The following is a 62,999-nucleotide window of genomic DNA, read 5'->3' as shown; positions in this document are numbered from 1 at the left end:
GCAGACAAGACCAACCATTTTATAGAGTCTTGACAGGGACTTCCTTCCATGCACTAGCCCAGTTGTAGATTGCAGACTGGATGTTGTTGCGGCGAAGGTTTTCCAAAGTCTGCTGGCCTCACGTGTCCCATCCCTCCCTGCGCTCGTCCTCGTCCTCGAGAACAACCATCACCTCATCCAGGAACTTCCTTTGGTACAGTCTCTTCGTTGCCACGATCACTCCTTGGTCCATTGGTTGGATGAGAGGAGTCGTATTAGGTGGCATAAACATGCACCTAATGCGCACATTCTCAGCCACCAAGTCCTTGTTGCATGGGTGAGCAGGTGCATTATCGAGGAGAAGGATGGCCTTTACCTGGTCGCATGGGATTCCCAGTTTCTCCGTCTAGTAATGGATGACCTCCTTGACGAAATGGTGGTGGAACCAGTCTTTGAAGATGTGGGCAGTGAACCATGCCTTCAAAGAATGGTACCAAACGACAGGAAGGACATCCATCACCCCACGAAGACACCGAGGCTGCTTTGCATGGCCAACAATAACGGGCTTAAGCGATGCATGCCGTTAGCATTGGCACAACACAAAGCAGATATCCGTTGCTTGGAGAGCTTGCAGCCAGGTACACGCTTCTCCATCTCCTTGACTAGAGTGTTTGTTAGCAAAGAGCAATAGAATAAACCAGTTTCGTCAGCGTTGTAGACTTGACCGAGAGTGAGGCCTTCCCTGTCGATCAAGTGCTTCACCTTGTGCCGAAACACCTCTACTCCATCCTCGTTGGCATCCAAAGCTTCGTCATGGGCCCTACGTTTGGTAAGGCCATGTCGTAACTTGAACGCGAAGAGCCAACCCTCGGATGCCTTGAAGTCTGGGGTGTCGTGAAGCCTTGTGAACTTCTCAGCAGCAGCCTTCAGCTCCGTCCTACGCACCAGCACACCAGCAGCATGTTGCTGTCGATACCAAATCAACGTGGAGCAGTCGAATTCAGCATACCGGGGAGTAAACATCATCTTCCTCTCCACGTTGCGTTTGTTCTTCGATGAGAAGTCAGTCGTGTACTGCATGAGTTTGTCGCGGGATCTCTTGATGTCAAACGAAGTAGATCGGGCCAGGTTGAACTCACAAAGGATGCGTAAGGTTGACCATCCCGCGTCCACCTTGTCCAATATCTCCCTCTTCTTCTCCAAAGTCAAAACCACTCTCTTCCCCTTCTCAGGCAGCAGGGCCATCATTACACACACAAAGAAGAGGCAGGAGAGCAGCAGCAGAGCCTGCAGCAGGTAGGGCACCACCACAAAAGCAAGCAAGTGGGCGGCCATGATGACGAGCGTGCACTCACAACAAGAGATGGGCAATAAGTGGGGAGGATGCAGGGGTGCTCAAGCGGACAATGGCGGAACTATGCACCAAAGCACAGCTGGTCCACGCCGCACGCACTGAGTTCAAATTACGGGGGGAAAAAAGTAGGATTTTTTTCGAAATTCTTGCAATTTGGGGGCCATTTTGGGAATACTGAATCCTGGAACCAAAATATCCAGTAAGTGGGGTGTCTAGAAAGTGGGCGTTCAGATAGTACGGGGATTACTCTATTATGAGTACATGGTACATAAATACAATACATTGTTTGGTAATGAGCCACATCTGCCACCACGGACATGTACAAGACAGGCTGGTAGCCTCGCATCAGTGGCTCAGGGTCCTGCCACAGCCCTCAGATGGCAGGCACCACCCTTCCTCACTGGTATCGGTATTGGTAGTAGTATTGGTATCAGTCCAGTTTTGTGGTATTGGTATCAGTATCGGTCAAAATTTTGGTAACGGTACATCTCTACTTCAGACATTTCTCCACTACGTTTACAACACTGATTTAGGAGCGCGGGAGGTGAGTGTGTCTTCACAGGCTCACAGCAGCTCTTTCAGAGGTAGAGTGGCACCAACCTGACTCAATTCAACCAACTTTCTGGATTTGGTGATTACTTTTATTAGTGCCAGGGATGTTACATTGATGTATTAAGCCCATTTACCCCCCTCCCCCCCAAAAAAAAAAGGATCACAAACTCACAGACACTCTGCTCTCTCAGTAACCTTGAAGATTTCAGAGGTAAAGTGGCACCAACCTGACTCGATTCAACCAACTTTCTGGTTTTGATGATTACTTTTATAAGTGCCAGGGATCTTATATTGATGAATTAAGCCCATTTAGCCGGAAAAAATAAATCCAAAATCATCTCACAAGCTCACAGACACGCTGCTCTCTCAGGAACCTCGAAGATTTCAGAGGTAGAGTGGCACCAACCTGACTCAATTTAACCAACTTTCTGGCTTTGATGATTACTTTTGTTAGTGCCAGGGATCTTATATTGATGTATTAAGCCCATTTAGCCAGAAAAAAATCCAAAATCAACCAGTGTTGAGGGATATCAGTTTTATTTATTGATTTTTTTTTTGTTGCCAAGCGTGGTACGGGTTAATACAGCTGAGCCAAAAGCGCTGGATATTGTGTTGGGCTGGATAATGCAACGACTGAAAAATTGGGAGTTTACTGTACATATATTCACCTTCAAAATACTCACCTTCAAAATACAGGTTTGAGAAGGGAAAATGCAAGATTATGACATACCAGTACATAAAGCTGCCATCAGGTGAAAAGACCTTTACCGGTATGTGCCAGGACAGTCCTAAGACAAGAAATTCTAGCAAACCTCCTCAGACATGAAAAACCCATGATTAAGGTTGAGTTTAATACTGTGTTTCAGTTCTGACGAGCAAATTCTCCAGAAATAGTTTAAAATTACAAAAGTAACTCTAAGACAAAGTTCAGTAATAAACAACACCTTCTTCCCTAAGTCTTTGGACAAGACCCACAACAACACAGCTGCTATAAAGGCAATCCAGAGCTTTGCACTGATAATTCAAACCAAATTTCTTTGCAACAGCTAAGAAATTACAGAAGGCCTTCCATTTCCATGACTGACCTATTTTATGAGAAAGTACTGCTTATACTGAAAATTATGCAAATATGGTAAAATCTCCCTCTGACTGACTAAATGGAAGGGGAATCCGATCTGATAAAGCCAAAAATCAGTTACAGCAATCCCTTTAAGACCCGGACACCCCAAGTCCCGGACATTCTGGACTTGGGATCTGGTACACCAAAAATGGCCAAAAAAAAAATAAATAAATAAATAATAAATAAATACAGCTGATGTGTTCATCCCTACTCTAAGTTTGCCGCGCAGTGATGAACAGCTCTGTTTTGACGCGCAGCTCTGACAACGTCCGCTAGAACGCCCCTGCATCCTCCCCATTTCCCACCTACCTACCGTCATGACTGCACGCTCGTTGCCATGGCTGCCCACGTGCTCGCTTTTGTGAATAAACAGTGAATAAACTGCAATACCTCATCACTAGACCACTTGGGAATTTACAGTGTTGTGCAGTGTTAAGAAATTAGAATTCAGAGTGCAAAGGATTAAGTGCAGCGCAACACTGGATTACTGTACATGCTTCAAGTGCACTTTCATCGCTGTCAGAGCCATAGAAGGGGCAGGTTAATCTTCACGACAACCACGGTCGTGTCATAAGTACCCTGTATACTGATAAATATTTTCCTTACTTCTAATTTCTCATTCTCTGATTCCTTTTCACTTATTTTATGGTTTCTGTTCCTTATTTGTGTGACTAGGGTCTTAAATAGGTGCTGTGAAAGTCCGGTAGAGAGTTATTTAAGTGGCTTTCAAAGTTAGGTTGGGTTCAGGTCTACAAGTACCTGTCCAGGGGCATTTTTCCCAAGTCCCGGACGTTGCTTGGGCTCTATTACATTGGATCTTGGAGGGATTGCTGTATATCCAATATCCCTCCTGACATGAAACTTCAAGCAAACGTTTGACACTAAATGAGTACAACAGAATATTCTAGTACTAAAAATAAAAGCTAAACCCATTTTACACTAACTTGGCCCATAAAATCGCCCTTTAGCAGTTTATTTCACATCCTTGTCATTGCACTTCATGAAACATGTTTCATGACCCACTGCGCCCCATATAATGTACCGATACGTTGTTCATTACAGCCGACAGAAATCTGGTGGTTTCACAGAGTCTGTCAAATCCCATATCCAGTCTATCTAGATACTGTAAACCCTCAATAAACAGAACCCTCTATTAGTGAATTTTGGTTTTAACGCATCATCTTGAGCTGGCTGAATGTTACATTCATCTAACGAATTTTCGTTCCTTAAAAGAATGGACATGAGAAACACTGACCAGTGTGGCAACCCTACAAACACACACACACACACACGATATGTACGATAAATATGGTTTAAGACAGGGACAGTACGAGCTTGACTCATTCCTGTAAAGATACAATTAGGTAAGAACACCTGCGCTCCTCCATGTCCCGCAGAGTGCTGCATCAGTGAGAGGAGCCATAAACAGAGCATTTAATGAGAAAAGTGCCACTTAGACCTTGCTGTATGTTACTGTGTATGACTGTACGACTGAAAGATGCTCTATATTTTATCGATCTCCAGTAAATGCCACGATGCCTGGGTAATTACTGAACAGAACGGTGTTCGGCTTTAATGAACTACTGATGTTAACATCAAGGGTCTGGTATCAATTAGTTCGTTATATCGAGGGTGTAAACTGGGTTAAATTGAGATTTCACTGCAATTCCATTAAAGCTTTTGTTACATACTGTTTGGAAAAATAAGCAACATTTCCTAATTTAGACCTCAATATACTTTCCCACGCTGAATACATACATGGTTTGCACTGGAACAGTAAAATAAGAAGCAAATGCGAGGATACTTTTTTTCTTTTATTTACTATAATATAATACCCTCTGGTTTGGGGAAAGGGGGAATCCAAGAGTGTGGAGTTACAGGAGGGAGGACTGAGCACTTTTGGAACCATGGTTTCTGCCTGCAGTGCCATGCAATTGTGTATGTGACTAAAAACCGTACTACCAGGGTGTAGATTTTGCCTCGTGACAAAATGAAACTATGCACATTGGATTCGCATAAACAGATATATATTGCCTTAATTTGCACAGATTTTTGTTTCTCTGATCATGCTTTGTCAGGTAGCTTATACTGCATTGAATAATCTGAGGATTACGGTATATTCTTTTTAACATGATGACTGATGTACAGCCACAGTCATTCCAAAGTGCAATGCGATGTACAGCTCCAGCGTCATGATGAAAATCTAATTTTCCTTTTTTGGAGGGAGGGGGGCAGATTACTGAAGAATGACTTGAAATATCATGTAGAGGCATCTGGAGTCTTTTCAGCCACTCGCAGCCTACTCCATTTGTATCTCAGTCATTGTTTGGTAAGACGGAAAGTTAAGCTTCAGCCTGCCAAATTTTTAAAATCCACCATAGCCATACCAAGCTAGATACTGGGCTGACGATGCTGCATAATATTTTTGCAAGAACTCTTTTATGTGCTACCAGACATCATAAAATTTATTTATGATGAATATTCCAGGTATCTGCAATTTTGTACACCTCACCTTAAACATAAAAACACCCTAGCTCTTTATGATTAAATTAACAGATTTGTTTCCGGACGACACAGGCTACGTCCAACTGCAGGTAAGTACTCAGGATGTGGGCCGGCTCGGCCTTGGCTAAGTGCTGGGGGGAACCCCCCCTCCTGTTTCCATGCTCGCAGTACTTCTTAAACATTTTATCCTCACACCCTTAGTTCTGCTTCTATCTCCATGATTTTTTCCCTTGTAATCTCGAATAGTTGTGCTTGCTTATAGTGTTGATAAAAACGTTTGGCGAATATAAATTATGTGCTAATTTATTTTGTTTTTTCTTTCCTTCATGTTTTCTCATAGAAATATATGTTTTATGGTAATTGTTACTGAGAAAGAGTTTTAGAAAATTTCATTAGCTACATATTGGTATGTAATATTCACTGTAGGACAATGCGGGTCGGTTTTACGTACCACAAAAGGAAATTATCACGCTGCAGTGCAGGAGCGGTGTTTTGCACGGTCAAAGTTGTTGCTAAATTATTTTTTCCCCTGCCTTTTTTTATGCCTCTATCTGCCTGATTTTTTATTCACATAATCTTGAATAGTTGTACTTGATTATGGTGTTGATAACAATGTTCGGCAAATATAAATTATGTGCTAATTTACAATGATTTTTCTTTCCATCAAGGGGTGATTTTGTTGGACGCAGCTTGCGTCATCCAGTAACGAGCAGGTGAGATTAGGTTTGACACAACCTACATCGTCCAGTAACGAGCGGGTGACTTTTGCACCGCTACCCTAAGTAACGAAAGGGTTAAGGTAAATATCAACATGAAAATTTGTACACCCATACCATACTGCAGCATGGTCTCTTCAATATTATACCCATAAAACAGGTCTTTGGAAAATAAAAAAAGTTTCAGTGGTCCAAAATTACCAAACTTCAAAAATTTGTAGCAGCTAAGTTATGACATACTGACCTGAAAACTGATATATTTTTTCACATCCTCCATCAATCGGAAAGATAATAAAAATACTGTATGAGAAACTTAAATTTCTATTTTATATCTGCACATGGGATGCACTTTGGCTTTCTAGTTTACTTAGTTTATGGGCTTACCTTGGCCAAAAACTGTCATCTCTCCACGAAAGCCAAGCTTTAACAATATATTAGAAATAGAAAGCAAATATTAAGAAAAAGAAAATGCTATAAAAGGACTATATCTGGTGTACTTTTTATAATCTGCCATTCAGCTCTGTGAAATAAGCAGCAAAAAGATAAAAAATCTGGTACAAGTTTATTATAATAACTTGGTGGTGGTAGGTGGTGGCAACCATCATCCACTCACTTGATGTAGTTCTGCCTACTTCTTCCTTAGCCCTTATCATTCGTTTTCTGTGCCTGCCCTCCTCTTTTCCTATTTCTCTCATTTTTCCTGTAACTTCTTATTGCTCTTCTTTCCTTTACAGGTGGCTTTACATTGAGTGACAAGCCAAATGGTTTCCTGTAAGCCAAGAAACCATTTACAACGCTGGGTGGTAACCAAATAGCCAAACCATACATGCAACCTACGTGTCAGCAAGTGGGTTGTTGGAGGGTTAGTGCCCCTCCCTGTAAAACCAATAACTCAAAGTCAAATGGCCACCCCTTACGGGATTAGGGCGTCTAGCAATAGATACATCGATAGATAGATAGCTAACCTTCTTCACTATCGTTCCTACCATCAATAAACATGAATATTGAGTACACATCTGGCGAGACATTCAGACCTTTGCTAAACTTTCTGCATCTATGCTGTCCCAGGCTCAAATGTGGCACATTGTACAAGAATGTAACTCAAGTACAGGATAATGCAGTGTCAGGACATTCAGAGTTGCAACTATGTCCCTTCTACTATTCTTTAAAGCCGGAATTATGTCTGGCATCTTAAAAATAATGTTGGTTCCTCATTTTCGCGGGGACCGATGCTTAAAAACTGAAAATTTAATCATAACTACTGCCTTTTTATACAACAGAAGCAGTGAACCCAAATGAAAAACATTTGTGACTCATCCATCACCCACTGCAGAGAGAAATGTAAAAATCAGACTACGTCATTTTAAATCTCGCGCTCAACTTTATGCCAGCGTCCCTTTAAACGTGTTTACTAATACTCTGCTTCCGACAGGGTTGAAGCACTGGACTGATAAACTTACCAATTCCCTGTAATTAATATATTCGGTTAACATAGTAAAAATGTGAAGGTAAGCTGAATATGATTATTTACCTTGTACGATGCGAAGACAGGGAGGTGGTCGAGCCGATGGACGGTAACCACGCGATCCCGTCAAGAGCAGCATCACCAGTAACTCTTCACACTGGTTCATGCTGCTTACATCAGCTGAAAGTGAAAGAAAATTATCATTTTGCAATCAAATGCTTTCATTACTAATTGTGCAAAACTCAACATCTACAAAAGCTATCATATAAACTACGATTCTCAGTCACCTGTCCAAGTTACCACATGGACGCCATCATCTGGCTTGCTTCGTTCGCAATCTAAAATAAAGCACAAAACCTGAAAAGCTATTAATATATATCAATGTGCCTCATAATTACACAAATTCATGCTCTAAAAATCAAAGTAACAACGCTTCAATTAATTCTAAGCCAAAGAAAGATTACTAACCAGGCAAAACGCGACAGAGGGCGACACACGCATCCTACTCGGGCGGAAGCCGAAGCGGCTCTGAAGAATTGGTCACGTGCCCAAGGCACAGATAAGCTATCCGACGCTTGTTCGAGTTGTTGTGTTCTCAACGGGGTAAGACTAGTCGACCAAACATAATCTAACACATTAATTATGAAATCCGTGAACATGCACATGCCTAAGTATGGTATATTGCTTTAATCAAACGTGTATCTTGCCTAGAAAACTTAAAATTGTTTTTATTTTAAGCAAAATCCTTAGCCGGATTCATTCGGACGCGGGGCTTTCTAGCGGTAGGGGAAGGAGTAGGGAGGAGGGAAGGGCAGGGGGGCAGATGGAGGAAAAATAGGGGGGGTAGACGACGGGGGTAGAGGGGGTGGGAGCGAAAGGCCGTAGCGTGGTCAACCCCAGCAACTAGACAAAGAACTTACCATGGATATTTTCAGATTTAATTAATATTTTGACTGATAGGCTTTCTCTTGACTGATAAATATGGTCTAGCGTTAGCTAAAACAGATTCCTATGAGTACCTATATCACAGAGGTTAAAGATTACTACTGAAGCCTCTTGACTTCTTGGCTTTCGATCAGACAAATCAGTTAGCCTATTCAAATGCACTAAATACGGCCAATGAGTTAAACTAATATCTCCATTAATATCCGAGTAACTATAAAAGCTCTGAAAACGTGTTTGTTTTTTTCCTACCGTTAAAACTGCCTGCGTATTTCTTGTCAGTGATGGCTGATAGACATTAAAATTCAGCAACACTACTTTCCATTATTATTTCCAACTAACAATTAATTTCTGTAATAAATACGTTTGCCCTTCTAACTCTTGATATCTCCCTGACAACAGTACACCCAAACAATTTGCTCTTAATGATGGCATGCAAGATTTAAAAGATATAGCCTAATTAGCCTGACTATCCACTAGTACCAAGGCGTCTCCCATCTTTCTTTACTCTGACCTACTACATGTTAGCCTGTTCCATCTAATCCCGTTAGCATAATGGCTGTTTAAATGATTGCACGTATTTCCAAAGCTGAGAAAATTGCCCGGGTAGGTGTACGGATAACAGCAGCATACAAGACGTCAACTACCTCTTTGACTCCAATCACGTGCTTTATATTTCATCCTTGCTATCGTTATGCGGTATTATTCGGATTAGGGGCTGCTTTTCGAATTGGTGGGGCCGCATAGAGCCTTCAACAACCTCTCCATTACTAAAAGTGTGTTCTAAGTGGAAGAAAAGAGCCTGGCGATAGCAAGAATTAAACAAATACGTGGCTTCGGACTGAAGGGGTTAAGATTAAAAACAAACAAAAAATCTAGACACTACAAGCATCAACAGTACCGGTAACGTCTAATGGTTAACTCTAGGATTTAAGAAGAAAAAAAAACGCAAGAGGGTGTATGAAAATTGCAAAATGCCTGAAAAAGATCTAGGCCATGCGGTCCCTCCTACTCGCAGCCATTTACTTCCCAACATCTTCAAGACTCCAGCGTTCCTGCTTTTCTTGTAACAATTAGACCCAGGAGAACTCTGTGAAGCCATCTCTAACTCCTCGGATTCGAAAGGCCTAGGCTATCTTAAGGTGAAGATCCAGAGCGTCCAACTTATCCTGGAGTAAATAAAAATCGTGTGGGGAAAGCTAGACGAAAAAAAAAAAAATCTTAGTCGACTGATATGACAAGAATCCTGCATCCCTATGGCCACCAACCTACAACCAGTCAACAACCAAATATTTTCCTTTCATATAATCTACAGCATCAACACGTTATGAGCATCCAGCTCTATTGAATTCATGAAGCCTATATCCACGCCTGTCCACAAACTTCTCTCTTACCATGCAATTTCGCTTGCAAATAACCAATACTGCCACAGAAGCACCTAACAAGATCTTCCTTTCACGCAGCCTAAAACATGCAGTCTGATATATAGACTTTCACAAACTCTATATCAATATTTATCAACATCCTTTCCCCTTTACAAATATTTGAGTTTTACGTAACTTAGGCATTGACAGATATGTAGGTATCACTCTTTTCCCACAGTTCCTTTGTTCCCATGGTGACCTGTGTGGAGGCTAGTCCCCCCCACATTGTTAACCACCCAATCATCGTCTCCTACTCCCCCACAACCTCCCCACAACCCCGCCTCCTTCTCCCTCCACAGCCCTCCTCTTCCGCATCTCCATTTATATCAACACAAAGATGTAGGCCACAGAGCTCCCACTCATCAAATTTTGAACCCATAGTTATTGTTCACTTGCCTGCATACTCTACTGTACAGTTGATAAGCACAAATCTACTCCTAACTCGCCAATCCATCAGTTTTCTGCTACCGGCCTCTGCATGGTGGTTTGTGGCGAGGCTAGTTTTTCTCCCTCCTCCACTCTCCCCTAAATTTCTCCACCCCTCCATACCCCCCCTTCCCTTCCACCCCTCGTAACCCGCCTTCATGCCACCCCCTTCCCAGACTCCTCCATCCCTCCACTACCCTCCCTGCTTGCAAACCTCCAACACTTCTCCAGCCCTCTATACCCCCCTCCCTATCACCCCCCGTACCCTCCCTTCCTGCCACCACCCCTAAAGCCCTCCACCCCTCCAATACCCCCCCTCCCTGCCACCCCCCCCTAAAGGCCTCCATCCCTCCACTACTCCCCCTCTCTGCTACCCCAAACTCTCCTCCAGCTCTCCATGCCCTTCTCTTCCCTACCTCCCTCCTCCGTCCCTCAAAAATATGATCCTTTGCTTACGAACACAAATTTGCATACTGCACTTTGCCTTTCAACAGTTCTATTATTATCAGGTCTAAATAAAGAAACCGTGGATCAGGAAGGCGCTCTTTCAGTACCCAAACATCAGTAAAAAAAAAAAAATCAAAACTCCGACTCAGCTTCTCTTTGACATTACTGGTCACTAGATCGGCTTTATTTTTTATTGATTATCGCTGTGTTCTGCTTTATTCCCGGCATGTAAATTTAACGTCAGAACACTCCTGAGACACATAGTTACCGTACATTTTTACTGCATTGCCAATTGTGTTGCAGTGCCAGAACGAGGTATATACAATGGCTGGATCTTTGCTGTGTGTTCCTAACTCCTCACTCTCCTACTTGTGATACTATCCAAGCTAAGAATAGTTATTTCTTTCACGCACGCTCTTTCTATGCTCATTTTTTTTTTTTTTTTAGCTGCTTTTTCACGCAAGCGCTTTTTTATTTATTTATTTCTGAACAAGAGTATATGTTGAAGCATGCTGAGCTTATTATAAAGGCATTAGTGAGTGATTTCGAACAAAAAATAACTGGACCTGACATGGCAAGATTACACCTCCAGCATACACAAGATCTCCGCCCTTTATAGCCAGACGCCCTAATCCCAAAAAGGGTGGCCACAAATGAATCGCCTCCATATCACCCTGTCTTTCATCATTAGGCTCCACTCTCTGAACCACACCATCCTCGACCTTTCCCTCCTTCTCTCCCTTCCCACTTCATTTACTTCCTCTCCAAGTCAGTCTCTACCTCTGTTATCTCCATATGGCCAAAACCATTTGTAAATTTTATATAACGAAATAATAAGAGGTATTTACCCACTTCACCCATTAATAATCCAACCATCCATCATCCAATCCTATGCCGCCCCATGAGGAGCGTAGGAGGCCGGGGCTAGGCAAGTTGGTTCTGACATTTAAGATGAGGATGACCAGCCTCACTCATCCCCAAGTGACACTACGTGAGCAATAAACCCCAACCATCCTTGGATATAAACCTACAAAAGCTCAGTCCGATTGGAGCGCCTTACAATAATTATCCACTAAACCACCAGGCGCCATAGTTTGGTTATATGGTTGCCACCCAGCGTAGTAAATAGTTTCCTGGTGTACATGAAACCATTTGGCTTGTCACTCAATGTAAAACCACCCATAGGTAGTAGGAAGAGGAAAGAGTGAAGGAATGAAAGACAGAAGAGGGGGTGTAAAGTCAACCGTAGGCAGAAGTGGAAAGAATGAAGGAAAGACAGAAAAAGACGGAAGCAAGAGAGGAAAGGGCAGACACCCAAAGCAATACTACATCGAGTGGGTAGATGGTGTGCGCCCCCACTTACCACTTAATAAAATAATAATAATAATAATAATAATAATAATAATAATAATAAAAACAACAACTCACTATACAACCTAGCCATGTTACATACTCGTAAATTTCCGGAAAACTATTCACTTCTCTCCTGAAATTCGCTATACTGCCCACACCCCATCCCACTTTTGTTCTTATGCGACTGACTCTGAGCATAGTCTTCACAGCCCGTTTCCTGAAGCCCAGCGGTCCTCCTACGTACCATGCACCTCCAAGTCAGCTCCACGTAAGAGGTGTAGGCGTCCCAAGGCGAAGATACCGTAGTCCAGTACATTTTACCTTTCAATCTGAGGACGTGTTTTCCACTTTATTCTTGTTTACAGACGATTTTATTAAGTTTAGAGGAGACTTCGAACTGGAGGGGTAAAATATAGCCTTCTTTAATCCTTCCAAAGCGAGGGATCTTTTGTAAGCTGAATAAAATAAGCTGGAAATATAAAAAATCAAAGACAATACGTCACGGGAGTCAAGGGATTAAGGGTAGATAAAGTATGAGTAGGTGAAGTTGGGGCTAGAGTTGTAAAAGGTCATAGTGTGTGACCTCAGGGATAAAGTACTGAATAGAAAGGCCGCTGGAGATCGAGCAGCGTGGAGAGCCGCCATTGGGTGACCAGGATCGACGCATGTGAGTATGATGGAGCCATAAAAAGAAAAAAGAAATAGAAACGAAACAAACCAGCCTTTTCCTGGGGGGTCATTACTGGACTTCCAAGCCTCCGGTTACCTCTTGAGGGATTTAACCTATGGAAGGCCACCAGTCCGACCGAGGCATCCCAACCACTACACCACCACTACACCACCACCACACCACCATTACACCACCACTACACCACCACTACACAACCATTAATCACTTACCAATGCCATTCAAGCTTAACACCTTCAGCCCGATGACTGATTTTGCTTTATTCTTGTCACTCCTGAACGGTTTTGATCAGACTTTTCAAACTGGTGGAGTTACATTTAGCCTTGATGACAAGATTATCTCCCCTTTACTCTAACTTGGCCTAAAATCGTCATCTTGTCACCTTCAGTGTTGAGTTGTAACACATTACTAACACAAGAATATGATGCAAGTCACGAAGAACAGCTACGGGAAGGATGTAGCGCCGTAATGTTATCTTATTCTGCCACTGAGCTACGTGAAATTAACTGCCAAAGGACGAAAAAGTCGGCCAAGTTACAGTAAAAGAGTATAGTACCCAGGAACATACACAATACAGAGGGATTTACACCACAGCTATAGGGTGGTTCACATACAGCATTCCACTGGCACTCTAACAGACGATTTTTTCATAAGAGCTTTGGGGAGGACTCAGACCAAAGGTGGCTCTCTTCTGCAGTCCATCCTCCTCCTTTCTGGGGTTAGGAAGGGAAACGAAGGACGTATAAGTTCCACCATCCGTCCACATCAGTGCCACCATGTCAAGGCGTCACTCTCCAGCACCAGGGTCGTTCGCGGTCATATTTGGTTAATTTATCTGCAATTAACAATGCCTGTAATTATTTTGGTCAATAATGCTCCATTTATGCGCATCGATGTCGGTATGTTTACCAGCCCCCCCCCCTCTCTCTCTCTCTCTCTCTCTATCATGTGTACAAAGGCAACAAATTCACACCTGACGATTTTATTCAGCTGAGATGGGAACTTGAGAGAGCTAAAGTAAACAGTACATAAAGCCTCCTAAGCTGGCGAGGATACGAGGCCGTGGTGGGAGTTGGGCAGCTTGATGGCGTGTATAAGGCTATGTGGGAGGGCAGAAGAGAAGGCCAACTCCGCCAGCAGCAGCAGCAGGGCGCAGCAGAGGCCCAGCAGCAGCAGAAGGAATGCGCCCTGAAGCTGTCTGACGTTCAACGATCTCGGCTGCACCTGAAATACCCAACACGAACATTATTCCAGGTCAGAAACAGACGATTAACATGAACCTTCAGGGAGCGCATACCTCCCGAATTCGGACTCAGATCCACCTCAAAATTTAATCAACTCTTCCTTGACCCACTGCTCACCTATCCACCATATTTCACCGACATCCGATAACTTTCTGGGATATCTTGTACACAAACAGAAAGACACACATGAATACATAACCTCCTCCAACTTGGCGGAGGTTGCCTAATTAACTCCTTCACCCGGTAGCGTCATTTTTCATTTTATTCTTTCTATAAGCCATATTCTGAATGACATGAGAAGAAAGATAACCATTATGCTTAGTTATGTAGTGTTATTTTTGGATACTACACGCAACACTAAGAAAGGTAATGAGAGACTAACTAGAAGAGTATTTGTGGGTGAGGTGGATGGTGGAAGGTACTGGGGGAGGATAATATGGAAGGGGAGGGGGAGGATGACATGTAGGGATGGAGAGGTATAGGAGATGAAAATGTAAGGTGGAGAAAGGGCAGCTAAATGGCTTTGGAAAGAGTGATATGGTGGCGATTCGTCTGTGGCCACCCCTTAGGATTAAAACGTCTGGCGATAGATTAACAGATGGATAGACAGCTGTTCAGTGTTATTTATAGGCCTCGATATGACAAAAACCATCACGACATCAGGTAGGAGAGTTAGTAAAGCTTCAGGTGCGCGTCATTTTATATAAGAAAGAGAGAGAGAGAGAGAGAGAGAGAGAGAGAGAGAGAGATAATGCAGGCACTTACGAGGTTCAAAGGGATGTTAATATTTGAGATAATCGATGTCACTGAAGGAGAACTCTGAGTGGCTCTGTGGAATCCCTAACACCTCTTCCTAAGCGATTTATTCTGCATATTTCACCTCACTATCTTACATTATGCTACTGATGTAATTTTGGTCGGTGTTAAATGAAAAACAATAGGAGAAAAGGTGTCATATTAAATCTATAATAAATAACAAACATGGGTTAAGGAAAATAAATCACCAAGCAGAAGAAGTTAAGAAAATGGGGAAATAATAAGTCGCAGGATCCAAGGCACTTCATGAAATACGTTTCGGACTGGATGAGTAAATAAAATACAAAATACGCAATCGGAAAAAAAAAAAATAGTAGTAGTAGTAGTAGTAGAAGTAGTAGTAGTAGTAGTAGTAGTAGTAGTAGCAGTAGTAATAATAATAATAATAATAATAATAATAATAATAATACGGAAATCAGACAACAGGGGACCATCACACAGAGTTCCCAACGCAGTATATAAAGCACCCAAACTGTACTGTCCGTCGGCCCGTATGTTTTCGGCAGATAGGGCTTCCATTCCCTTCAGGATATTCACCGCCGTCTTACACGCGAGGAAAATTAGAGTGAATTATGAACTAACTCGTGTCTCTCTTTCTCTTTGGGAGGGAATGTAGCGCAGCGGGATCCATGCTGACTCGGTGATTTCGCGTGGGTCTCCCGTTCGAAACACAGTCATGACCGAAAATAAAAGTAGGTACTATACTTTCTTTACCTTAACTTGGCCCAGAATATTACAAAAAACTATATCATGAAGTGAAGGAGTTATGCGTGTCAAAGAGGTTATGTCATTGCCTTATATTTGCGAGCGGCAGATACAGATGGTGAGGTGATGTACTAGAGATAGATGCAGAAATACTGTGAGAGTGGTCCTAATGGTGCCGGCAATTATCCTACAGCTGAGTGGGGTAGGTGATGGAGTGGTGTGGAAGTGGAGAGTGAAGATGTAATGTGAAAGGGGTACTGAAGGGGCTAGATCTGAGTGAGGTTGGTGGTGATGTACGGACGTGGTAGGTGATGAATTTGGTGACGACGCATTTGAATACTTCAGGGTTACTGGGGATGGGCTGTGATGTGTGGCAATGGTTCTTGACGAGTTATATAATTACCTTCGAGTTACTAGAGGAGGGTTGTGATGAATGCAAGTGGTCGGTGTAAAACTTTGTGATGAGTCCCGCCTCCCTGAGTCTTGTAAGGCAGGAGGAAATCTTGGCGGTGTAGGCAGTGTTGCGAGGCAGCAGCCAGACCGAGTGGCTAGAGTATACCTGCAACAAAATACAATACCATTAGGTGAACTCGTCCCTTTGGCCATATATACTGAGAATATACCGAGAACACCGCGAATATACTATATATATACTGAACATACTATATATACTGAGAATATACTAAAAATTACACCAACACATTGAAAAGCGGCCACACCTACTTGACTCTTCTTGAGATGGTGTAAGGGTAGTCCTTCGCCAGCAAGTGCGTGCCATTCAGGACAAAAATATATTTAGAATACAAAAAAAAAAAAAAAAAAAAAAAAAGTCATCACCATATTGAAAATGGACTATACTCACTTGCTCCTTCATGAGATAGGTGTGCTGTGTGACGCTGAACCTTCGTTGTATGTTTCTGGTGTAAGAGTAGGTCTCCACCAGCGCGTGTGTGCCTTTCAGGACCTGCTGCACGCCGGGGCTGGTGCCGTTCACGATCTTAAACAGGTCGAACTTGCTACCCAGTGTGGCCAGGTCGGGGTTGGGTGAGTGGGCGAGGACATCTGGGAGGAAGTTACCGTAGTCCTCCATTGCTACCCTGTAATTATCGTCGTTTTTAAAGTTAGGAACACAGTCTAACGATATCATAATTTTCCTCCGTCTTGGACAACTGTGCTTTAAAATATCACAAATTTTTTTCACTTACAACTGTGCTGTAAAATTATCGAAAACACTCCAGGCAACTGTATCCTCCTCTACTTACTTTGATTCCTTCAGTCCGATGACATATTTCATATTCTTGTCTCCTGACGATTTCATTTAGATTAAGATATATTTTTTCAGCTCGAGGGGTTAGATACAGCCATTATTAACTTTCCTATCAAGTCGCCTTCATAATTTAAATAAAAATTGTCTGACGGGATGAAAAATGGAATGACAATGAGCAATCGAGGTGAAGGGGTATGCAGGCATTAATTTGCCATCTCTCAATGTTCAGTTGAAATAAAGAGATTGCCACTAAAATATGGTGCTAGTCACGAAGAAGGTCTATGGAATGCATGCAGAGCCGTAGAACTGTCCCCATCTGCCACTGAGCTACAATAGTCGTCGTTATTATTTAAGGATGTCCTCTAGAAACATCACAGCTTCTCCACATAACTAAACTCCAATCACTTTAACTTGGCTGAGATCTCCGTCCTCTCCTAGCCTATTTCACACAGTTCAGTGGCAGAATAAACCATGACTATAGCTCTATATTCTTTTCACAGCACTTCCCCATAACTATCATCATATTCTACTGTGAATTTTTTGCTACGCCTCAGCAGTCAAGCTGGAGAGACGGCAATTTTAGGCCAGGTAAGAGTACAAAGAGCACAGGAGCGCTGCAACAGGCACGAATGCAAGTCAGCTGTACTAATATTTACATCCAGCCAGCCATACATTCATACATACAATAATTCACTCGAGACTCGAGGCTTTGTGGGGTGAGATGATGAAGAAGCCTAAATCTAGAAGCGCGGCGGTGGGTAAGACTCATAATATAACTGTACTAATATTTACATAGAAACATACGTACTATACTTCATCAGGGACTGGCAGTAGCAAGGGGTGTACCTTGGGATGGTGAGGAGGGCGATCGGGTCGTGTTGACAATAAAATAAGCGTGGTCATTCTGGTAGGGATTTACAATAAGGCACTATCATTGACTGCCCCAGATTAGAAGCATTAAGGAAGCAGACGGTCTCCATTTGGAGTATGCTGAGTGGGATGGTAAGGATGCTGAAGAAATTAGTGTAATGATGTTAAAAATGAAAAATAAATAAATTAATAATAATAATAATAATAATAATAATAAGAAGAAGAAGAAGAAGATCAGTGATGCAATTTAATTTACCTGAGATCTGATGCAGCGAGGCCCTGCATCGTCTCTATCCTTGGTGTGTAGAATGGTATGGTGAGGAATGCAATAAGGTTGGTGGTGTAGGCAGTGGTGATGATGATGCACGCCAGCCACCACCCCGCCAGCCACACCCTCTGCCACATCCCTCCACCCACACCACCCTCTCGCCATGCCCCGGCCTGCTGCACCACACCACCACACACCTGTAATCACACACAAGCACAAGAACAGGTTAGTAATATTCCAATCATCCTTGCATCACACCTGCATCACAGAAACAGCATCAACAGGACACTAATTACAATCACACCTGTCACACTTATAAATTACACCTGCCACACTCCTATACCATGCCTGCCACACTCCTATACCACACCTGCCACACTCCCACACCACACTTGCCACACTCCTATACCACACCTGCCATACCCCCAACGCACCACCACCACCACTAAGAAGTCCGTTAGTAGTTTTTCTTGATGTAAAATTCATACCCAATCTCCGCACAACCATACACTGTGATAATACATATACCACGCGACACGCTACTTCTTACGTAACCACAAGTGTGACGCTGTTCATTTATAATCACTAATGTTTTTTCGTTATTGGGGAAGGGGATATCATGGAACGCACTTACCAATTGCAACCCCTTCTTCTGAAACACCCAACTAAGCCAAATCCAAGCATTCTAAAAATCATTACAACATTCCCCTGGTCTGTTTTACTTTAGATTACTGCATAAGTTATAATTAGCGTATGCAAAAACTATGCACTGAAAGAGGAACTGTTTTTATGTGCAGGGAAAACAACAAGAAATCGCTAATACCTGCAGCAATATAACTTAATTTAATGACTGCCATTTCTTGTTACAGGTGGTCGTCGTTAAATGTCATTAATGTGTTAGAAAATACCATTACTGTTCCCATACAACTAGTACTATCAACTGAGAGAAACTGGTAAATCAACTTTCTATATACCAGTGAAAGTCTGGACGTCAACTTTATTAATTTGTTGTGAATTTAACAGCATGAAAGAACATACAACTTTTACATCAACCATAAGAATGTTCCTAAGATGATTATTGTGGCTGTTCGAAGATAGACGTGCAAGCAGAATGAAAACAGAGAAAGGGAAACAGAGCATGAAGCATTCCATTTAAGACAGGTGGGTTTGATTTCTGCTTCCTTTGACTTATAATTCACTCCTTGGCACCAACCATAATAATATTCCTCAGGTGATCAGTGAAGCTCTCGGACGTTAGAAGCGGCGCCAGTAGAGTGAAGAGAACTGCCACAACGACGGTGCACAAAATGATTGCCAGCCAGAGGGTCGGCGTGAACGGGTGTGTGAGACTCTTCCACTGAGGCACCGGCGGAGGCAGACTGATAAGGAACCCAAAACCCTCGGAGTAATACGGGTAGGTGGAGTCAAAGTACCTCCAGCGCTCGTAGTTCAAGAGGAAGAGGTTGATGACTAAATGTTTCCCACGGTATATTAGGTCGCCCAGCATCCCCGTCCATCGTCCGTCTTCCAGCGTGCCCCAGTTTAGGTCCTTCGTCTCCATCTGTACCTCGTACGTGAAGTTCAGTTTTCCAGCGATGACAGTAAGGATGTCAAGGCTGGCTCCTGTGCAGTGGTTTTCGGGGGCAACCTTGTACAAGAATGGATGGTCGTCACACCAAGACGCCAGAGATAACACTGCTCCGTGGAAGTTCACGTAGCGGTCAGGAAACATTTCTTCCATTAATTCAAACACTGTCTGAGGCCAAAAGCCTCTGCTGGTAATCCTGTCTTCACCATTAAAGGGGTAACTTGTAAATCTTTTGAAAGTGGATGTGGAGTTGACAACTACTGGTTTATACATCAGTACATACGTTGATCTCTTCACTGTGGGGTGACTCAGTACTTCCTTTGGATCCTGAGTAATGTGGGTAGCGATAAGAACAAGAAAAGTTGGGTTCCACACACTTGAACAATTGAGTACATTTAGGAATTCGACAGGAGAATAAGAGAAAAGGAGTATGACGATGCTCTCCTCTCCTCGCAGATAAGGTGTCGGATATCGTTCTTGTGTGAAATTGTCTTGTGTCGCCACCATAACAGTTCCTTCACACCTTCCACTGATGACTCGGTCCAGCATCACAGAACTGCCGGACTGCCTGTCATGGATGAGGAAGACATGACGCTGCCGAAAATTGGTGGAGAAGAGATGGAGGAGAAGAGACTGAGACGAGGGAGTGATGGGGTCCTTGTGTTCATGACGTCGCTGGAAGTTGGTGGAGAAGTGCTGGAGAGACTGAGGTGAAGGAGACAAATGGTCCTGGTGGTGATAGCGTTGTTGAAAGTTGGTATAATAATGATGGACAAACTGAGGTGATGAAGTGAGAAGGCGATGGTGGTAGTCATGGCGTACCTCCAAGTCTGCGGAGTTTGGGAATGACTGAGGTGACGGAGCTAGAGGCTGCTGCTGGTAGGCGTAAAGCTCAGTGACCAGTGCAAGGAGTGAGACGACCAGTGCTCCGCCACACCACACCATCGCTGACACACTAAAATAGTCGCCCCTGTCTTGCCCTCACTGGTGTCATTCTCTTACAGAGGTCTGTCTCATTAATAAGGATGCAGAAGTTATTTATTGATCTGTCAGCAACCCTCAGGAACAGCGAGGGTTCCTAGTGGTGAATAGAATTATCAGGCGTTAACCATGTAAAATGCATACGCCTCCTCCCACTCTTCAAGAGTTGAATTCATTGAGTACATCCAACGTGTGTGTGTGTGTGTGTGTGTGTGTGTGTGTGTGTGTGTGTGTGTGTGTGTGTGTGTGTGTGTGTGTGTGTGTGTGTGTGTGTGTGTGTGTGTGTGTGTGTGTGTGTGTGTGTGTGTGTGTGTGTGTGTGTGTGCGTGTGCGCCCGAGCGCGCGCACGTCTGTATAAGTTCAAAGGATGCGACCTATACGGCATACCACAGAAGCCATGCACCATAATTACTACAGGACCATAAATCTAGCATTACCCACCACTTCTCATGGATATCAAAGCCTATATACCGGTGCGACATGCCATAGGTGGTGCCCTCGAGATGGCGTGTTCCCATTTCACTCAACACTACGGCCGGTGAGGTATATTTGAGTCACATCTGGATTTACATCAGGTCTTGCTCCGCCGTGAGGCATCCAAAAGTCAAAAGGTGCAAGGCTCTCATGATTTTTTAAAACTCTCTGGATTAACTCTCTCACATAAATTAAAACACATTTAAAACATTAGTGCTGGAGAGGGACGCCTTCGAGTGGTGCCATCGATATAACTGAGCGGTTCCTCTGCCCGGTTATACAAACGTCCCTGGCTGTTGCTGTTGTTGCTGTTGTACTTCGTCTTCTGCTTGGAGTGTTTTTACTATCCCTATCGCCAGAACACACCGTCAAGCTAAAGTCAGACGATTTTACTGAATTGAGGGGAAATCCTGGCAGAGACACAGTAAATGAAGCTTGAATTTATCCTTTATGGTTCGAAAAATATCTTCTTTTCAGAATTTAAAAAGAAAACTCGATGTTAGCGTGATAAAAATGTAAAATTGAGCTCGCTGTGAAAAGGCTTATGAAAAGTAACAAGACAATTGACACCCCTGATAGCCACAACCACCCCACTCGTAGCCTATCCCCCACCCCAAGATTTCCCATACGGTTTCCTATGTCTTTGGATGCACATCAAAGACACATCCCAGACACACCTTAAATGCACACCACACGCATGCTCATTTAATCTCTACAGGTTCAGATTGACAGATTTCATTCTAAAAGGTACAGTGACTTCGTGAGTGAGTGACACAGTTAGGGACACACTGAATTTGGGTGGGGCAAAAGTTGACATTGTGGTGAAGAGGATAATCAATTCAGACGCCATAGTATTAACAAGAGGCTGCCATCAGACGATTTTCTGCTGTGTAGGGGACTGTTTTCATTTTTCTTTCCTTTTCTTTTTTTTTTTTTACCGCAAAGGTTAGATATAATCTTCAGTAACCCCATTACTACGAGAATGTTGTATATGCAGCCTACATGAACTAATCTGGTAGAAGCAAAGATAAAATAAAAATTACAACCATTTTAATGAAAAGCAAAAACAAAATAAATAAGCTAATAACAATCTCTATAAATTCGCCAGGTTAACGTGGGTAATGGATGAATCTGTAAAGAGGCTGGCAAAGTGGCATCGACCAGCGTGCCAAAAGAAGAGGGTGTTATTGGGTGACTGGTACAAAAAAAGATTTATTCCCGTTGACACAGCACACTCTGTAACACCTTTAACACACAGGGTCGTATGCTGAGTGGCTTTGATTTCGCAGTATACCTTTCTTAGCGACTTATTCTATACGCTAAATCTCAATATCTCATACCTGGCAGTAACAGTAGTAGAATACCGAAGCAGTGTAACTATAACATCACTGGTTATTTATTACAAAATAACGACACATAACAAGTAACAAAGTCTTCGTTATTATGGGCCTCTCTCAAGCTGGATAAAATAACCTCGTGGAAGCAGAATAAAAGATGAATGGCGACATTGTACAGAAGGGATTAAATGACATTGATTTTAACTTCGTCTCTATAAACCAACCGGCTTGGCATCAACAAGAATAAAATATAGAAAGGGTTTGCGTGATATCAGAGTTTAATAATGGTTGCACGGCGTACTGAAGAAGTGCAGTCATGGAAGGTGATGCAGTGGGACGCCTTCATCCGATGGCACGGAGATATGCAGGCAGCCAGGGAAAAAAAAAAAAAAAAAAAAAACTAGAGGCCCCAAGGGGAGAATCACATCAGCCGCAAGCCGATATATATCTAGCGAGGTTCAGAATATGACCCTGATCTTGACCCACTTCCACCAATTTCGAACTCATCCGAGATTTTCATCCCTACTACACACCTGTAAAGTTTTGTGATGGTATCTTGAGCGGTTGCGAAGTTATCATGCTAACAGACACACAGATTGACACACAGACAGACAAACTAACTGAAAACAATACCAGCTTCGCTATCGCGGCTGATAAAAAAAAAAAAAAAAAAAAAAAAGAAAAAGAAAAAAAGAAGCTCTCAATTCCCATCTCTCCCAGTGAAGGATTATGGACTACAGGAGGTTAACTTCAGCCTCCAGTCCACCGGGTGCACGTCCAGATGAGCCTGAGATAACAAGAACAGCCACAACAACAACGAGTCAGGCTTAAAATTTCAACTACCCCAAACAAGGGATGTGCGTCACTTTTCTCCTATACGCATCAGATTAAAAAGAATAATCGCATAACAAAGAAATACATCAAGTCTCTCAACACAGGAATATCGGCCAGATGTGGATAGCGAGCAGCTGAAGAGGTGTACTATTAGGCGGAATTTTGTACCTGACTGTGTAACCTTATTTTAGCACTCACTCCCTTGGTGTACCGTTCAATTTATTCTAGCCATCCCTGGCGACTTCCTCTCTTTCTTTATTTTTCTTTTTTTGCTTAGGAGAAACTTTTCGAAATCGAGGGGTTAAATACAGCCTTCACTAACCCCTTCACTGCTAGAGCACTCTCCTAAGCGGAATAAAATCGTCAGGCAGCGAGAAGAATGAAACATAAATGGCTCAGTCGGAGTGAAGCGGTTAACAACACTGGGTGTAAACTACATTCCTCTATTATAACCTTAGTATTGTTAAACTTCATCCATCAAACTCGCAAAAGAATTAAACATACGAAAGGAATCAAGTTCTGTTGAAGGGAAAAGCAAATATTAACCCTCTGACTCCACGAATAACCTACATAATACGTCACCGGAATAAAATGGTTTGAGATATCGACAAGACTCGTGTACAAAAGAGTAGGTGGAAGGCGAGGTACGGGAGACTAGGGTAGTTTGTCAGCGATGGTGTGGTGTGGAGGAGCACATGTCGCCTCACTCCTGGCGCTGGCCTCTGTGCTTCACTCTCACCATCACCACCATCCCCCTCTCTCTCCCTCACCACAGTCTCTCCATCAAATCACCAATTCAGAGGAACGACATGACCACCAGGACTCTCTCGCTCCCTCACCTCAGTCTCTCCACCAGTTCTCCACCACTTCTGGGGAACGTCACGAATACCACCACCCTCACTATCATCCTCTCTCTCCCTCACTTCAGTCTCGCGAGCACTTAACCAACTCAGTGGAACGTCATGATCACAAGGACTTTCTAGCTCTCTTCTTTCAATCTCACCATCATTTCTCCACCAACTTTGAGGAACGTCAACACCACCAGGACCCTCTCACTTCCTCACCACAGTCTCTCCAGCAGTCCTCTACCGGCTCCCAGCCATGTCATAAGCACCAGGACCCTCTCACTCCCTCACCTCAGTCTCTCCTCCTCCATCTCTTCTCCACCAATTTTCGGCAGCGTCATGTCTTCCTCATCCATGACAGGCAGTCCGGCAGTTCTGTGATGCTGGACCGAGTCATCAGTGGAAGGTGTGAAGGAACTGTTATGGTGGCGACACAAGACAATTTCACACAAGAACGATATCCGACACATTATCTGCGAGGAGAGGAGAGCATCGTCATACTCCTTTTCTCTTATTCTCCTGTCGAATTCCTAAATGTACTCAATTGTTCAAGTGTGTGGAACCCAACTTTTCTTGTTCTTATCGCTACCCACATTACTCAGGATCCAAAGGAAGTATTGAGTCACCCCACAGTGAAGAGATCAACGTATGTACTGATGTATAAACCAGTAGTTGTCAACTCCACATCCACTTTCAAAAGATTTACGAGTTACCCCTTTAATGGTGAAGACAGGATTACCAGCAGAGGCTTTTGGCCTCAGACAATGTATGAATCGATGGAAGAAATGTTTCCTGACCGCTACGTGAACTTCCACGGAGCAGTGTTATCTCTGGCGTCTTGGTGCCATGATCACCCGTTTTTGTATCCCCTCGAGAACCGATGCACAGGATCAAACATTGAAATCCTCTCTATCATCGCTGGAAAACTGAACTTCACCTACGAGGTACAGATGGAGACGGAGGACCTGAACTGGGGTAAACTGGAAGACGGACGATGGACAGGGATGCTGGGCGACCTCATGTACCGTGGGAAACATTTAGTCATCAACCTCTTCCTCTTGAACTACGAGCGCTGGAGGTATTTTGACTCCACCTACCCGTATTACTCCGAGGGATTTGGGTTCCTTATCAGTCTGCCTCCGCCGGTGCCTCAGTGGAAGAGTCTCACACACCCGTTCACGCCGACCCTCTGGCTGGCAATCATTTTGTGCACCGTCGTTGTGGCAGTTCTCTTCACTCTACTGGCGCCGCTTCTAACGTCCGAGAACTTCACTGATCACCTGAGGAATATTATTATGGTTGGTGCTAAGGAGTGAATTGCTTAGTGGAGGAATTTGGGGATTGATTTTGACTCTCTTATTCGTAATGCTTCATGCTCTGTCTTTCCTTGGTCTTTCCTTATTATCACTCTACTGGCGCTACTTCTAACTTGGATTCTTGTGAGCTTAAGGGACTTTTTCACCTCTTACTTAGCGATTTATTTTGTACAATACACCGTGACATCTTTTTGTGCAGTAAGTAATTCATCTCCTTCAGGTACAGAAGAGGATCGCAAGAACAACACACAAAGGTTAGTATAAAGCCTTCTTAACCGACAAGAATGCGACCTCAAAACTGAACCTCTGATCATTAGAACTAGAGACTGATCCCGGTTCTCTCTCTCTCTCTCTCTCTCTCTCTCATTAGCGCTGTATTTATCCATCGGCTTAGGTGTCATTGGGCGTGTGGCAGGTGTGTGGTGGTATGGTTATAATATTACAGATGTAGTTATACTCGTATGTGGTTACAGGTGTGTGGTGGTGTGTGTGACAGGTGGTGTGGCTATAAGATCACATATGTGGCCTACGTGGTTACAGGTGTGTGGTGGTGTGGTGCAGCAGGCCGGGGCATGGCAAGGGGGTGGTGTGGGTGGAGGGGTGTGGCAGAGGGTGTGGCTGGCAGGGTGGTGGCTGGCGTGCATCATCATCACCACAGCCTACACCACCAACCTGATCGCATTCCTCACCATACCACACTACACACCAAGGATAGAGACGGTGCAAGCCCTCGCTACATCAAATCTCAGGTAAGTTAAAGTGCAGAGTTGTATTACTACTACTACTACTAGTACTACTACTACTACTTCTACTTTCTACCACCAACACACTATTTCATTCACTTTCCTCCCATTACACACACACACTGGATACAGACAGTAATTGGCTTAGCCACATCCAAACTCAAGTATACCGGATCTTGCATAGTATTCAAGCAGAGACCTGAGATCCATATATAAGCACCCATTAACAGCACAACATTTACAGGCTGGTTATGGAAGACTATGGGAATTTTGTACCAGAAGCTCTCGCCAATTCCCCGGACCATGACTTCGCCAGACTGGGCCAAAAGCTAGACCTAATTCTGACATCATCTACGTACAACACCGAGCTCATCCAGAGGGTCAGGAATGGCACCCACGCCTACATCGACACCTACTCCTTCGTTAGGGGAGTCCAGGTTAAGTTCAATCTTACCCAGGAAACTTATCTCATGAAGGAGCAAGTAAGTTGATGGATCGCTGCTAGTATTCATTGGTATCAGGAAATTTTTAACGTTGGAAGTCTGCATATATATATAATTTAGTCTCCCCGTTCTGAACATTCTCTTATGTTAGCGTGTGCTGTGTTGTGTCGTAGGGCCTTGTATGGTGTGGTGTGGTGTGCTGTGGTGTGATACTGTATGGTATGTTGTATTGTTGTGGTGTTGTGTGGTGTGGTGTTATACTGTGCTGTGCTGTGATGTGTTGCAGGTATACTCTAGCCACTCGGTCTGGCTGCTGCCTCGCAACACTGCCTACACCGCCAAGATTTCCTCCTGCCTCGCCAGACTCAGGGAGGCGGGACTCATCACAAAGCTTTACCTCGACCATTTCCAAGGCTCAACCACATCACAACCTGAGTCTCAAATATCTACGGTAATTATATAACTCAATCACCAGAATCACCACTTCCACACCACAACCACATTACTACCTGACTATGAAAGCTCTAAGATAATTATATAACTCAATCACCAGAACCATCACTTCCACACCACAACCACATCACTACCTGACTCTCAAAGCTGTAAGGTAATTATATGGCTCAATTACCAAGTTAATCATCTCTCCAACACCACAACCACATCACTACCTGACTCTCAAAGCTCTATAGTAATTATGTAACTTCTCACCGGATATTACACCAATTACCTCTATACACTAACACCTACACTCCCTTCTAATGTGCCCTATTCATGTAACTCACCACTAACTTCTACACCTACAACTTCCATGCCACCACTTCCACCACACTCACTATTTTCACACTTCACAGTCCACATTCGCCTCAAAGGTATCTAACGTATCACCAGACTCCACACTCACCATTTCCACATCACATGAACACCTGCCTCACTCAACCCTAAGGCAATTAAACGACTATTGCAACACCACAAGACCACCTGACTCGGGCAACTCTATGATACCACCGTTGCTGGTTTGTATTAATCACGCAAAGCTCTGTAACTCCTTCCAGCTCGGATGATGGCCAAGGACAGACTCGAGGGTTGATCTGGCTGGTAACCGAGGAGACCCATTTGTACCTCATAACTATGGTTTACCGATTTTCGTGCATATTCAAGCTATGAGTGGACCAGTTCCATCAGATGAAAAGAAACCGCCTATAACGACAAGCTCCATGCACTCGGAGTCCATTCACATCGAGCACCTCCACACCAGAACCACACCATCATCTACACTCATCTCTTGCCGTTCTAAAGGATAGGGAGGGAGTTGAGGGACGTTTGTATAACCAGGCACCTTTAGCACCCAGTCATATAGGTGCCACTACGTGCAGGCGTCCCTCTCCAGCATCTAAAACATTTAAAATACCACACTTCATCTAATGACGTTCCCTGACTGCAGGCTTTATCATTTACTCCTGACGTAATATTTTTTATGGATGTTTTCAGGTGCAGCCGAGATCGCTAAACGTGACGCAGCTTCAGGGCGCATTCCTTCTGCTGCTGCTGGGCCACTGCTGCGCCCTGCTGCTGCTGCTGACGGAGTTGGCCTTCTCCTCTACCCTCCTCCGTGGCCGTATATGCGCCATGAAGCTACCCAACCCTTATCACGCCATCATCTCGTCAGATCAGGAAGCTTTCGTGTCCCCAGTCTCCTTCGGCACTCTCAAGTTCCCGTGACTCACTCTCAGCCAAATAAACTCGTTTAGGGTGAACTGGCCCTCTCTGCTGCCTTTAACTGCTGCCATTAATAGGGAATGCTGTCCCGTCCCCTCACCACCTCAGTCACTCCACCAGCCCGCCTCTTGCTCACTGTATTCATGTTAGATCAAAGGTGCATTTTCCCACTGCCAATTACATGCACGGTCACATAATTCTTCCTCGGTCACGTCTCCTGATAGAAGGCCACGTCCACACCAATAGCTTACTGGTAGGGGCAGGTGGGGGTAGGAGTTCTGCATCACTGTAACCCTGATACGTGGGGGAAATCGGCATACGGGGAAAAAATCAAACTTGTGAAAAAAATTAGTATTAAGTACGGAAATTTGCGACCAGGGATAGGTTAGTTAGTCCCGGCTTTTAAAGTGAGCTTGTCCAGTTGCCTGTCCTGCTGGTGTGGGCTTGAATGTTGGAATGGAAGTAGGTAATGAACAGATAATGCACGATAGATAATGATAACGCTGACTGAGCCGTCCCCGCAAAACACGAGAAATCGGCCGAGAAAGTGGAAGAGGAGCCCTGAATATGGTTCACTCTGTATATTTAATTTTGTTCCATTCTCTAAATGAAACCTTAATCTAAACAGCGGAAAAAAAAAATGTATTCTTAACAAACATCAGTTATTCGGTATTCATGCATTTAATAATCTGGAAAATCTTATATTAATGGGTTTGAAGGAGAAAACTGATGATAATGTTCAAATAATTTAATTTCCATAAATAGTTGCTATAAATACCACACATATCAGTATTTGCATGTATGCATGTAAAAGGAAAAATGTGTGTGTGTGTGTGTGTGAGAGAGAGAGAGAGAGAGAGAGAGAGGAAACACATCAAAGAACATACAGTACTACTGAACTCTCTTAAATGTCCTCCTCCAGATGGGACTGAACCCGGATCATGAGTAATGGTAGCCATCCAAGTTACCGATCCGGCTATCGGAGACTTCATTATTATTATTGGTAAAGTGGATATATGATCATGATACAATAATGTAGTGAATGTCGTTGAATAAGACGGAGTTGTGAGTTTAAGATCACCGTATATTGATGGAAAGACTCGTAGAATATTTAGACCTGTGATATAGTGGGCTAATGATCATAATGATGTAGTGACTACTGACTGTCGTAGATCAAGGCATTTATAGTTGTATATAGTGGAGAAAGTCAGATCAATCCAGCCACATTATGGTGTGATGGATGGATGAAGTGGAACTAAAAGTGGACGCCAGGAGGCGCTGATGTCTTCGTGGTGGACGATGGGAACTGGATAAGTGATCTTCCCTGGTTGTCCGGTGAACGATGATGATGATGATGATGATGATGATGATGATGATGATGATGATCATGATGATGGCATTATGAACTTTCCACCTTGACGGTGGTTTGGTGGATGATGACGCCCTGTGAGAGGAGTAGACAGGTGTAGTCACCAGCATGGTTGCGTACGAAGGGGTGGAAGACCAGGTAAGAGTGAGGCAGGTGTGGCCCGCCTCCCACAGTGTAAACTTGTGGCCCAGATCTGTGTGCTGACCAGGGAGCAACGCGCTGCCCATCAGCCGTCACCCAGGTGACCTGGTACTGGTGTAAGTGGTACCCGGCCGGCGCCTCTGCCTGGCAGTATACCCAGGCCTCGTCAGCAAACCCCACAGACACTTGAGTCCCGTTCACGATGACGACCTTTGGTGCTGATGTGTGGCCAAGTGGCAGTGAGGCCACCAATGGGGCCACAATGGCCACCATCACTACCACTACTGATGCTGACGATGATGATAATGAAGATGCTGGCCGGGCCATGTTCACACTTACTCTCTCTCGGCCTTGCAGATGCTGTTCTTGTATTTGTCTGGCTGTGTTGCCGTACTTCTAACGCTGGTGACGATGCTTTCGTTGTATGATCACGTTATTGCAGCTGTGCCTGGGTCTAGTGTAGCTTCTGTAGTTTTGTCGATGGCAGTTGAGTAATTGTTTGCTTGTGTTGCTATGGTTCTGAATTTACAACTTCCGTTCAGTGATAAATTTAATAACCAGTTCCCTGATGTACCTTCTTCAGTTATATTCTATCTTCTTCAGTTATTTACGTTTGTTATGTGAATGAAGATGTGGCGTTGAAGGGAGGCCAGGCAAGCGGGTACAGTTGTGACCCAGTAGCTGCTGTGGTGTTGTGCTGGTGATGCTCCGCCCACCACACATTATATACACACTGACTGACGCACATGAACCTACGGAATACAGGATCCTTATCTGTGGGTGTCGGATCCGTTCTGGGTACACAAGAGGCATGTAGGTAAGCCGGATGGTTTCTTATCTCACTCACTGCCCCTCATTTCTGGATTCTGGCGTGATCAGTTTTTATTCACTCCACTCCTTCAGTGTGATGACGTCTTTTTTTTTTTTCCCCTGGCATGATTAGTCTCTCTCTCTCTCTCTCTCTCTCTCTCTCTCTCTCTCTCTCTCTCTCTCTCTCACACACACACACACACACACACACACACACACACACACACACACACACACACACACACACCGCTAACTCCTTCAGTGTGAATACGTCTTACATTTTAATCTTGCTGGTACGATCAGTTTTTTCCTTTGTTTTCCTCCTCCTACAAAACCCCCAGACTGTGATTACGCATTTTACTTTAATTTTGCTGCCGGATTCACTAGTACCATAAAGCTGGAGATGGAGAGTTATACCTTCCCGTTGTGACACCGACATGACTGGATGCCTCTGACGCCTGGTTATACAAATGTCCATCACTTCCCTTCCTATCTCCCCAAGAGGATAGCGGACTGCGGGAGAAGGGTTCACGTTCAGATGAGCATAGGGCTTCGACTACCATTACTACTACAGTATTCAAACTAGAAAGCGCGCAGAGAGTGCATACCTCCGCCAAAGCCACTGCCGTAAAAAAGGATCCGAAGCCGTATCCGTGGAGATATTGTGTGGAATACATAGGGACCGGATCCGCCCCCAAATTTAATCTATTGTTCCTTGACCCATGGCCCACTCTTCCACAAAATTTTATTGGGATTCATCGAGAACTTTCGGAGATTTTGTGCGGGATACATAGGATCCGGATCCGATCAAATTTATTCAGTTCTTTCTTGGCCCATGGCTCACCCTTCCACAAAATTTTATTAAAATTCATTGAGAACTTTTGGAGATATCGTGTGGACAAACAAACAGACAAACATAGGTGAATACATAAACTCCACCAACTTCACTGGCGGAGATAAAAAAAAACCTTCCATCCACAACACACATTAAATCCATTGCTATTCAAAACTTCAAGCGCTTTTTCCAGAGACATTTTCGTCCTCACATTTTCGCCAGTGTGTGTCTTCCTGCAAATATTTCATTCAAACAACCCTACTCCTAAAATCATCCTGTTCGTCACACACAGTACAGTCTGACATATTCCTTACTTCCTCTATTCTTCTATACAGCCCCAGCAGACTACCTTACACCTGGTAAACTGGTAAATTATGCACTCCCTTCGATCGCCTTTACGTCTGTACGAGGCGTAATCAGAGTCCTCTTACACTACGCTTGTACAGCTCCACTCATCTCTCTCTCTCTCTCTCTCTCTCTCTCTCTCTCTGCGCGCATTTCAAACGATCACTTTATTTTAACTTTCATCATCTCCACTGCTGCAGGCGTTCAGTTTTTTAACTACTGATGCCCGGACTAATAATCAGTGACCGTAGTGGAAGATAAGAGATAAAGGGGTGGCGGCTCCATTCACTGACGTTCGAGGCAGGATAGGTCTTGCTTTGCCTTATTCCTGTCCTGCTTGGTTGTAGTGTTGCCGCTATAGTGAAATTGACCCCTTCAGTACAAGGCCTCCATGCGCCTCTGTAACACTAATCACTGTCCTGGCCGGGAATAAACAGTGGCCCCGCGCAGTACAGAAACACGACGTTACCAATGAGCCACGAAAGGTGCCTCATTTACCTACCAAGCAAAGCGAACTTCTGTATACACTTCACCTCACCCACACTGACACACCGGGTAAACTATCGTAGTATGTGTCAAATCTGTCAAAACACACACACACACACACACACACACACACACACACACACACACACACACAACTTTTGACGAAGTTTCTAAAGATGAGCTAGTTCAGATGATGGAGGCCTTTTGAAGCACAGAGGTTATTAAACGACCTTTGTGTCCCTTATAATCAACCTGGGTAATATACAATGGGTTCCACCAGACGAGTTTATACAGTTGCTATAAAAGCTACGTGGATTAAGCTGAGCCGCTTCGTACGATAACGTAAGTAATAGTAGCAACAACTGCAACCCCAGGCGCAAATGAACGTGAACCCGGTGGACTGCTGGCTGAAGATGCCATCCTGCTATAGCCCACCATCCTTCTTTTGGGGACAGGGAGGGATAATGAGAGACCCCTGTATGACCAGGCAGCGGAGCAGCTCGGTTACATCGGTGCCACTACATGAAGGCGTCCCTCTGCAGCATCGTGATGATGTGAGACAAGGCAGCGATAAGTCAAGAGCACACGAGGATGCTGCAAGAGTGAGAGAGTGATAGGGAGATATAAGAGGTGTTAGTTATGGCGGTGATCATATCTGTCAAGCACCAGACGCTGATCCCTATGGGCGCACGGTGTTGCCTCTCACCGTTAGATAATCCTTTCGGTGGTCGCCATTCTTGGAGCGGAAGAGGACTTGCCACGTCACACCCTCAACAGTTTTCGCCAAAGCAACTTATATGACCAGAACACATTGACAACATTCCCGACACTGATGTCAAATACGTCGCTGAATTATTCCTATGACCCACTCCTGGCTGAATAAAATCGTCATGGCGTTTGCTGTAATAGAATACCAGAGTTGTCCCGACCACTGATGAGTTAATGATGATAGTGCTATATCCGCCGCCATGCAACTTGTCTCTTGAAACCCCCCTCCCCCCACCCACCATTCACTGATTAAAATGCCATAGACTGGGAGGGGACACGATTTCAGGATGCAGCTGGGGCTTAAAGAGACAAGCTGCCTTACGACAGGTATAACACTCAGTCTCCTCATTCACACTCTGCGAACAAAGTATCTTGCATTAACCGGAACAGAATACTATATTATCCCTATCATGCAAAGGCCAAGGAGCCTCTGATGTAAATGGTTAGAGAGAAAAAATGATGACTTAAATAATTTGTCATAACAGTAATACAAATAAATAATATTATTATCAATAATTAATTATTATGAATAAAACGAAGTAATACAAAAGACTCAGAAGAAGACATATTTAGTGTAGTCCTTGTGGAGGTAAGCACGTTCGTCGACCGCCTATCTGCGTCGTGGCGTCATAACCATCAGCTACCATAACTACAGAAGGAAAAGAGTTGACCTTTTCCTGCGTGAACTGGTGGGAGCAAATTTAGTCCAGTGATCAGTTCAAGCAACTTCAGGTACTGTTTTCATCCACTATGTTATGTCATGCGCGCCATGTTCAGAGCTAGTCATAACTATCAGCGTCTATTTGGGTTCAGTCCAGGTTGTCAGGTCAGCTTTGGCTCACAAAGGAGAGTTTATGGCCAATCATATCCAATGAAGTCTACAACAGCAGCTATAATACGACCCAACAGGAAACCTGAGATGAAGGCAAAGACAGAAGGATGAAGGATGAAAACTGTAAGAGGATCAACTGGATATTAAAGATTAAAAAATCCACTGAGATGTCAAGTTCAACGGCCAAGGTTTCACCAAGGCCCGAATGATGGATGACCAAAAATCTGAATGAAATGACAGAAAATCGCGTGTGGACAGTCCTTGGCGGAACTCACACCAGAATCATCCTACCGACGACAGACTCAAATACTTCGGAAATGTATGAGATTACAGCAACTGGATGAATAACCGTCACCAGAGTGGCTGTGTATGAAGGAGCTGAAGACCAGGTAAGAGTGAGGCAGGTGTGGTCCACCTCCCACAGAGTAAACTTGCGGGTCCAGATCTGTGTGCTGACCAGGGAACAACGCGCTGCCCACCAGCTGTAATCGATGTCACCTGATACCAGTACAAGTGGTCCCTGTGCGATACCTGGGCATGGCAATATACCCAGGCCTCGCAAGCAAATCTAACAGAAATATGAATCCCGTTCACGATGACGATAAAAGATGCAAGTAAAGTCGAATTTCATAATGGCAAGACAGATTAAAGTGATCGTTTTTCGTCACACTGCAGTCTGTCGGAACCGTTTTTTTTTTTTCTCCCTTGTTTTTCTCAGACCAAAGGATGATTCCTCATTGTTCCCACAGCAGCGCAGGGGTCGGGGTTACGCTACGCAGTCCGGACATTTAGGTGACTTGACTAGTCGCTCTTCCCTAAATTGCAATATGAGCAATAAACCTCAAACACGTCGGATGTAACTCCATGGGTCATACCCGGTTAAAGTGTCAAACCATTGGTCTGTCAGACGGCGATTTGGTTACATGGCCACCGCCAATCGTAGCGAAAGGTTTCCTGGGCGACAAGAAACCATTTGGCTTGTCACTTAGTGTCGAGTCACCTGGAAAGAGCACTACATCAGGTATGCAGATGGTGGACACCCCAACTAATCAATTTCATTTAATTATTTCGATAAAAAAGAAAATCGGTGATTTGTGGAGCGCTATTTATGGCAATCAGCAGGGTGGGGATAGTGAGAGATAACAGAACTCCGCCCCAGCCTCCTAGCATGCCTGGGTATGTAAGTAAACAAACAGCAAGTGACGTAAAGCTGACGTCATGGCAGGGATCTCAGGCCAGCTGGTGGGCAGAACTGGTATCAATCGTACAGTCGGTACACAAATGTTCGCCTAATTTGTATTCTGCTTCTCACTTTCCTCTGCTGGCTAATATTCCTAAGCTGAGAGAGGCTTGGTATGTTCCTCTAACCATAGATGATTCTCTCTCTCTTGCTATGATGCGACGGGGCAGAAAGCACTGGACATGCTCTAAGTGTGGTGTAGCAAAAGAGAGGTCCAAGTAGTGAAAGGAATATGGGGAAGTAGGTAAATGTGACGTAGGACTGACGAAAGAGGATGCGATGATGTGAAGAAAGAGGATGTGATGATGTGATGGAGGATGTGGTGATGTCAAGGTGTACTAATTAAGGCGGGAGGGCGTAACACGTGTTCTCATTCACGAGGTCTACAGGAGGATGGCAGAAGACGCCGCCACTCACTGGCGTCACAGGGGAAGAGGTTGTCATGGCGACCAAAATACAACGACCAGGATGCACCACCCCTTCACCACTAAAGGCTTTTCCGGAACTAAATAAAAGTCTCTAGTAACAGCAAGAATAACACTGAGAGAGAGAGAGAGAGAGAGAGAGAGAGAGAGAGAGAGAGAGAGAGAGAGAGAGAGACACTTTCTACTCCATTCACACAGCATGACCACGTTACAACTCCCAATAATCCCTTGCTCTCACCCCTCATACCCACTCCTGATATTCTCACTCCCTAACCACATATCAGATCTCACTCCCTTCACTCCTAATCTCTCACCCAATGCACTGCCTCACTGCTCCCACTCATCTCTCGCTCTCACTCGTAACTCCCACTCCCTAAGCTACTCCAGTCCCAGTTCTCACAGTAATATTCCCTAGCATTCCCTGACGCCTACCGTTCACTCAGTTCATCACCACACCAATCCCATCCATCCCTAGATCTCACTCCCAATACCCACTCCCAGGTCTCAGTCCCAACGCTCCTTCATCAAATCCCAGCACTCAACACGCCTCTCCTCCCAAGTTTCCTTCATGGTTAATATTTTTATGTTTTTTATGTGAGGAAGAAGGAACCAAAGGCAACGAGCCCGCAGAACTGTTCCTTCCAAGAGAAAAACAAAATACAAGAGAGAGTCAAATTCAAGAATATTGCAAAAATCTAAGTAAATAGATAGACTGACAGACAGACAGAAAGACAGATAAATAGATAGATAGATAGACGGACGGACAGACAGACAGACAGACTGACTGATAAATAAAAGAAATAAATGTAATACATGAATTTCTCTAACGCCGTCGATAACAAGAATGTAATGATTATGTAGCCCTCAATTCACGTAGGCTACCTTTGCCCCTGACTTGCATTTATGAATGATATCTTCTCATGTCTTGAAAAATCAGAAAAATCTGCTGCATACGGCTTCTTTTAGCTGGGAAAAAATCAACTATTATTACCGGGAATGAAATAATTAGTTTAAATCACTGCAAAGAAAAGATTATACACAAGTACGAATTTTTTTCCTCTCCCTCTCTCTCTCTCTCTCTCTCTGGGAATAACCGAACGAGAGTGATGATCTGACAGGGCAGCATCCTGGCCTGGCGGGCAGTAAAGAGGTGATAAGGGGCCATCCGGCTTACATGTTTCCCATATACCCAGAAAGGATCCGACACTTACAGATAAGGATCCTGTATTCCGTAGGTTCATGTGCGTCAGTCAGTGTGTATATAATGTGTGGTGGGCAGAGCATCACCAGCACAACACCACAGCCGCTACTGGGTCACACTGCACCCACCTGCCTGGAAGTCTCTAACAACACTGCAGCAACAATCTGATCTATACAGAAGCATCGACAACAAAGATAAAACTCCATCACCAAAACTAGTACGCTGACATCAACTATATTCTGCACGAACGAGAGACAGGAATTGTATCATGGCCAGACCATCAGCAGCAGCTGCAGCAGCAGCAGTAGTGGTAGTGGTGGTGGCCATTGTGGCCCCATTGGTGGCCTCACTGCCACTTGGCCACACATCAGCACCAAAGGTCGTCATCGTGAACGGGACTCAAGTGTCTGTGGGGTTTGCTGACGAGGCCTGGGTATACTGCCAGGCAAAGGCGCCGGCCGGGTACCACTTACACCAGTACCAGGTCACCTGGGTGACGGCTGGTGGGCAGCGCGTTGCTCCCTGGTCAACACAGAGATCTGGGCCACAAGTTTACACTGTGGGAGGCGGGCCACACCTGCCTCACTCTTACCTGGTCTTCCACCCCTTCGTACGCAACCATGCTGGTGACTACACCTGTCTACTCCTCTCACAGGGCTCCACCATCCACCAGACCACCGTCAGAGTGGGCTCATCCTAATGACATCTGCTATTATCATCATCATCGTCACCATCATTATCTTTATTATCATGAACCATAAGACCTAGAAGGATCAGTCATCTAGTCCCCAACGGATGGTCCACCACGGATATCAGTCACGACAGGCGTCCTACTTGCTCAACTTACGGCATAATCTACTCTTTTCATCCACTACACTGCAAGGTCGTTGGATGAAACTGAATCTCATATTATCTAGTAGTTTTCTTTAATGTTTCACAGCACTATATGTGACTTACCTGCAGCAACCACTGCATCATTGTGTTGTCACTTAATCCCTATTTATTGACCTGTTGTATTTACGAATGCTATTTGTGGACATTAATTCACTGAACAACTTCCTGGAGGCCTGTTTCTTGATCTGCTTTATTTAAGAATGTAAATTAATTGACCTGTTATATTTATGAACGCTATTTACGGACATTAAATTACTGAACAATTACTCAGATCCCTATTTATTGATCTGCTTTATTTATGAATGATATTTATGAACATTAAATTAATCAGCTGCTACCCTGACTTCTTTTTATCCCCAAGACCATCTATTGTACATCTAGGAATTTTTTTTTTTTTTACAAATGTTCCGAAGTAAATGCAGTCTCAGTTAGATTCTACCTCTAATAATCCTCTCATTATGGTAGTTATTGGTTAATTTATTTCTGCCAGATATCAGACGACTGGCTTAACCTAGGAAGGCTACGTTTATTATAGGCAAAAAGTATCTTCAGTGACACCGACTAACAAAAAAAAAAAAAAAAAAAAAAAAAAAAAAAAAAAAAATCACTACCCAGCACATGGCAGTATACCACATAACAACAGACTTACCTGTCCTAAAGTCTGTTATAACAAATTAAGCAGAATTTTAAAGGTATTGGATGCATGAAATCTTATACTAGACTGAAAACAGGTAAATGATTTTCAGTTAACCCATACATTATAAAGATGGCACGATTTGAGTGAGTCACCTATGAGTATAAAGATGTGATGCAAGGGATATTAACCATTTCACTCCAGTGACGGATTTTTTATTGTATTCTTGTTTCTTGCAGACGATTTTTTTTTTTTCGCTTGGAAGAGACTTTTCTAACCGGAGAGACTTTCCAAACTGGAGGGACTTTCCAAACTGGAGAGATTTTTCTAACTGGAGAGACTTTTCTAACTGGATATTTTTCTAACTGGAGAGACTTTTCTAACTGTAAGGGTTAGATAGAGCCTTCAATGACCCCTAAACTGCTAGAGGTCATTGCTAACTTGAGTCAATACGTCTAGGTTCGTATTCTCGACGAGTAAGAAAGCTCCCTAACACCACTTCCTTAGAGATTTATTACTGGATACGGCTGGTTAATATCCTTTTGTACGCTTTTCATGCAGAGGATGGTGATACTGGAGACAAGGACTTACGTAACACAGATGAGGAGAGTAAAGTGTGATTAAAAAAAAAAATAATGAGTCGCCAAGGAAAAGGTGTCTGAGAGCTTCTGTAACCGACAAGATCACCGGTTATGGTGGAAGCCTGAGTACAGTGAGAAATAAGACTCCTTACTGAAGGGGTTAACCACACAGTCTACCGGTGACGGATCCACAGGGAGAGTCCAGGGAGTCCATCCCCTCCTTCGCTTTTTTTTTTATCTGCGTCATTTTTCTCTGCCTCCCCTCCCTCACCCCCTAAAAAAAAAAAAAAAAAAAAAATACTGAACGAAAAACAGCAAAACAAGTCTGAAAATTTCTTATCTTATGAATCTGACCCAACTGAGAAAGTTTGCAATTAATGGTTGCAAAATAAATCTCATTAATCCATACAAAACATTTATCTGCTATTTTTATGAATATATAGATAGATAGATAGATAGATATACACACACACTATATGCACGATTCTCTCGCACTGAATGGACCTAAATGGCACTGAATGGACCTAACTGGCAATGACTAGACATAAATGGCACTGAATAAACCTAAATGGCACTGAATGGACCTAAATGGCACCTGGCACCGAGTGGACCAAAATGGCACGGATTGAATCTAACTGGCACTAAATGGACCTAACTGACACTGAATGGCTATGAATGGACGAACTAATTTGGCAGGTGGACAGGATGTGAAGGGCTTAGGTTTATATCAGTGCCAAAATGTACCGCCATGGCCCTGAGGTGATCTTAAGCTAAAATCGGCCCGACTCGACTGACACTGGTACAAAGGGTGACTGACCAACTGACAGGACCTGAACACAGCTTGCTTGTCCTAAATGAACTGATAGCTGGACTACCATATTCTTAATGACTTTATGCAGGAAAATCACAAGCCATTTCGACAGCTATTCTGACGTACATTCCGTGTAATGATTATGTTCACTGACCCTTACACCGGCATGACGTCTAAACACCGTCAATTAACGGCCTTGCTTCACCTTTCATTCTCTGTGCAATATCTATCTATCTATCTATCTATCTATATGCATGTGAATCGCAACTATGTGACATGTATTAATAATTTTAAATGTAATTTTGTTGTTACATAAAGACATGGTGATATATGGAGCACTCACAGAGAGGACGCCGGAAATTGGCACTGCGTAATTCACTGACGTAATGTTGTTAATGTGTTCTGGTCATATACGTTTCTTTGGCGAAAACTGTTGAGGGTGTGACGTAGCGAGTCCTCTTCCGCTCCAAGAATGGCGACTAGTTAAAAAATTATCTGATGGTGAGAGGCAACACGGTGCGTCCATAGGGATCAGCGCTTAGTGCCTGGCAAATACGATCATCGCTTTTACTTGCATCTCTTATCACCCTCTCACATTCGCAGCATCCTCGTCTGACCTTATCTCTGACTTGTCTCACATCATCGCACCGACATTCCCAGCCTATAACACACTTATCTCTTATCTTGATCACTGAGTTTTTTGCCCGGATTTTAATATCAAACTGCCAACGGTAAGAAAGCAACCATAGGAATATAAACCAAACCTAATCATTTTTCAGTTACACAAAATAACGTGTTTACTAATGCTCGTATACTTATTTGGCGAAAACTGCTAGAAACGGGAGTACATATGCTTGAAATTTAAGACTCCTGTGTAAAAATGAGTGGATGTTATCAGGGTTTTCTTCATCACTGTGGACACCTGGGATGGGTAAGGCCATATATCTTTTTTTCCTATATATGGCTATGGATCCATCATTCATTAGAGGAAGCTCGTTTTGAATATCGAAGGATTTTAACACGCGGGCTCCTATGACTCACCCAGCTGAATAAAATCGTCGGTAGTTGACTGCAGTGGATTGCTAGAGTTGTCCAAATTATGAAGGTGTTAATGGTGACAGTACTAATATTCTGGGGCTCCTGTGACACTCGGATTAATAAAATCGTATGACGTTGGCTGGAACAGAATACTAGACATGTACCAACGATAAGAGGGTTAAAAACGAACCATGGTGATTAATGTACACCTACGTCATGGAATGACCATGTGAATCTTAAATATGCAAAAAATGTCACAGTAATTATGATGACGATTAGCAAATTTCATATGAAGGTGCTTATTAACAGACATAACCTGCACTGAGTATGACTAAACCTACGCTACATATATAGCTGCGTTAAGGAAAATAATACGGTGTAAACTAAATGAAGATTCTCATCTTAATCAGCTTAGGATTTGGAATGGACTGTCGCCACTCATTTATATAATCTGTGACGCAACAACAGGATGAACTATTATAATGACTACCACATACAAGCATACAACGTCACCAACTAGATGCTCATTTCAAAGACAAAACAAAGGAAAAATCTTCATTTTACGGATATGGGCTAAACAGGACTCAAATGTGCGACTCTTCCAAATCCACACACAAAATTTTGTCTGCCCAACACATGACGATTACATACAACTGAGGAAATTGTCTGCTTCTGAACGGGTAAACCGATGTCGATGAGCCATTTCGACTGATGACTAGAACTTAAAATATCTTACTCCGGTACACGCTAAAATCTGATATGTCTAAAGAAACTCCAGCCACCTGAAAGGGTAAATGGCGTTCCTTGCAATCTCATATACTACTTCGTCTCATGCTTCCTCCTGTCTCATCTTCTCCATTAAATCTTTCAAGGTACGTTTTTGTAAGACAGTAACACAATACGGAAAAAAAAAATCATCATCATCATCATGACCTTTTTTCCCACATAAGGATGACATGAGGTAGTGTCCACAACGCAAAGAAAGGGAAATATGTAATGCTCAGTGACATCTGTGAGGGTGCGAGGACGTCACAGGCCAGCATCCTGACCTGGCTGGCAGTGGGAGAGATAAGAAACCATCCGGCTTACCTACACGCCTCTTGTGTACCCAGAACGGATCCGACACCTACAGATAAGGATCCTGTATTCCGTAGGTTCATGTGCGTCAGTCAGTGTGTATATAATGTGTGGTGGGCAGAGCATCACCAGCACAACCACCACAGCCGCTACTGGGTCACAACTGTACCCGCTTGCCTGGCCTCCCTTCAACGCCACATCTTCATTCACATAACAAACGTAAATAACTGAAGAAGATAGAATATAACTGAAGAAGGTACATCAGGGAACTGGTTATTAAATTTATCACTGAACGGAAGTTGTAAATTCAGAACCATAGCAACACAAGCAAACAATTACTCAACTGCCATCGACAAAACTACAGAAGCTACACTAGACCCAGGCACAGCTGCAATAACGTGATCATACAACGAAAGCATCGTCACCAGCGTTAGAACTACCGCAACACAGCCAGACAAATACAAGAACAACATCTGCAGGGCCGAGAGAGAGTAAGTGTGAACATGGCCCGGCCAGCATCTTCATTTTCATCATCGTCAGCAACAGTAGTGGTAGTGATGGTGGCCACTGTGGCCCCATTGGTGGCCTCACTGCCACTTGGCCAGACATCAGCACCAAAGGCCGTCATCGTGAACGGGACTCAAGTGTCTGTGGGGTTTGCTGACGAGGCCTGGGTATACTGCCAGGCAGAGGCGCCGGCCGGGTACCACTTGCACCAGTACCAGGTCACCTGGGTGACGGCTGGTGGGCAGCGCGTTGCTCCCTGGTCAGCACACAGATCTGGGCCACAAGTTTACACTGTGGGAGGCGGGCCACACCTGCCTCACTCTTACCTGGTCTTCCACCCCTTCGTACACAGCCATTCTGGTGACTACACCTGCCTACTCCTCTCACAGGACACCACCATCCACCAGACCACCGTCAGGGTGCACCGTTCATAGTGCCACGGCATCATCACCATTACCATCATTATTACCATCATCACCAACACCACCATCATCACCATAATCATCACCACAATTCATTAGGTGACCAGTAATGATTACTGATCTCATCCAGTCCCTTAGCGTCCAACATGAAGACACAAGTCCCATAAAACGTTTGGTACCTGCTCCTACAACATCACGTCCACTTTTCATCCACCAAACCACAATGTTGTTGGACAAATATGAATCTTTTTATCACTTATTTTTTATTTTTTTTTTCCCACTGTATCTCTGCACTAAACGTGTCTTATCTACAACAGTCATTATACTTCATCCCTATTTATTTATAATTATGTAATGTTGCACTTACCAATGTCATTTATGAACATTAAATTATTCAATATTATTATTACTTTCTATCTCCATGAACATTTATTTCCGAGAGATTTTCTTGTATATATCAGTCATCTATAAATACAGAAAATACACACTGTATCTCTAATAATCCTACAATTACCACACTTATTTTATATATTCATATCTGCCAACCAGCAGACGATTATTCAGTAAAATGAGATTCTGATCAGTGCGGAGATTAGAAGCTAATTCCGTTGAGTAATATTAAGGAGGAAAACAGATAGCAAAAGGCAAAAGACCTGCTGGTCCTTTCGAGGTTATTTTTTATGAGGCAGGCTATAACTAACAAAACTATTCTACTGTATAATAAAACGGAAATACCATGTTACTAACTGCCCATGATACAGTGCTGCATTAAAGAAAATATTGTTTTAATCTGGTCACCACCAGTCACAGATACTTGGCTTATAGGTGAACTCTCTTGACGCATAGATATACCACGGCGATATTTTAGTTTACTCGTGATAGAGCCAAACAAGTTTATTCCATCTGAGGTAGTTAAAACGCACCAAGTCTAGTTTTACACCGTAAGTACATATCTTCAATGGGGTCAGATTCATGTGGTATGAAATTCTGAAAAATGCACTGCTGTATTCATTCAAAAATTCTTCATAATTGTTGTACGCAGGAAAACAACACAGGTAAAAAAAAAAAAACACAGGGGGTGGGGGAAGAAGGTCCGAACTCCTTGGTCCCCCCCTCCCCTCCTTCTGGATCCGCCATTGATCTATAAATATGTGACTGAAAACATGACCGACACATGATAGTTCAGTGTGTGCGACTTCCGGCGTTTTCTGCAAAGACTACCATCACATAGAAAACTTCTGTTACCCCGAGTTATGGCAGTCACTGTCGCTATATTTCTAGTGTCTATATGAGATGCAATATTAAGGAGGAAGAAAAAGGGCCCTCTTACAGCGCGTAATATTCTGAAACAAAAACGATGCGTTGTGATGTATGTGCCACCGTGACTATTAGTGCAGTTATCATCCGAAGAATTTATTTGTATTTTAAATTACACTAAATAGTCACATACACCACATTATATTGCGTAAGGCGCCAAGACTAAATCCATGTGTGTCTTAGGAATTTCCCCGTTTTTTTAAAGACAGCCACGATACTGTGTGTATGTGTGTGTGTGTGTGCCTTCAGGTACTGTACAGTATAGTGGTTAGAGCGCCCCAGTCGGAGTAACAGCCTTGCACAGGTCCCGTCCCCAAGACGTGACTGGAGGGTCTTCGATCATATAATGTCGTCACTGCAAGTAATTGGTCTTTTTTTTTTTTTTTTTTTTTTGTGTCCGACTTCTGGGCATAGGCTTCACTGCCTGCTCTCAAGGCCCAGTAGTCCTCCTACATACCATACACCTCTCTACATGTCACCACTTCGGCGCTAACACCCACCGTCCATATTGAATACATGCTAGGGCTGTCTCATACAGGACTGGTGTATTGGCATTAGCGGGGGTACTTTTATGACATGTCGGCGGGTTATCTGGTAGATCAGAAAAGTCTGTTTTTATGAAATTCAAATCCTTAAACTGTTCCCTGCTCCAGCCGGGATTCGAACCTGGGTCCATCAGGACTGCAGGACGCCTCTCTACCGATTCAGCCACCGCCTCCCCATTCTACCCTAAATGTACAGCACAGGACTAAGGTAGGACAGAGAGCCAGAGATACATGGTGAAGCGGCCAAGACAGAGACGGACAGACAGCCGGGCATGGAGCCAACACCCACAAATGCCTCTGAAGTAGCGCCCCTGCAGAGCTCTTAAAAAAGGCTGACGAAAAGCCTGTACGTGGTGGCGCTTTGTACCCTGGGTGAGGCAGCTGCGGCGTCCACTTGGGAACAATATATATTTTGTAATAACCCCTCCAGTTAGTAATGTCTGTAGGGATTATTGAATACTATATCTAATCCCTCCAGTTAGAAAAATCTGTCAGAGTGATGATGGCTAACTGTAACTTTGGCCTAATCCCTCCAGTTAGAAAGGGGTGTCGGGGTTAACGAATGCTATATTTACTATCTAATCCCTCCAGTTAGAAAGGTCTGTCGGGGTTAGTGAAGGCTGTATCTAAACCCCTCCAGCTGGAAAAGCATCCCTTAAATTGTATAAAAATCGTCTGGATATAGCAGGAAGAAAATACAAAACGTGGGATCCGGCTGAAGTGGGTGCGTGTTGTGGCAGGCTGTTATCTGATAAGGGGACGGACTCTTGATGGCTTGGGACTTTTCCTAACACCTCTTCCGCCGCGATTTATTCATCCAGCCACACCCATCACAATACGAAAAGTCTGTACTAAGTTGACTGAAATAACCTAATGGTGGAAACAAGAAAATTCAAAATACCTACGCGGATGCCTCTTATTGAAATCTGACATAGATCCCTAACCCCCTTCCGCTCTGTTGATGGTCAAGTGTAATTGGACTGGAGGACTGATTTGACCTGTAACCAAGGAGACTCATTCCCATATGCCAAAAGGTCATGGAATCACACGCAACCAAGATACATTAGTGAAGTTTGTGGGAGTGGTCAGGTCCCGTCAGATGAAAACAAACAGATTATAGTGAAGGAGTTATGGATGGTCCGAAGAGGCTGCAAACCCTCATGGCGGTAGTAGTACAAGTAGCAGTAGTAGTAGTAGTAGTAGTAATAGTAGTAGTAATAGTAGTAGTAGTACTGTAGTAGTAGTAGTAGTAGTAGTAGTAGTAGTTGCAATCCCAGGCTCATCCGCATGTGAACCCTGTAGACTGCAGACTGAATTTACACGTCTCCTACAGTAAACCGTCCTTCTCTACAGGAAATGAAATGAAGGACTTTGTGTAACCGGTTAGTTGAGCCGCCCAGTTATACCAGTGCCACCACATGAAGGCGTGCCTCTCCAGCACGCCCGACCCGAAACATGCAAAAGAATGATCGGGAGCGAGTGTTCGGCGCCATAACCTTTACTCAAGCTCATTCCGGTGGCGGCTCAGCGAGGATGCCACGCAGCAGCAATAGCGGTTATCAGCGGCTACTCCCAAGCCTCCACCCGCCCTGATAACGCCAGAGACTTACGCGTACACCCTCCACCGCCCATCTCTGACCTCATTCACACGTACCCCGGGGCTTTCTTGCACTGGCGTCAGCGTCAAGATTCCCTCCTCGTGGAAATAAGGATGTTTGTAGGAATGGCCACACACACACACACACACACACACACACACACACACACACACACACACACACACACACACACACACACACTATAATAAATAAATAAACATAAAAATACCATGCAGACCATATAGAATAATATCTCTACATATATAAAATTAACTTTATATATCATGATGGCCTATTTTAAGGACAAGGAGAGTTGCGATCTGGGAACAAGGAAGGAGAATGAAATGGGAAGGCTAATAACAGATACCGGATGAAATGGGAGTGGCAGTCAAGCCCTCATCATTCAAGCCCCTGGATTCCTGACTCTACCTCACAGGCCCAACCATCTATAGTCACGTTTTTGGCATTTTCTTTACACACACACATATAATTGCGTTATTTATGTAATTACGTGTAAATTAAGCTTAAGCAGTGTTTAAGCTTCCTTGTTTATATTTTCACCTTCACTTTCACGGCTAAAAAACAATTAAGACAAAGAGTACAGGTATTAAAGTAAAATAATACCGGGAAATTAAAAGTGAAATAATGTGAAACCAAACATTAACTTAACATTAACCTACGAGAGCTTGTCTATCGGAAATTAGTTGGGCTTCTTTATTTATTACCACATATCATAGCCACGTAATGCGCCAACAATGTCAAAGGTGAGTGGGAAATGCGAGAGTGGAGGTAATTCTGCTTGTCATAAGAGTACCCCTTCTATTATAAATAACCCTGGATATGTAGATGATCCATGGCGACAAGTGGGAGACACAGGTTAGAGTCTGAATTCTTTACCTTCCCTAAAAGTACTGTGTAGCCCGAAGCGCTGAACAAAATAAAGAATTCAAGCTCTACTCTGTGCCTCTCTCCCACCCAACATTTCAGTCCTAGGTATATATTTTTCATGATCGCAGTACTGTCAATAAATACCTGTGCAAATAAATATACCGCCTGCAAGTATAGTCACTGAGATATATACGTAAAAGACAGCTAATCCCTCTCCCATTCTTCAAATACAATCCAATCACCTTAACTGGGAGAAATTTTTGTCCTTTTGCAACTTCTTTCTCGCAGGTTAGTGGCAACATAACACAATACTACGGCTTTAACAAACGAGTACATTCTATTACACTTTTTCGTGACTAGTACCGTATTCTAGGACCAATCTCTCATCAAAGCACAGAATCCTAGTACTTAGATGGCCATTTTACGCCTAGTTAAAGTGAACAAAGTACACAAACTACTCATCACCGCCCATCGATGACCTAATTCCTGTCGCAATAGGAAAAAGAGGTGTAATTCATGAAGCAATAGGCCTTACTTCATCTCAGCATGGGATGTGACACCTGGTGCATATTTGGCCTATCTGAGACAGGGAGGAGGGTGGAAGGGAGAGGAGAGGGAGAGGGAGGAAAGTACAGGGAGAGAGCAGAGGCAGAAAGGTGAACGTAGGATGGGAGAGGGATCGAGAAGGGGAGGAGGGAAATGGTGAAGAGGGAAAAAGAGGGGGCGGAAGGAGAGAAGGGGAGGAAGGAAGAAGGAAGGAGGAAGGCAGGGGGAGGGAGAGGAAAAGAGGAAGGTAGGGCGAGGAAGCGGGAAGGAGGAAGGTAGAGAGAGGGGGGAGGGAAGGAGGAAGGAAGGGAGAATAATTTTATAACATTCCAGCTAACACCAGACGTTTTTACTCAATTTGGAAGACATATTGGAGATTGAGGGGTCTGATTCAGATTAACGAAAAATACAAGAAACGTAACCATTATCGAAGGGGTCAGAGAAAGTTCACCGTTCCTTAATTCTATCTATCTATCTATCTATCTATAGCCCGACGCCCTAATCCCGCAAAGGGTGGCCGCAGACAAAACGCCTCCAAGTCACTCTGTCACCCACCATTTGACTCCCCTCCCCCCAACTCACCCCCCCCTCCCTCATATACCTCTCAACTCCATCCCTCCACCTCATCCTCGGTCTACCCCTCCCTCTCCCTCCCTCCACCTCACCTACATACACCCTCTTAGTCAGTCTTTCATTCTCCATCCTCTCCACATGTCCAAACCACCTCAGTGTATTTCTCCTAATCTTTTCAACCACATCCACATCTACCCCACAACGTTCCTTCACTTCTTCATTCGTCAACCTGTCCCTCCATGTCACTCCACATGCTCCTCTCAAGTAACTCATTTCCACTGCTCTCACTCTTGACTTGTTCCCCTCTTGCAAGGTCCACGCCTCGCTTCCATACGTCAGGGTAGGGATCACAATACCATCATGCAGTGACTTCTTAACTTCCATACTCACCTCCCTATTTCTCATCACTGCTTTCAGTGTGCCAACAACCTTCCTTCCCTGCTGTACCCTTTCACGTACTTCATCCCCCAAAGTTCCATCCTTACTCATCACACTACCCAAGTACTTGAATGCACTCACATTCTCCATATCCTCACCATCCAACCTCACTGCACACTCTGTGACTTCATTCCTCTCAAACACCATAACTTTACTTTTGTTTACATTAACTTTCAGCTTCCTCCTCCTACACACTGTCCCAAATTCATTCACCAAACCTTGCAACTCCCATTCATCTTCACTCAACAATACTGTATCATCAGCAAACAGCAACACCGGAAGCTTCCAAATCTCACCCTCATTCATTAGGGCCACCCCCACATCCACTGCCCTACCTTGTACCTCCTTTACGACGCCATCCATATATATATTAAACAGCCATGGAGACATTACACACCCCTGTTTCAGTCCCACATTGAGATCAAAGAACTCACTCAACTCACCATCCACTCGCACCGTAGCCCTAGCTCCCTCGTACATACTCTTCACAGCACTCAACAATTTCCCCTCCACTCCATATATTCTTAGTACCTTCCACATACCTTTCCTATCTATTCTGTCATAAGCTTTCTCCAAGTCCATGAAGGCAGCGTACACTTTCCTTCCCTTCTCTAGATACTTCTCCACTAAACATCTTAGAACAAATATCTGATCTACACACCCTTTTCCCCTTCCTAAATCCCCTTGTTCTTCTCCAACTAGCTCCTCTGTCATATGCCTAACCCTATCAATGAGTATTCTACCATATATTTTACCAGTCACACTAAGAAGGCAAATACCCCTATGGTTACCACATACTTCTCTCTCCCCTTTTCCTTTGTACAGAGGAACAATTATACCTGATTTCTAGTCCTCTGGAACCCTTCCCTCTTCCCAAGCCAATCTACACAACTTCCATATCCACTCCACAACAATCTCACCCCCATACCTAAGCATTTCACCACACACTCCATCAATTCCTGGGGCCTTTCCCAGCTTAATCTTCTTCATCGCTTCCACTACTTCCGACCTACTGATCTCTTCCTCCCCTCCTCTCATCTCTTCTTCTCCCAGCCATTCCCCAACCACTTATACTCACACTGCTCTCACTCTCTACATTCAACAAATCCTCAAAGTGCTCCTTCCATCTCCTCAATTTCTCTCTCTTCTCCACCAACAATCTGTTATTCCTATCTTTCACTCCCCTACTATTTCCCTTTCACACTGCCTTACTTTCTTTACCTCCTTCCAAAACAATTTCTTACTCTCCCTCCATTTCACACTCAGATTCCTCCCAAACTCTTCATCCACTTTCTTCTTACTCTCCTTCACCAGTCTCTTAACGTCCCTTCTCCTGCTCACATATACCTCTCTCTTCTCTCTCTCATCTTCTCCCCTACCTCTACTCGCCAACCATTCACCATATGCCTTCTTCTTTTGTTCCACAGCTCGTTTCACCTCATCATTCCACCATGCTGTCCCTTGCACACCCTTGCATCTCCTCCTCACTCCACAAACCGCCTCACACGCTGCGCTTATCTCTTCCGTGAATATCTTACATACGTCTTCCACCCCTTCCATCTGCTCTAGCTCATACCTTCCCAATCTTTCTTCCACTATGCTCTTATACTCTGTCCTCTTCTCACTATCTTGCAATTTCTCCACTCTTCTCACAGGAGCTGCTTCCTCCTGTCTTCCCCTTCGCCTCCTCAACCACTTTCTTTGCAGCTCTACCTTGGCCATCACTAAGTGATGGTCCGAGACTCCATTCCCCTTAATTAACCTGTAAATTGCACCACTTTTCATCCAGGCTCCTGTGGGTCACTCTCAAATGAATAAAATTGTCTGGGGTTAAATGGCATAAAATCCGAGGGGACGCCGCTACGAGAGGACGAATACAAAGATTATACAAATACCTTAAGTTTACTTCGTCATCATGGGATACTCGTGGGGGATACCGGTACTTGTAGGGGAATATTCATAGGATATACCCATGTGCAGTTTCTTGTTTTCTTTATTTACTTATTTTTATTTTTTAGAGCTTCGACCAACATTCTGGATATGAGGCAACTTAGGCTACCTGCGACTTCTGCTTTTATGCACCGATAATATATCCACATCAACACAGATTAAGAAAAAATAAATCACTGTCGAGTACACCATAAAATTACTGGAATACGATACCATAGAAAATAAAATAATTATCCAATATTTTCTCTTCATTATGTCCTTAGGCAATGTCAGTAAATACGAAACTTCCTTTGTTGTTACCCCGTGTAAAACTTGGAGGTGGTGGGAAAACGCTGAGGTCCAAGGGTCATGTACGGTGCGTAGAAGAAAGCTAGTACGTGAAACAGCAGGTGTGAGAAGGTCCATAAGAGACAGAGGGGAAAGGAGGGGGGGTAAGTGGAGGGAGGGAATCGTAGAGGACGGTGAGGCGGGGGAAAAACGGTAAGGGAGAGGCGGGAGAAGACCGAAGAGGGGGGAGGCGGGAGGAAATCAGGAGGAAGGAGGAAGGGGGAATAGGGGAAGGATCGCCTGGGAGGAGGGAGGCGGAGAAAGATCCCGAGGAAGGAGGGGGGGAGGGAAGCAAGGAAGAGGGGGAAGTTGAAGGGTGGAGGGGAAGCTCCGATAGGGGGTGGGAGGCAGCAAGAGTGGCGCTTACGAAACGATGCTGACTATAAAACAGAGGCGCCGAGCAGCCAAACTGCATCTTATGGTTCATCACTAGAGACACATCGCTGACAACACCTCCGGGCACATCGCTGACAGCCCCTGCCAGCCTACACTATACTGCAATCTCTCTACGCCACCCCAGTTACCATCATGTTGGCAATCTTCACGCTGACGGTGTTGCTTCAGGTATGCAAGTCGCCGTGCACTTCATCCTGCACGTCACTGGGTTCATGTTTGGAGCTTAGGGACACAACAGAAAAATAACAGTAACAGTAACACCAACAGCTATAATATCAACAACAATAATAACATCATCTGACGGAACTAGGCTACTCCCACCAATCGAATGCTATGTCGTGGTTGTTTGAAATTCTGGGCCTTACTTATGAGGTTGGAATGAGTCTCCTTGATTACTAGCCAAAATTGTCCCCCAATCTAACTACAATTGGCCATCAACTAGGATAAAAAGGAGTTACGGATCACTGCAGAGGAGAACAAACGCGCTAAGATACACCTATTTTGGGGACAGGTGTGGGGGATAATTACTACAAATGATAATATTTTCTCACATAGGTTTGCGGGATCTGTTCAGGGCTTGAGATGCCGCCATACCGGGTCCTCAATACAGCAGAGGTAAGGATAGCTCAAATCTGTCAATCTATCTATCTATCTATTAATTTATCTACTTACGTCTATCTATCTGTGTGTGTGTGTGTGTGTGTGTGTGTGTGTGTGTGTGTGTGTGTGTGTGTGTGTGTGTGTGTGTGTGTGTGTGTGTGTGTGTGTGTGTGTGTGTGTGTGTGTGTGTGTGTGTGTGTGAGCACGCGCAAGTACTTTGGTTTATATATTAGGGGAATAATACATGTACTTTGTTTTAAAAGGTCAAATGAACACAAATACTACAGAAAATAAAATAACTCTAAATATTAACCCTTTCCCTCTATATATCAACCCTATCCCTCTATACATATCAACACTCTCCAGACGTATGAGGAACGTTTCTACCCGGCTCAGAAGTGGGTCACAACAACGTACTCTTCCCCCTACTACGATGAGGCCGCCAATAACATGTTCCATAGACTCTTCGACTACATTGACGGGCAGAACGATGCAGGTGAGTAACTATAAATCTTACCTGCGTTTTCCCCTCCCATCTTTATACTCTTAGTCCAATGTTGCGTTTATCGTCGTTTATTCATTAGAAACCAGACGATTTTCTTCAGGTTACGGGTGCATTCTAGTAGTGAAAAGGTAAATAAATTCTGTATCTAACACCTCCAGTTTGAAAAGACTCACTAAACCTGAAAGAAATCGTCTGGATAAAGCAAGAACAAAATACAATAATAACACTGCATTGAACGGGATACCATCAAACTTTAACCACGTACGGGATTCTCAGACATATTTAAGATCGATTCCCTGTCGTAACTCAAGATTTGGTTTTGTAGGAAGGACAAGGAAATATCTCTAGATCTGGTTTTGTAGGAAGGACAAGCAATAGGTTCTCTCCATGTCTCATTCTGATAAAAATGGAAAAGTTATGAGGGCAAAATTACCATGAAAATACGTTTACTGTAGCAGGAAGGACAAAGAATAATGAGAGTTCAGATAAAGAAAGTGCAGGGTCCTGAAACATTTCCAGTTCTTCCTGTTACAAGAAATCACGGTTACGACAAGGAAACGCTCGCAAAAATCTTCAAGAATCCCCAACCCGGTCTCTTAACTTCTCCCGGTTGCTCACGTCGACAGGAATTAAGATCGACATGACCTCGCCCGTGACTGTCTTGGTGCAGCCTGGGGAGGGGCCTAACTGTGAGAGCACCTTCAGTGAGAGCTTCTACATCCCCTCCGTCCACCAAGCCAACCCACCCAGACCCACCAACCCAGACGTCTTCATCGAGGAACGGCCGCCTCTTCGTGTTTTCACCAGGTAGGATTCACAGGATTTTTTTTTACGAAGACGAACGGACGGAAAAACAAATTAAATAAAAAAAATCCATACCCCAGATTACAGGCGTCCTCTGTTCATAAAAAATTCTATAACAGTTGGACTTGAACTGTTTATTTTTCTCTGCTTTCTTTCCAGGTAATATCCAGAAAAATATTACCTTCCTATCCACAACATAGTACTTGTCGAGGTTTATGTCAGGTAATATCCACATCATAATACTTTTCTCTCCATGCCTTCATCAGGTTAAGATTCACAGGATATTACGTTTCTTTCCCATATATTTACTACCTCTTCCCTGAGCTGTCTCTGTCCTAAATGTCACACATTTTATTCTAGATAGTTTCCGTAAAAAAAGGAACAGTGTAACAGGCAAAGAAGGATAAGGATGAGGTGACAGAGAGGTTCCTGGCCCTGCGTCTTATTATTTTTCTTATGCATTTTACACCACTGATATCTTCTTCATATCGACCCAGGGTAAAAGATACACACACACACACACACACATACACAAGAATAGTAATGTTTAACAGCCCAAATAAATCACTAAAGACAGGGTGAAATAAGAAAGAGATCATTACACTCACATGCCCTTTCCCTTCGGCAGGAGGTTCCACGGGTTCGCCCACGGTGAGGATTACGTGGAGAATGCGAGGGCGCTGGCCGAGGACCTGGTGGCGGCGGGGGAGACCAGCATCAACACCAAGGAGTATTACACAGCAGGATATGACTCCCCCTTCGTCATCTTCAACCGCACTAATGAAGTCTGGATCAAGGAGACGTTATAAAGTTGTAGTCTGTTGTTCCTTTCCATCACTTTCAAAACTAGCATCAACATCTAACAATTTAATTAAGTTCTAGGAGTACTACACAGCAGGGTATGACTCTTCATCATATTCAACAGCACTAATGAAGTCAAGATAAGAAGCTGTGGATGAAGTTAGTGGTCTACTGTTCCTTTCCACCTTAGCACCAGCCATAAGGAATGAGATGACACAAACACTCATTTGTCTCAGTCCGAAATACAAAAATAAATGCCAATTCATAACCTGCTTTAAGGAGCCCATGCTATATAATCAGTGTTTTAGGTAAGCTGTTATGTATGCTTCGATTCCTTTACAGTCATACACAAACCCAAACCGAATATTCGTTTGATTTATTTTACCTGAACCAACACCCTGCACAGCATCTTTCACAGCATCTCACGTTTCACGGTATCTCACTCTTCACAGCATCTCAACCTTCACAGCATCTCACCTTTCACAGCATCTAAACCTTCACAGCATCTTAACCTTCACAGCATCTCACCTTTCACAGCATCTTAACTTTCACAGCATCTCAAGCTTCACAGCATCTCAACCTTCACAGCATCTCACCTTTCACAGCATCTCAACTTTCACAGCATCTCACCTTTCACAGCGTCTCACCTTTCACAGCATCTCACCTTTCACAGCATCTCAATCTTCACAGCATCTCATCTTTCACAGCATCTCAACCTTCACAGCATCTCATCTATCACAGCATCTCAATCTTCACAGCATCTCACCTTTCACGTTATCTCAACCATCACAGCGTCTTAACTTTCACATACTGAGAGCTTTATAAGTCCAAGATAAACACAACTCTACTACGTCGGTTGGTTTCCTCCCAGATGTACAACCCACGGCGCTCTGAAATCAAAACCCACTCCTGAACTTTCCTGCCATTTTCTCCTCCTACCCATCCAACTCCCCATCGCAGCCTTCGTTCCCTTGTTTCCAATGCAAGAAAAACACTGGCGCTAAGGCTGGGTGGTTGGCAGTCTCAGGCCCCCACGCTCGAGGGTTCTAAGGAGGCCTTCTGTTGTACACCTTTAACTTAGTGAGATACTTTGCTATCTTCACTTCATTATTCTTCCGTATGCCTTTTTACATCTTTTTGTTATCGACGCAAGTGGCATAAAGAACTTACAAAACGTATACCTAGCATACAAAATATATTAACATGCCCAATTCACAACTGATCATAACTTCTTCTTTTTTCTTTTTCATTCAGGGGACCAAAGAAGTGCAGAACTTCTAAGAACTAGAGGGAATAAATATGAGGGGCAGCTTAAGATGTGAAATCAGTTCAGTGCTAATTCACCGAATAAACTCACACACACATAATATACTGTATCACGCAATGAATATGTGTGTGTGTGTGTGTGTGTGTGTGTGTGTGTGTGTGTGTGTGTGTGTGTGTGTGTGTGTGTGTGTGTGTGTGTGTGTGTGTGTGTGTGTGTGTGTGTGTGTGTGTGTGTGTGTGTGTGTGTGTGTGTCGTTAAATTCTAAACTAGAGTCTATCTACTCTGAGATGTAGCTGATTACCCTCTCACTTTTAACCTGACCTAATATTACAACCTCCATCTTGAATACTACGCTGTAAAAAGGGATTAACATTGGAATAAGGTACAGCTACGAGGAAGTGGCATGGAAATGATACAGAGCCAAAGTATAGCGTTATTCGGTCACTGAACTACAGGATACAAACTGCAAAATGACGAAATTCTCCTCCACGTTAAACTGAACAAAGTACAATACACCTCTTGCATTGTTATCTACATTTCAGTCACTCCAGAAAACAACTATCAGAATTAAACCCAATCACCCACCTTCACTTTATAAAACGGTATTAGGTGCATCACAAATCCATGCTTACAATGCAGTCAGGAGAGGAAGGGAAAAGAAAGAAAGAGAAAGCGACAGGGAACTGTGAAAAAAAAAAAAAGAGCAAAAGAACTGCCGTTGTTTGGAATGCTTGTTGAAAAGAAAATGGCAAAAAAGAGACAGAGATACAAGGAAGGGGAGCAAATGCAATAAAGACAAAGTAACGGGAAATACTGCCAGGATGGGGAGGGTGCGAACGTGTCTGGGGGAAGCGTGATTACCAAGAGGTGCTGCAAGTTTCGGTCGTTCCCTGTATCAGAAGGCAGAGGGAAGGTGGGCAACGGAGAAGGCAGCGCTGGGGAGGGTTGGGTTGGGTTAGATTGGGCTAGGTTAGTGTTTGGTTTAGCTAGGTTAGGCTGGGTTGCGTTGGGTTGGGTTGGGTTGGGCTAAGTTGGGTTAGGCTGGGCTAGGTTGGACTGGATTGGGTTGGGTTAGAAGGGAAAAGACAGTCCACGGGATGATTCAGACAGGTTAGATTAGGTTAGGTTAGGATGGGTTGGGTTAGGTTAGGTAAACGTGTTGTAACTACCCGCTGCTTGATGTACCAAAATGACAAGTGGACATACAGAAGCGTAAAATCAGTTCAGGGGTCCTAGTTATCAAGGCTCTTAACTATCTACAGGTTAAACATTCCTCGTAACTGTTACCTCCTGTCTTTTATTTTCTCGTGCTGTCTCTTTAATAATCACTGTAACTTCACTGTCAAGGTTTTGTTGGCTATATGAGAGAAGACAAACGCATTCACAAACAATTATACACACACATGAAGCTTGGAAGAGTTTGTCAAGAGTTAGTGTGTGCGAGAAGAGGAAAGCAAATGGTGAAAATGGCTGAGAGCGACCGTAGTTTAGACAGGTCCTAGGAGGGAGACAGGAGATCCAGAAATGGCCGGCAGTGCTACCAGACGGTGCTGTGCATGTCTGGGCAGCTTGAGGGTGTTATAATGGCTGTTGTGTATTTTGTACAGAAGTGTCAAGGAACAGCAATGAAAGGGGGGGAGTAAACGGCTGACGATGTGCAGACAAGATGAAATGAAAGAAAGGATAAAGACAGTGGAAGATGTGAAAAAAAAGAAGAGAAAAGAATAGCTGAAAGTGTGTCAACAAGAAAAAATTAAATCACAGGGACAGCTTGCGCGAATATTTGAATGGTAATGTATATGTAAGAAGAACTGGAAGGAGGAGCACAGAAACCTGAGGAAGACATAAATGGCTCTCATGTAAAAAGCCACGAAGAAATGACAGGACGGACAGTGTCAGGAGGTATTCGTATAAAAGTGGTGGGTCGCTGTAAAAAGAAAAAAAAAAAAAAAAAACGAGTACAAGAGACCCAGGATGACCGGCACTGATACTTCACTTCTTTCACCTTAACCTGGCCTATATTTTCTTCCTTTTGCACTTTAATTCACGCATCAATTTTTAAAAACGCTGCAGCTTTACAGCCTTCCCAAACGACACCTACGTGATTAAAATAATACTTTTATTTTAATCTCTCGTTCTAACTCAGCATTCATGATGGAGAGATGGCAATTTTGGGCCAAAAGAGCAAAAATATATGAAGGTTAGAAAGAGGGTGTGAAGTAGAATCAGGAGGGGGGAAAGGGTAACAGGGTGTGGGGGTGGGTTGGGGTGAGGGGTTATGGTGGTGGAGGGTCAACAAACAGCAGCTGAGTCGGTCCTGGTGGTGGTGGGTCGAGGTGTGTGCCAGCTTCAGTAGTCTGGTGCCTCGCGCCTCCACAGTGCCAGTGCCGCTCCCGCCTCTCTCTCACGCTCACTCACCCTCTCACTTGGTAGCCTCCTCGTGGCCGCGCCAAAATAGTCCCAGTCACTTCCGGTCTAACTCGGTTTCTCTCCACAGTAGCTACTTTAATTAACGCATCCGGATATCAGTAACTGCGAGGTGGAACTCTTTGTTGTGAGTTTTGTTAAGTTAGTCTCGTGGTTGAGCTTAAGTGAACTCGGGTCGCTCACGAGGTAACACCTCGTGGCTGCACAGGTAACAGACTAACCTATATTCTCTCTCTCTCTCTCTCTCTCTCCACCAGTAGCTCTAACAGTATCCACGCATCCGAAAAACAGTAGGTTTCTTACAACGTCTTGCTTAAATTCTGTGGAGTTTTGTCAAGTTAACCTCGAGGAGAATTTCAAGTGTTCCAGCCTCACACTCACCCCTTAGCCAAAAGACCGTCCAAGTAGCAGCCTCGTCAATATCCAGTCTTCATTATTTTTCACCATTAACCCCTTCAATTCAATGACATATCTTTTACGCTAGTCCTGTTACCTCAAGACAATTTTCTTAAGCCTTGGAGAGGCCAGAAACACTCTTCATTAACCCCTCTGACAACATGACGTCTCTCCGAAGTGAATAAAATCGTCTGAAATCAGCAAGAAAAGAACTGAAGAAGACGTTATGTGACAGAAAGGGCTATCTTCATTCCCAGTTTAAAAATATACATACTCTCATCATCCACAAAAAGAGTACGTAAAAGTGCCAACCCTAACTGTGAGGAGTTTTACGAAGTTTACCTTGTGATGGAGTTTAGAGTACTGGCAACGTGAACTGAATTGGGAAAGACACGCTGACCCTACCATACCGTACCATACTATACCTTACCATACTATACCTTACCATACCATACCTTACCATACCATACCATACCATAATCATACTATATCATACCATACCATACCATACCTTCTACGATATTATGGGACTGAGATTTGGAGAATATATATGTGCACTACTTTCCACCTCTTCCACGTCTCACTTCCCCCTGCTTGCTAATATTTCTACACTGAGAGAGGCTTGGTACGTTTCTCTGCCCGTGGATAATTCTCTTTGATATGTTAGGGAGGAAAGTGACGGACATGCTCTAAGTGTCAAGTACAGTAGTCGCAGTGGAGGAGCAGAAGTTAATGTGCCTGACTTACATACCCGAGTGAAATAAAAAAAGAGTTCACGAGGAAACAATATCAGAGTTGTCCCGACCGTGAGAGGGTTAATGGTGACAGTATCAACACTCTCAGGTATACACAGAACTAAATAAAACCATCTGGGAGTTACATGGAACGGAGGAGTACAATCATAGCAACCACAACTTCGCAGTCTTAATCTCTCCCCGACTCAACCTAAATTTGTCACAGAAAGAAAAAAAAAAAATGAGGGAGAGAAGATACCTCAAACAAGTAAAACAAGGTAAAACAAACAAAGAAGGTCCGTTAACAAGTAAGACATGGTTCAAGATGGAAGAGATATCATGGAAAGTTTAACATTTATTCTCCTCTTGCTGGCTTAAGTTTAGCTGGAAAAAAAAAATGGGGTACAGATCAATGAAACGAAGCGGTCAAGGAATCATATCAACTCTGGTAACTCCTTCGGCATCATATTATTGAGGGTCTGGCCTCAGAGGAGGGGAGGGGAATGGAGGGAAGGGGAATGGAGGTGAGGTGAGGGCAAAGGAGGGAAGAGAAGGAGGGTAAGGATGTGTGGCGAGAAGAGGAAAGGAAAGGGAAGGGGAGGGAAGGCAAGAGGGATGGTAAGGATGTGAGGGAGGGGAGAGGAGGGAAGCTGAGAGAGAATGGGTAAGGATGCGGGGGAAGAGGAGGCAATGTGAGAGGAGTGGAGGGAAGGGGGAGACACAGCATCGTGGCGGGGGCTCTCAGGCAGGGCCCCACGTGTGCCTGTGAACTTCATGCTGACGAATTAAAAATGCTTTATTCTTGCCTCTACCTGACGATTGTATTCATCACGGGAAGGACCCCTCATTGATAGTGCCATCAGAATGTTCTTCCAAGACCGAGTCATTTTATATATATATCATAACCTGTTAAGACATAGCACCGTTTAACTTTTTATTTATAAAGGTACGCTTCTTAGTATTGCGATACAACGATACCTAATATAACGTTACTTCCATTAACAATGCGAGTTTTGTAGTTTAACTTTACTGATTTATTTGTGTTAAGCTGAGAAATGTGTTTTAAAGACAGACACATAGACAGATGGGCAGATAATAAGATAGACTGATATATAGATAGACAGACAGACAGACAGACAGACAGATAGACAGATTGACAGTTGGCAAGAGAGTCTATGAGCATATGTATGCGTGCTTATTTATTCATAAATAATCTGTGTATATACATATTTATTATAAATGTCCTGTAATCAGCACGCCTGTAGGCTATAATACAAATGTATGCATGTGAAGGATTCACAGATTGTGGCATAAGGCAACTGGCAACAAAGTAAATCAAACAGACATCTCACCAGAGGCATAAAATAAACACTGTAAAATGATGTCAAAACACACAACCCATCGTTTTTTTTTTTTTTTTTTTACAGCAGCTTCTGAATTATCCGTCAGTGGCCATTAACATAAAACCCGCCTCGTGCATATCATTTTACTGTGCTAATTACGCTACTGTAAACAAAGGGACAGCTGTTTTGGCGAATATTTCATTTTTCAAAGGTTTAAATTTGGGGTTCTCTCGGTCAAAGCTGTCCATTTCATCATTTCTGTTACTATCAGAATTTGCAACCCCAGGCTCATCGGAACGTGAACCCGGTGGACTGCAGGCTAAAGTTATTCTCCACCTACTCTATTACATTTAAGAGTAGACCAGCCTACGTCCCTTGATGGCATTAACACAAGATCGAAGAACCTATTGTCGCTGTTTTGGGGATCAAATTTGCGCACGTGTAAAGGCCACCACGTGTTAATGTCATCACGTGTTAAGGCCGTCACGTGTTACGGCCGTCACGTGTTAATGTCGTCACGTGTTACGGCCGTCACGTAGTATGGACGATTTAACTAGTAACCAAGGAGACTCATTCCTATCCCGTAACTAAGGCTCACCAAATCCCATGCAACCACGACCTAGAATCTGAAGAAATTGTCCAGTTCCGTCAGATGAAAACACACTGGCAAGAGAAAAGCGGGAAATAAGTACGAGAAGCATACATGGAGCTGTCTGTGGCATTCCAACCTCCAGGCAAACATGAAGTGAAAGAAGACATGTACGCACCATCATTAAGGCCACACACACACACACACACACACACACACACACACACACACATCGGCATTCTATAGCTCCCCTCTCCCACAGACTCTCTCCACCTGTGAAAGCTGCTTATAATGAGGCACCTTAAGCCGGTCAATTAAGACTTACCTGGACAATTACGGGGGCTTTGTGGTCGCTGCTTGATTGTTAATATTGACGGGGAGGTGGTCGGAGAGGAAACCGTCTGCCTTATTATCGGTCGCATGTTTACACCTGTTCGCAAATTATTGGTCGCAAATTTTGAACACATTCGCAATTTTACACCCATTAGCATATTACCAGCAGCAAATTTACACCCGTTCGCAAATTAACGGTACTGGTCGCAAATTCTGAACACATCGCAATTTTACACCTATTAGCATATTACCAGCAGCAAATTTACACCCGTTCGCAAATTAACGGTGGCAAATTTGCACCCGTTTCGCACATTTGGATCTGTTTAGCTTAGGTAGCGTTAGAGAGGGTCCCCGTTAACAGGAGGGGATTTGAGACCCGTTAGTTTACCCTCACCCTTCTTGGGGAGGGAGTGGTCGAGTGGCTGGTGTAGCGGAGTGGTATCCTGGTGGAGTGAAGGATGGTATTAGGACTGCTGTTTAGGAATTACTGGAGTGAGGGATGGTATTAGGACTGCTGTTTGGGTATTACTAGTCCGTTTTATAAGACCCGGTATTCCTCCGGCATGCCACACAACTTCACATATCACCACCGCGGCGCTATTACCCACAGATGAAGGCGTCTGGTAATAGACAGATACATAGATATACCAAATAAGCTGTTTCAGTAAGGACTGGTGTGGTACTATTTGCGAGAGTTATTGTCATGCTGAGAACTTAGTCGCAGTTCGAGAGAGAGAGAGAGAGAGAGAGAGAGAGAGAGAGAGAGAGAGAGAGAGAGAGAGAGAGAGAGAGAGAGAGAGAAATCGTCTAACGTTAGCTGTAATACTAGAGTTGTCCCGACCAAGAGACGGTTAATGTAGACGGATATCAATAAATTGTGACACTACTTCGCGACGGTGTAAAGGAACTATTGACTCAAACTGTACATGAGGGGGTTAGACGCTATGAAACGACGAGAGGAAAATTTATATAAACACACAGAAGGAGGAATAAAAACCGTGGGAGGAAAATATGTGAATTAACCCCTTCAATTCCAGGACGTATTTTCTGCATATTTGTCCTTTTTGTCTCCAACTCCGTTTATAGTCACCACAGGAGAGACTTTTAGAGCTGAAGTACAGAGAAATAGTCTTCAACAACTCCTTCATTAATAATATGTCTCCCTTAGAACAATATAGACTGGAGATATCAAGCATAACTTTAAATATTAGAGTATCGAATTTAAGGGAAAACTTTTTCGAACTGGTGAGGTTAGATATTGCCTCCCATTACCCATTCACTACAAGAGATCTCCTTAAAGTTGTACAAAATTGGCTGAAAGTGGGTAAAATAAATCAATAAAACACGTCACCAGATCGAAGGGGATGAAAATGGGGTGACAAGGCCTTATCACGTACTTATTCGTACACACTTCATCCATCCATTTCGATTCCACTGTTTATTCCTCAGCGTCATCACTTTTCACCCCCAGCTTTTCACATTCATTTACCAGTCTCCATTTATCACGAGTATACTCATCGTGTTCACTTTGTCGTGCCTGATAATCTTCACGTGGTATATTCTTTCCTTACAGCACAAACAACAAATCGCAACTGTCCTGTCTTGTCTAAGCATAAGTAAGGCTGGTGGACATAAATTCGCTGTGGACAAAGACGAAGCTTATAAATTCCCACCACAACTTCACAATGACTTTAGACTTAATGCGAAGTGACTCGGTTCAGTTTACCATCACTCTCTACATTCAGTGATATCCGGTACCAGATATATCGCGTACGGTGTGCTATGTGT

The 62,999-nt window shown here is 43.7% G+C and overlaps 3 protein-coding genes across 3 annotated transcripts; 2 read left to right on the top strand and 1 right to left on the bottom strand.

Annotated features, from left to right (window-relative positions):
* Positions 1 to 14,009: 14,009 nt before the first annotated feature.
* On the bottom strand, positions 14,010 to 20,674 carry LOC145408016 (glutamate receptor ionotropic, delta-1-like). The gene is made up of 5 exons (XM_080278817.1): positions 19,355 to 20,674; positions 18,130 to 18,338; positions 16,599 to 16,833; positions 16,140 to 16,295; positions 14,010 to 14,195 (listed from the first exon to the last, which is right to left on the bottom strand). Exons 1-5 carry the CDS (start codon positions 20,672 to 20,674, stop codon positions 14,010 to 14,012), a joined length of 2,106 nt encoding a protein of 701 aa, XP_080134943.1.
* A 4,290-nt stretch (positions 20,675 to 24,964) lies between these two features.
* Positions 24,965 to 28,421, top strand: LOC145408015 (glutamate receptor ionotropic, kainate 2-like). Its single transcript, XM_080278816.1, has 5 exons — positions 24,965 to 25,498; positions 26,057 to 26,265; positions 26,504 to 26,741; positions 26,989 to 27,153; positions 28,191 to 28,421. The coding sequence occupies exons 1-5, from the start codon at positions 24,965 to 24,967 to the stop codon at positions 28,419 to 28,421; spliced, it is 1,377 nt and encodes a 458-aa protein (XP_080134942.1).
* A 23,123-nt stretch (positions 28,422 to 51,544) lies between these two features.
* Positions 51,545 to 54,130, top strand: LOC145408014 (heme-binding protein 2-like). The gene is made up of 5 exons (XM_080278815.1): positions 51,545 to 51,580; positions 51,968 to 52,027; positions 52,379 to 52,508; positions 53,144 to 53,324; positions 53,950 to 54,130. The coding sequence occupies exons 1-5, from the start codon at positions 51,545 to 51,547 to the stop codon at positions 54,128 to 54,130; spliced, it is 588 nt and encodes a 195-aa protein (XP_080134941.1).
* Positions 54,131 to 62,999: the final 8,869 nt, after the last annotated feature.

This window comes from Coenobita brevimanus, chromosome 75 (assembly GCF_032717465.1).
Source record: "Coenobita brevimanus isolate Jiangsu-jjx chromosome 75, ASM3271746v2, whole genome shotgun sequence".
NCBI lineage: Eukaryota > Metazoa > Arthropoda > Malacostraca > Decapoda > Coenobitidae > Coenobita > Coenobita brevimanus.
Note: the sequence above shows the minus strand (reverse complement) of the source record. Positions and strands in the feature narration are given on the sequence as shown.

Excerpts from the sequence above, each read along its gene's own strand:
- LOC145408015 (XM_080278816.1), top strand. The coding sequence starts at position 24,965 with ATGTATGAATCGATGGAAGAAATGTTTCCTGACCGCTACGTGAACTTC. Across the intron at positions 26,742-26,988 it reads CTTATCTCATGAAGGAGCAA|GTATACTCTAGCCACTCGGT; the intron begins GTAAGTTGATGG and ends GATGTGTTGCAG. Across the intron at positions 27,154-28,190 it reads CTGAGTCTCAAATATCTACG|GTGCAGCCGAGATCGCTAAA; the intron begins GTAATTATATAA and ends GGATGTTTTCAG.
- LOC145408016 (XM_080278817.1), bottom strand. The coding sequence starts at position 20,674 with ATGGTGTGGTGTGGCGGAGCACTGGTCGTCTCACTCCTTGCACTGGTC. Across the intron at positions 18,339-19,354 it reads ACCTGAGGAATATTATTATG|GTGTGTGGTGGTGTGGTGCA; the intron begins GTTGGTGCCAAG and ends GTGTGATTACAG. Across the intron at positions 16,296-16,598 it reads CCTATCTCATGAAGGAGCAA|GTATACTCTAGCCACTCGGT; the intron begins GTGAGTATAGTC and ends ATTTTGTTGCAG.
- LOC145408014 (XM_080278815.1), top strand. The coding sequence starts at position 51,545 with ATGTTGGCAATCTTCACGCTGACGGTGTTGCTTCAG. Across the intron at positions 51,581-51,967 it reads CGCTGACGGTGTTGCTTCAG|GTTTGCGGGATCTGTTCAGG; the intron begins GTATGCAAGTCG and ends TTTCTCACATAG. Across the intron at positions 52,509-53,143 it reads TGACGGGCAGAACGATGCAG|GAATTAAGATCGACATGACC; the intron begins GTGAGTAACTAT and ends TCACGTCGACAG.